At 44.5% G+C, this 61,351-nt stretch overlaps 2 protein-coding genes and 2 pseudogenes across 4 annotated transcripts in view; 1 reads left to right on the top strand and 3 right to left on the bottom strand.

Moving 5' to 3' along the window:
• The window catches only part of LOC110495730 (SLIT and NTRK-like protein 3), an 18,100-nt gene extending 1,533 nt beyond the window's left edge, over window positions 1-16,567 (bottom strand). The window contains exons 1-10 of the mRNA XM_036952141.2: window positions 16,237-16,567; window positions 9,094-9,378; window positions 8,649-8,900; window positions 8,320-8,435; window positions 7,452-8,086; window positions 6,899-7,089; window positions 5,917-6,020; window positions 5,623-5,842; window positions 5,267-5,393; window positions 1-1,820 (exon numbers count right to left, since the gene is read on the bottom strand). The exon at window positions 1-1,820 is cut by the window's left edge and continues 1,533 nt beyond it. Coding sequence (XP_036808036.2) covers window positions 730-1,820; window positions 5,267-5,393; window positions 5,623-5,842; window positions 5,917-6,020; window positions 6,899-7,089; window positions 7,452-8,086; window positions 8,320-8,435; window positions 8,649-8,900; window positions 9,094-9,318 — 2,961 coding nt within the window. The 5' untranslated portion in view covers window positions 9,319-9,378; window positions 16,237-16,567 and the 3' untranslated portion in view covers window positions 1-729. The remainder of the gene's footprint in view (window positions 1,821-5,266; window positions 5,394-5,622; window positions 5,843-5,916; window positions 6,021-6,898; window positions 7,090-7,451; window positions 8,087-8,319; window positions 8,436-8,648; window positions 8,901-9,093; window positions 9,379-16,236) is intronic.
• Window positions 16,568-29,277: 12,710 nt separating this feature from the next.
• LOC110497079 (nardilysin) lies at window positions 29,278-43,343 on the top strand. Of its 3 annotated transcripts, none has more exons than XM_036952140.2 (32): window positions 29,278-29,478; window positions 30,367-30,591; window positions 30,843-31,083; window positions 31,175-31,256; window positions 31,502-31,655; window positions 31,752-31,825; window positions 31,925-32,020; window positions 32,168-32,290; window positions 32,415-32,472; window positions 32,566-32,639; window positions 32,812-32,881; window positions 33,336-33,413; window positions 33,520-33,640; window positions 33,945-34,003; window positions 34,198-34,252; window positions 34,337-34,441; window positions 34,705-34,828; window positions 36,458-36,544; window positions 36,611-36,730; window positions 39,982-40,033; window positions 40,312-40,462; window positions 40,571-40,698; window positions 40,793-40,958; window positions 41,063-41,094; window positions 41,210-41,348; window positions 41,460-41,507; window positions 41,602-41,654; window positions 41,891-41,974; window positions 42,178-42,268; window positions 42,459-42,575; window positions 42,696-42,785; window positions 43,018-43,343. In XM_036952140.2, the coding sequence occupies exons 2-32, from the start codon at window positions 30,392-30,394 to the stop codon at window positions 43,246-43,248; spliced, it is 3,303 nt and encodes a 1,100-aa protein (XP_036808035.2). In that variant the 5' UTR covers window positions 29,278-29,478; window positions 30,367-30,391; the 3' UTR covers window positions 43,249-43,343. The 3 variants fall into 3 exon arrangements, with proteins under 3 accessions (XP_036808035.2, XP_090064099.1, XP_090064100.1); XM_090207973.1 differs by having other exon boundaries at window positions 29,368-29,478; window positions 30,887-31,083; XM_090207974.1 differs by lacking the exon at window positions 29,278-29,478 and having other exon boundaries at window positions 33,520-33,684.
• A 705-nt stretch (window positions 43,344-44,048) lies between these two features.
• On the bottom strand, window positions 44,049-59,360 carry LOC149975447 (uncharacterized; annotated as a pseudogene).
• A 94-nt stretch (window positions 59,361-59,454) lies between these two features.
• LOC149975446 (uncharacterized) lies at window positions 59,455-61,119 on the bottom strand (annotated as a pseudogene).
• Between the last annotated feature and the right edge of the window lie 232 nt (window positions 61,120-61,351).

The raw sequence follows: 61,351 nt of genomic DNA, 5'->3' as shown, positions 1-61,351 counted from the left end.
ACACCTCTTCCACATTCTTTTCATATGGAAAGTGCTACATGCTACATTAGACGACTGTCAGACTGGGACTCTGCGTTTACACCCCCTTCTCTTTAACACTTCATTCCTGACTCCTCCCTGTGTCTCAGTCTCTCTCTCGCTCTCACTGTGTTTCATGATGTTATTGGAGAGGTAGAGCAACTGAGTGTCTCATCAGCAGGTCTTTCGAGAGAAAACATGAACACACACACTATATTGTCTAACATGAACAAACACACGCCCAGTATATTGTCTAACATGAACACACACACACCCACCCACCACATTGTTTAACACACACACACACACACACACACACACACACACACACACACACACACACACACACACACACACACACACACACACACACACACACACACACACACACACACACACACACACACACACACACACACACACACACACACACACACCACATTGTCTTGCTTTGTGATGCTGGGAATAAAAAAAGCCTGATACTTAGTATTTAGTCATCAACGGTACAAAAAATAATTGCTAGTCTCGGCCACTGATCTAGGATCAGCTTATCCTCTCCAAAGCCTCATCTAAGAGTAACTTCATCCTAGTCCTAACAGCTCTCGCCACACACTGGTTTACCTCTGCATATCAACATGTTCAAGACATGACATATTACAGGAGTAATTTATTGTCAACGCCAGCGGTTCCATAGTAACATTAGAACATCTATTAGAACTGATAAGATCTGTCCAGGACTTCCATGTAATCCGGCTTGGTACTGAGTCTCATTCTCAACTCTCGCGGAAACTCTGAGTTCTGGCTCTGATTACTACTGCTTGGCCCCGTGTGCGCTGTCATTGTAGTAACTACGAGTGATTGGCTGGCTCTAGTTTCCTCTTTGGGTTCGGGGGGCTGAGGGGGTTGTGGAGGGTGGGGATAGCGGGGTGGTGGGGGACGTGTATACCTGTCCGGCAGGTCTCGGAACTCTGGGACGGCGGCGGACATTCCAGAGATCCCAAACAGGCAGTCAACCAATCCCACCTTGGGGGTGGGGCCCTGGCTGTCTATGACCGTTGGGCAGAGGGTCCCGTTTCCACGGAGATCTGAAAGAGGGGGTCCCACTGCCCCGGCAACGGTACTGATGGGGGGATGGGACACCTCCATGTTACACTCTCGCTCTCTCTCTGCCACAAAACGATAGTGTCCTTCGCTCTCTCTCTCCCCCGCCGAGGGGTATCTTCCCACGTTCCCTTTCTCTTTAGAAGCAGAGAGCTGCTTCTGTTGTTGCCATTGCTGCTTCACCACTGAACCATCCTCATTCTTATAGACTGGGCTACTGCACATGTGTGTTGAGGGACTGAGGTTAGGGTTAGGGCCAGGGACGACGGGGAGGATGCTATCGTAGACAAGGCTATGCTGCAAGGCAGACAGAGGAGGAGGAGGGGTCTTCGGTACCGGTAACCTGTGGTGCTGCTGCTCGGTGAATATCCCACATTCCATCTGGATCCCGGCCAGAGCCACCTCTCCCTGCCGCCGGAACGGCAGCTTGTGCCGCCTCCTCAGGGCATAGGCGATCAGCGCCGCTGCCGCAAAGAACGCCGACACGAACAGCACCAGCAGGCTGAGCACCAACACCGACAGAGGGATGGAAGCCTTGGTGATGGGACCCAGGGGGCCATGGCCTGGCACGGGGTAGCCCAGAGAGAAATCACCGTCTGGGGCTGTGGAGCTGTTCCACTCCCCCTGGTTCTCCACCGTGGCCTGGTGGGTGTCCAGGTCTGGACAGAGGAGGTCCAGGGAAAGAGAGCGAAGGTCTGTACCTACAACAGAGATACACAATGAAAAGAAAGGCACTTTCTTTAAGTCACTGAAGTACAACAAACCAAACAAATATAGGAACAACAGTGGAAGAGCCCCATGCATTCACCTACACTGCACACCTGTGTGGAGGAGTGTCAACTTCACACATCCATGCCAGACATCAACCACATTGAAGATACGCAAGGACCTCCCTTCACTGGCCAGAGAACACAAGAAGAGGGAGGCCACGTTCACAGCAAGTTCCCAGCAGGAGCCCTCCCACCTTTTGAATACTTATGTAAATGTGATATATATATATTTATGTATTTTAGAAAATAGAATATATGAAGGAAAATACATTTTAATTGATTAAAGGTTCATTTTGTGCCTTTGTGTAGCTGAAAAGGTCCCTGTCCCACTATTCAAACACCATTCAAGGGAAGTGGGACAGTACTATAAATCTGACATCATAAAATAACGGTTTATATGAGTAGTTATATTTTAAAACACCACCAATAACTATTCATTTTAACACCAAAAAGATAGATTGTTGATTAATAATTGACGCCACACTAACCCCAAAACAATTTTCGTTCACAAAACATTCAGCAACAACCCAAAAGCATTAGTTGTGATTGGGTTGCAAAATGACCATAGTACAGTACCCTCCAACACACATGTACCACTACACCTGATGTCCCACTAATGCAGACATCTCCCTAAGCCTGTTAAGAGATTTGACTTAGTCATACATTTTGTTTGAGACACTTATTTATATAATAATTATAGGAGCCACCTCCCATTTCTTATAGTCCCACACTAGGATTCTGTAGTCCCATGGCGTTTAATGTTTAATATAGCTAGAGGACTTGTAAACACTGTGGCCATTGAAAAAGCTGTTACATGATATCAAATCAAATCAAATTTGTCATGTGCCGAATACTGTGAAATGCTTACTGACAAGCCCTTAACCAACAATGGAGTTTAAGAAAGTAGTAATACATTTTTTTTTATAGTAACACAATAAAATAACGAGGCTATTTACAGGGGGTACAGAGTCAATGGGGGTGCAGGTTAGTCAAGGTAATTTGTACATGTAGGTAGGGGTAAAGTGACTATGCATAGATAATAAACAGTGAGTAGCAGCAGTGTAAAAAGAAGGGGGGGGGGGGTTAATGCAAATAGTCCGGGTGGCTATTTGATTAACTGTTCAGCAATCTTATGACTTGGGGGTAGAAGCTGTTATGGAGCCTTTTGGGCCTAGACTTGGCACTCTTTTACCACTTGCCATGCAGTAGCAGAGAGAACAGTCTATGACTTGGGTGACTGAAGTCCTTGACCATTTTTTGGGCCTTCCTATGACACCGCCTAGTATATAGGTCCTGGATGGCAGGAAGCTTGGCCCCAGTGGGCCGTACGCACTACCCTCTGTAGCGCTTTATGGTCAGATGACGAGCAGTTGCAATACCAGGCGGTGATGCAACCGGTAAGGATGCTCTCGATGGTGCAGATGTAGAATCTTTTGAGGATCTGGGGACCCATGCCAAATCTTTTCAGTCTCCTAAGGGGGAAAAGGCGTTGTCACACCCTCTTCAAGACTGCCTTATACAGCACATTGAGTGTGGTCTTAGGGTCAGCATTGGTTTGTGGCGGTAAGTAGATGGCTACGAAAAATATAGATGAAAACTCTCTTGGTAGATATTGTGGTCTACAGCTTATCATGAGGTACTCTACCTCAGGCGAGCAATACTTCGAGACTTCCGTAATATTAGACATTGCGCACCAGCTGTTTTTGACAAATAGACAAATAGACGTCTTACCAGACGTAGCTGTTCTGTCCTGCCGATGCGCAGAAAAACCAGCCAACTGTATCATTTCCGTGTCGTCGTTCAGCCACAACTCTGTGAGACATAAGATATTACAGTTTTTAATGTCCCGTTGGTAGGATAGTCTCGAACGGAGCTCATCCAGTTTATTCTCCAGTGATTGCACGTTGGCCAATAGAACGGATGGTAGAGGCGGGTTACCCACTCGCCGACGAATCACAAGGCACCCGGATCTGTGCCCTCTTTTCTTCATGCGAATGACGGGGATGTGGACCTGGTCCAGGAGCAAGAGTATATCCTTCGCGTCAGACTCATTAAAGAAGAAAATCTTTGTCCAGTTCGAGGTGAGTAATTGCTGTTCTGATATCCAGAAGCTCTTTTCGGTTATAAGAAATGGTAGCAGAAACATTATGTACAAAATAAGCGAACAATGCGAGGAAAAACCCCACAAAAAAGCACAATTGGTTAGGAGCCCAAAAAACGTCAGCCATCCCCTCCGGCACCATTACCATGATACAGCCTACAGTAGCAGCCGATGTGTAGTGTTCAATGGAGGCACAGATTCCATGAGACTTTTGAAAACATTCACCTTTTTAGCCACTTATCCTTCAGACAAGTGCACTATATATACAAAAGTATGTGGACAACTCTTCAAATGAGTGGATTTGGCTATTTCAGCCACATCCGTTGCTGACAGGTGTATAAAATCGAGCACACAGTCATGCACTCTCCTTACTGAAGAGCTCAGTGACTTTCAACGTGGCACCGTCATAGGATGCCACCTTTCCAACAAGTCAGCCCCGCTAGAGCTGCCCCGCTAGAGCTGCCCACGGTCAACTGTTGGTGCTGTGATTGTGAAGTGGAAACGTCTAGGAGCAACAACGGCTCAGCCGCGAAGTGGTAGGCCACACAAGCTCACAGAACGGGACCGCTCTCTATCCATATAGTCTTTTTTCCATTTAATCAAATACTATGGAAATACCCCACACCCTTTTCCCTTCCTTTCATGTAGCATTATGCCATTTATTATTCATTCATCCTTTACATTCAGCACATTATCCCGGTTATTTCCTAATAAATCTGTTGTTTATAAAGTATCTACTCTTCTCCATGAATGCCTTGCCTTGTCATTTAACAGTACTCAATTTCCTTCAGATAGAATCATGTGAGTTGTATTTATCCCGTGTTGCTAAATGATATATTCTTTCTGACTCAGAACAAACAAGTGGTGCCCGATTAATGAATTCACATAGACACTCCTTTACACCTGGGAAGTGTGGGAAGCGTCAAGGGGAGAGGAATGGTGAATGGTGTGGTAATGTTAACTGTGCTAGAAAAATAAATAACGATCTGCACACTCTATATATACAGTATATAAACTCCCAGTCATTTATTGGGTAAAACACCAATGTTTCGGCAGATGTTCGGTAGCCTTCAGATGTTGCTGTTTTACCCAATAAATGACTGGGAGTTTATATGTATATAGAGAGTGTGCCCCTCTCTTTATTTATTTTCGTAGCTTACAGTTTATTCGCCGTTAGTCAGCACCTCTACACAAAATAATGTTCTCTGGGTGTGTGCCAGCTCATGCTTTTTATTAGAATGTTAACTGTGCTGCCATGAGCCTTAGACCCCGGTACCTGTGGTCTCTTCTGGTGAGTGACAGACCACCTCCCCCACCACCACCATCGCACTCAGGCCCTCCAGCCAACGCTTCAGAGGGGCCGCATCACACCGGCACTCCCATGGGTTCTGCTGCAGGTCCACCTGGGAGGAGATGATGAGAAAATGTGGCTGATGCCATACAAAATGAGGAACATCTGGACTAGTCCAGTTAGATGCTCTAGAATCCCCTTCACAGACAGACTGACAGACACACCTGTGCCCATACACGTTACACACACACACCTATACCAATATACACCGCCCCACTACACACACCTTGTCTGCACACACACCTAACCCCCTACAAACACCCCTCCCTTCCTCCTCATACCTGCACCAGTCCAGTGAGGTGCTCTAACACCCCCTCTACAGGCAGGCTGAGGAAGTGGTTGTTGCGGAGGTTGAGGCGAGAGAGGGAGATGCCCTGGAACACTCCGATAGGAAGTGACCTCAGCAGGTTGGCGTTGAGGAAGAGCAGCTGGAGAGACGGCATGGGGCTGAATGCTCCCGCCTCCACCACACCGATCTCATTGTACTCAAAGTACAGATACCTACAAGGAGACATGATCATACAGGACCCAGGAATGTGTGTGTGAGTGAGTGTGTGTGTGACAGTCAGTCCTACCTGAGGTTAAGTAGACCCAGGAACATGTGTGGGCTAAGCCTCTGCAGGTTGTTGCCGTTCAGGTAGAGACTCCTCAGGGTCGGCAGGCTGGAGAACGCTCCCTCCTGGAGAACCAGACAGAGAGAAAGAGCGAGAGAGGGGAGAGAGACAGGGACAGAGAGAGACAGGGACAGAGAGAGACAGAGGAAGAGAGAGAGAGAGGGGAGAGAGACAGAGAAAGAGAGAGGCAGAAAAAGAGAGAGAGAAAGAGGGACAGAGAAAGAGAGCGACAGAAAGAGAGAAAGAGAGCGAGAGTGAAAGAGAAGGTAAATACAGGGACTTCATGTCCATTGTGCCACAGGTCCCCTCAATGTTATCCAGGTGTATGCTGAGATCCAGGTTATAGGCCTAATGTTTTGTTGTTTACTAATAATTAAATCATAGATATCAAACTTGGCCATCAGTGCTCCCCGTGTATGACGCCTCAGGCTAAAGACAATCTGAACCCTATGAGATCCTACGCCTAAACCTGAATAAAGGAGATCCTCTCTGGCCAACAACAACCTGAATAAAGGAGATCTCCTGGCTAATGACAACCTGAATAAAGGAGATCCTCTCTGGCTAACAACAACCTGAGTAAAGGAGATCCTCTCTGGCTAACAACAACCTGAATAAAGGAGATCCTCTCTGGCTAACAACAACCTGAATAAAGGAGATCCTCTCTGGCTAACAACAACCTGAGTAAAGGAGATCCTCTGGCTAACAACAACCTGAATAAAGGAGATCCTCTGGCTAACGACAACCTGAATAAAGGAGATCCTCTGGCTAACAACAACCTGAACAAAGGAGATCCTCTGGCTAACAACAACCTGAATAAAGGAGATCCTCTCTGGCTAACAACAACCTGAATAAAGAAGATCCTCTGGATAGTGACAACCTGAATAAAGGAGATCCTCTGGATAGTGACAACCTGAATAAAGGAGATCCCCTGGCTAATGACAACCTGAATAAAGGAGATCCTGTTGTTTCCCAGGTGAAGTAGATCCAGACTGGAAAAATTCCAGAAATCTGACTTATAGATCCGCTGGATGAGGTTGCCGCTGAGGTACAGCTTCCGTCCGTTGAGGGGGCGTGGCGTAAGCTGGGACACATTATGGAAGCCGCTCTCCTTACAGTTGACTGTCAACCCTAGGTCTGGAACAATATACTGAATCAACTTTATTTGTACAGCTTTTTTTCATACATTTCAGCCCAAAGCGTTTTGCATTGAGAACATATGCAAAGCTAGTCTCAGCAGTATGACATCATCAGACACAATGGGGCGACTTCCTGTTTACAGACAACAACATAATTCATATTTGTCACTGGTCCCTAGTGCAATGATTGTCCCTGTTAGTTTGTGTCCCTTGTGGCTTGCCCACATTGTGAAGAGTACAATAGTAGCAGTCTTGGCAAATTCAAATCTTGTTGTTGTTTATATCTGTTAGCAGGAAGTCACCCTGCTGTGTGTGATGATGTCACACTGCTGAGCCAAAGAAGTCCCATCCAAACTGTACCTGAGATGTGGAGGTTACAGGTGCACCCCAGAGGACATATGATGGGGATGGGGGGGCGAGTCTGGTACCCTGCGATGGGAGGGGGCTGGTTGGGGAGGAGGCTACGCTGGGTGGGGGGTGTCCTGGAGGGCCTGGGACGCTTAGTGGGCCGAGGGGACCTCTCTCTCCCCCTCTGCTCCACCGATGATGAAGAAGTCGACGAAGATGAGGTATGTGTGTTCTGATGGTGAACCATGGAGGACGGCTTGGTGGGTCTGGGCCTCCCAGGCTTGGGGTTCGCTTTTGGGTTAGAGGGCGGATGCTGAGGAGGCTGTACCCCTCCGTGCTTCTCCCTCTCTCCCTCTTTCTCCCCCTCTCCCTCCACCTCTCCGGCACACAGTTCTTTGCGTGGTATCTCCCTCAGGTCTTTCCCGTGCAGGTGGAAGGGGTATTCGCAGGTGATGTCCCCCACCACTGCGGTGTAGGGGATGTGTCCCAGCCAGGTCTGCAGCTGGACAGCCTCACAGCCACAGATCCAGGGGTTCTCCTCCAGCTGGAGCTCCATCAGGCTGCGGCCCACGTACTCCAGGGTCCCGGCGTAGGCCAGGCTCTTCAGACGGTTCCCCCGCAGGTCCAGGTGGGTCAGAGACACAGATCTGGGGGTGGAAGGGATCATTACGGCTGGGGTCAATTCCATTTCAATTCAGGAATTAAACTGAAATTTCGAATTGAAATGGAATTGGTGATCATGTTATTGAAGAATAAGGAACATGACTGATACATGTTATAGATGTGATTGAAAACAACTTTTTCAGACAGTTACCTTGGTCAGAGTGAGAAACAGACCCATGATGTGGACATAGTGCAGGGTTATTAAGCAGGTAGATACCTGAAGAGGTGAGGAGGCAGAGCAGGGATCAGGTTGTCGTTGAGGATGAGCACTCGTAATTTAAGCAGGTAGCGTAGCGCCCCACTGTCGATGCGTTTGATGACGTTGTAGTCGGCCTGTAGGTAGAGGGGATAGAGGGAAAGTCAAAGTGTTCAAATGTGACATTTTGACACAAACAGGAACTCATCAGGCTCAGGAGATCACACATAACTTATTGATTATCGTTGTCACAGTAAGTATGGATGAGGACTAATTCCAGGGATTATTGATGAGGATTGACCACAGTGTTTATTGATGTTTCTAATGGGTAGTAATCATGTCAGGCCTACCTGCAGGTACTCCAGTGCCTCCAGGCCAGAGAAGGTGTCGTTGCGGAACACCTCCAGCTTGTTCTCGTGGAGGTAGAGGCGTCTCAGTGTCCCTAGACCATGAAATGCCCCGGCACGGATGTCCTGCAGCGCGTTGTTGCCTAGGTTTATCGCCACGGCATTGCTATGGTGCAGGAAGCCGTTGCTATAGAGACGCCTCAAGGAGTTCCTCTGCAGGTTGAGCTTGAAGGGGCGGAGCCAGGACTGAGACACCTGATTGTTTGATTGATTGGTTGGTTGGTTGGTTGGTTGACTTTATTTAATCATATACAAATACATATATGCCAAAGCAGAAACAGTGCAGTAATGCAGTACAGTGCAGAACAGGGCTGTTTATTAATATACTACTGCAGTATGTATATTATAATATGAAGTACATTAGATTAAGGTAATGCAGTGCAGTCACCTGGCTGGCGTTAGTGAAGCCCCGCCCATCACAGTGCACGTGCAACACGCCCTCTTTGACCTCGCACGTGCACGGCTCGAAGCACGGTTCGTCCACCTCCTCCTCCGAGCTGTCCACCATAGGGGTGTGTGTGGAGGTGGGCGTCGGGGTGTGTGTGTGAGTGTGTGTCTGGGTCGGGGTCACACAACCCAGGACCACCACAGACAGCAGGGAGAGCCACAGCATCCTACCTCCTCTGCCTTCAGCCCAGCCCAGGGCAGCGGCACACACCCACCCCTCACTACACTGCATACAGAAACACACACATGGCTACTGTTAAATGGGATCCTATCAGACCCAGCCCAGGGCAGCGGCACACACCCACCCCTCACTACACTGCATACAGAAACACACACATGGCTACTGTTAACTGGGATCCTATCAGACCCAGCCCAGGGCAGCGGCACCCACCCACCCCTCACTACACTGCATACAGAAACACACACATGGCTACTGTTAACTGGGATCCTATCAGACCCAGCCCAGGGCAGCGGCACACACCCACCCCTCACTACACTGCATACAGAAACACACACATGGCTACTGTTAACTGGGATCCTATCAGACCCAGCCCAGGGCAGCGGCACACACCCACCCCTCACTACACTGCATACAGAAACACACACATGACTACTGTTAACTGGGATCCTATCAGACCCAGCAGAGTGATGCTTATGCATGTCCCTTTGTTTGTGAACTACTGGCACCGTCGCGTTAAGGCTAGTTGAGAACAAGTTCTCATTTGCAACTGCGACCTGGACAAGATAAAGCATAGCAGTGTGAACAGACAACAACACAGAGTTACACATGGAGTAAACAATTAACAAGTCAATAACACAGTAGAAAAAAGAGAGTCTATATACATTGTGTGCAAAAGGCATGAGGAGGTAGGCGAATAATTACAATTTTGCAGATTAACACTGGAGTGATAAATGATCAGATGGTCATGTACAGGTAGAGATATTGGTGTGCAAAAGAGCAGAAAAGTAAATAAATATAAACAGTAAGGGGATGAGGTAGGTAAAATTGGGTGGGCTATTTACCGATAGACTATGTACAGCTGCAGCGATCAGTTAGCTGCTCAGATAGCAGATGTTTGAAGTTGGTGAGGGAGATAAAAGTCTCCAACTTCAGCGATTTTTGCAATTCGTTCCAGTCACAGGCAGCAGAGAACTGGAACGAAAGGCGGCCAAATGAGGTGTTGGCTTTAGGGATGATCAGTGAGATACACCTGCTGGAGCGCGTGCTACGGGTGGGTGTTGCCATCGTGACCAGTGAACTGAGATACGGCGGAGCTTTACCTAGCATGGACTTGTAGATGACCTGGAGCCAGTGGGTCTGGCGACGAATATGTAGCGAGGGCCAGCCGACTAGAGCATACAGGTCGCAGTGGTGGGTGGTATAAGGTGCTTTAGTAACAAAACGGATGGCACTGTGATAAACTGCATCCAGTTTGCTGAGTAGCATATTGGAAGCTATTTTGTAGATGACATCGCCGAAGTCGAGGATCGGTAGGATAGTCAGTTTTACTAGGGTAAGTTTGGCGGCGTGAGTGAAGGAGGCTTTGTTGCGGAATAGAAAGCAGACTCTAGATTTGATATTAGATTGGAGATGTTTGATATGAGTCTGGAAGGAGAGTTTACAGTCTTGCCAGACACGTAGGTACTTATAGATGTCCACATATTCTAGGTCGGAACCATCCAGGGTGGTGATGCTAGTCGGGCGTGCGGGTGCAGGCAGCGAACGGTTGAAAAGCATGCATTTGGTTTTACTAGCGTTTAAGAGCAGTTGGAGGCCACGGAAGGAGTGTTGTATGGCATTGAAGCTCGTTTGGAGGTTAGATAGCACAGTGTCCAAGGACGGGCCGGAAGTATACAGAATGGTGTCGTCTGCGTAGAGGTGGATCAGGGAATCGCCCGCAGCAAGAGCAACATCATTGATATATACAGAGAAAAAAGTCGGCCCGAGAATTGAACCATGTGGCACCCCCATAGAGACTGCCAGAGGACCGGACAGCATGCCCTCCGATTTGACACACTGAACTCTGTCTGCAAAGTAGTTGGTGAACCAGGCAAGGCAGTCATTAGAAAAACCGAGGCTGCTGAGTCTGCCGATAAGAATATGGTGATTGACAGAGTCGAAAGCCTTGGCAAGGTCGATGAAGACGGCTGCACAGTACTGTCTTTTATCGATGGCGGTTATGATATCGTTTAGTACCTTGAGCGTGGGGTGAGGTGCACCCGTGACCGGCTCGGAAACCAGATTGCACAGCGGAGAAGGTACGGTGGGATTCGAGATGGTCAGTGACCTGTTTGTTGACTTGGCTTTCGAAGACCTTAGATAGGCAGGGCAGGATGGATATAGGTCTGTAACAGTTTGGGTCCAGGGTGTCTCCTCCTTTGAAGAGGGGGATGACTGCGGCAGCTTTCCAATCCTTGGGGATCTCAGACGATATGAAAGAGAGGTTGAACAGGCTGGTAATAGGGGTTGCGACAATGGCGGCGGATAGTTTCAGAAATAGAGGGTCCAGATTGTCAAGCCCAGCTGATTCGTACGGGTCCAGATTTTGCAGCTCTTTCAGAACATCTGCTATCTGATGTGACAGTGATGAGGGGTGGTCGTTTGACTGCGGATCCGTAGCGGATACAGGCAATGAGGCAGTGATCGCTGAGATCCTGGTTGAAGACAGCGGAGGTGTATTTGGAGGGCCAGTTGGTCAGGATGACGTCTATGAGGGTGCCCTTGTTTACAGATTTAGGGTTGTACCTGGTGGGTTCCTTGATGATTTGTGTGAGATTGAGGGCATCTAGCTTAGATTGTAGGACTGCCGGGGTGTTAAGCATATCCCAGTTTAGGTCAAAACATCATTTTATATAGTTTTATCAGCTATATGAGTTATAGTGCTATATTTAAGCACTAAGGTGCGAGGGGGTATGGTATATGGCCAATATAACATGCTAAGGGCTGTTCTTAGGCACAACGCAATGCAGAGTAAATATTATTATAAACTGGGTGGTTCGAGCCCTGAATGCTGTTTGGCTGACAGCTGTGGTATATCAGACCATATTCAAAAGGTATGACAAAACATTTATTTTTACTGCTCTAATTACGTTGGTAAACAGTTTATAATAGCAATAAGGCACCTCAGGGATTTGTGATATATGGCCAATATACCACGGCTAAAGGCTGTATCTAGGCACCCCGCGTTGCGTCATGCTTAAGAACAGCCCGTAGCTGGTATATTGGCCATATACCACACCTCCTCTGACCTTATTGCTTAATTATAATATAATGATAGTTTATAGTATATATATTTATATCGGAGTTATAGCACGGTTCAGGATACATAATGCTTCAGGTTCCATACCAGACAGTGACGTGGAAAACACCCATTACATTCATCAACAAGGAACTAACAACAGCAATCCAAGGCCATTATAATACATTAGGTTGATTACCATGATAATACAGCAGATAGCATGAGAGAGGATCTGAAGACCTCTTCGGGACATAAGAGGCTGCTTTAAAATCGTAATGACAGTCAGAGCGATGCTGACAATAAAATAATATGTTATAAACACAGGGCCGGATGGATGAGAGGAGAAGACTGCACTCGAAAACAAGAGATGCAATATGCTGTCTTTAACCTGGAAAATTACATCAGGAGAAGGAGAAATCAGGAGTCTCTCTTTGCCTGATTCATGTAACTTGGAGGCCACCATGCAGAAGGTAATGGGCTACTAATCAGAAAACAATAACAATCAGAAGCTACTAGCTAGTTCAATTGCTCCTGCATATAGACAGACACAGAGCCGGCTGGCTACTGGACGAGATTAGTTTAGAAGCAGCTAGCACACACTGAAGAAGGCCATGATAATGAAGGTAAAAAAAATGTTTTAAATAAAAGATAATGCAATGATAACAATAACAGTAATTACAACAACGATAATGCAACAACAAGGATAGTGTAATAAACGCGGGGATAATGTTACAACAAGGATAATGCACTAAATTGCAGTGGTAATGTAACAACAAGGACCATGTAACAAAAATGTTACGATAATGTAACAATACGGATAATGCAATAAAAGGTGATGATAAGGTCATGATTTGAATCAGTGGCTGGGAAAATACTGCAGTACGATAAACAGACAACCCGAGATGAGATGTCAGGGAGAGGTGATTTTGGAATGAGAGGAAGAGGACAAGGGGGGAGAAGAGGAGAAGGGGAGTGGAAAAGAAAGGGGGAGAGGATGATAGATATGAAAAGAAGAGTGGAGAGCAGGGAAGATAAGATGGGAGAAGGGGGAAGTGAAGGAAATAGAAGATTGGAGTGAGGGGGAAATGAGCAGAGGAAGAGAGGGAGCAGAAGAGAGAGAAAATAAGAGGAGAAAAGAAAAGAGAGGACTGAGGGTATTGTGAAAAGAGGAGAGGAGGAGCAGAATGTTGTGCTGAAGAAAGAGGATTGATTGCGTAACCATGAGTAACCGTGAGTCAGTCAGTCAAGGCTATATCGTGTCTCTCTTTCTCTCTCACTCTCTCTCACACACAGACACACACACACACAGACACACACAGGAGAGCTCCAAGTGAAACAGCTCAAATCTATTGATATTGATTGTATCAAAAGCCTTCCTTTTCCCTGCACACAGTGTTCCCTGGCTGGAGAGAAATAGAAGGAGAGAAAGAGAGAGAGAGTGTGTGTGTGTGTGTGTGAGAGAGAGAGAGGTTTGTAGATTCAGTGGATAAATACATGCAGGTTTGTATTGAGTGGATAAATACATGCAGGTTTGTATTCAGTAGATAAATACATGCAGGTTTGTATTCAGTAGATAAATACATGCAGGTTTGTATTCAGTAGATAAATACATGCAGGTTTGTATTCAGTAGATAAATACATGCAGGTTTGTATTCAGTAGATAAATACATGCAGGTTTGTAGATTCAGTGGATAAATACATGCAGGTTTGTATTCAGTAGATAAATACATGCAGGTTTGTATTCAGTGGATAAATACATGCAGGTTTGTATTCAGTAGATAAATACATGCAGGTTTGTATTCAGTGGATAAATACATGCAGGTTTGTATTCAGTAGATAAATACATGCAGGTTTGTATTCAGTAGATAAATACATGCAGGTTTGTATTCAGTAGATAAATACATGCAGGTTTGTATTCAGTAGATAAATACATGCAGGTTTGTATTCAGTAGATAAATACATGCAGGTTTGTATTCAGTAGATAAATACATGCAGGTTTGTAGATTCAGTGGATAAATACATGCAGGTTTGTAGATTCAGTGGATAAATACATGCAGGTTTGTATTCAGTAGATAAATACATGCAGGTTTGTATTCAGTAGATAAATACATGCAGGTTTGTATTCAGTAGATAAATACATGCAGGTTTGTATTCAGTAGATAAATACATGCAGGTTTGTAGATTCAGTGGATAAATACATGCACGTTTGTATTCAGTAGATAAATACATGCAGGTTTGTATTCAGTGGATAAATACATGCAGGTTTGTATTCAGTAGATAAATACATGCAGGTTTGTATTCAGTGGATAAATACATGCAGGTTTGTATTCAGTAGATAAATACATGCAGGTTTGTATTCAGTAGATAAATACATGCAGGTTTGTATTCAGTGGATAAATACATGCAGGTTTGTATTCAGTAGATAAATACATGCAGGTTTGTATTCAGTAGATAAATACATGCAGGTTTGTATTCAGTGGATAAATACATGCAGGTTTGTATTCAGTAGATAAATACATGCAGGTTTGTATTCAGTAGATAAATACATGCAGGTTTGTATTCAGTAGATAAATACATGCAGGTTTGTATTCAGTAGATAAATACATGCAGGTTTGTATTCAGTAGATAAATACATGCAGGTTTGTATTCAGTGGATAAATACATGCAGGTTTGTATTCAGTAGATAAATACATGCAGGTTTGTATTCAGTAGATAAATACATGCAGGTTTGTATTCAGTAGATAAATACATGCAGGTTTGTATTCAGTAGATAAATACATGCAGGTTTGTAGATTCAGTGGATAAATACATGCAGGTTTGTATTCAGTAGATAAATACATGCAGGTTTGTATTCAGTAGATAAATACATGCAGGTTTGTATTCAGTAGATAAATACATGCAGGTTTGTATTCAGTAGATAAATACATGCAGGTTTGTATTCAGTAGATAAATACATGCAGGTTTGTATTCAGTAGATAAATACATGCAGGTTTGTATTCAGTAGATAAATACATGCAGGTTTGTATTCAGTAGATAAATACATGCAGGTTTGTATTCAGTGGACTCTAGTATCCTTTTCACACTATAATTATGAGGTTAAACATATTGTGCTGGATCAATATTTCAATAGCCACTATTGAAGTATTTCAATTTGGTCCTCATTGGGTAATGACTGTCTGACCTACAAGACAACACTGTTTACTTCCTCTAGCCACTTGATTGGCTAATAACTCAGGCCCCTCTCTCTCCTGTCACCCTCTCTCATTTTTCATCTCTCTCTCTCACAGAAATCTATTCATCCATCCATCCACTCATCTATCCATTCATCTATGCATACAGAACAGGTGTGGTTAGACCTACTTTGATTTTCTATCGTGACTCTTCCTTCCTCCCTACCTTCCTCTCCCTGTTCTCCATCTCCTGCACCGTGGCGCAAACCAACCAGCAATGACCGCGGCAGCTGCTTACTACAACACATATTCATGTCACATAATCTAAGCGTCTACCTTTCCTCACGAACCCCCTGTCCAACCAGGGCCGATACAGAGCTTTCCCTGCCCGGCGCAACCCGGCCACTCTTCCCTAGAAACAAAACGTACCATCCAAAACCAAGACTATGGAAATAGCTTTATCCATACAATAATGTCAATTAGTAACATTACTGGGCACAATTGTAATTATAGAATTAGTGCGTGTCCAAATAGTCATTAATATAACCTATTAAGGCACTAAATCCTTGGCATTAACGCAAACCATTTATATTCGCCTTTGTCTGCCTCCCCCTTCCCCTCCCACTAGCGCTAAGAACCATACAGCGGCAGTGGGGAGACGGGGTCTTTACTCACTCAGGTCCCGCGAAGAAATCCACGAACAGCCGATGGGAGACTTTATGCGTTGGCTGTCGACATGTCTGTTTGCTTTTCAGCTGCACTCTTCCTTCCCTCTCTCCTTTCCTCTCCTGGAGCGGTTGAGGCGGATGGGGGGAGCAGAGGGAACGTGACAGGACTGCAATGTGGGTGAGCGAGAGAGAGAGAGAGAGAGAGAGAGAGAGAGAGAGAGAGAGAGAGAGAGAGAGAGAGAGAGAGAGAGAGGGGGAGCGCGCACCGCTTCAGAATGCAGGTCTGTTCCCCTCTCCAGCGCTCAACAGTGCTGCCCGCGGGAACTCAGCTGCGGCGCGGGACTGCCACCGAACACGCGCATGATGCTGCGCGGATTGGATGACTTGTCTCTCCATTTTTGATAACCGGGTAGCCTAATTAAAGTACAGAAAATGAAGTAGCCAAAAGGACAATAAAAGAAAGAAGGAATGAGTGGAGGGAAGTGGGAAACTGGGGAAGTATTCGAAGAAGAAGCTAGTTTGGATTTAGTGCCATGCTTCATTATATTTGACCGGGCGCGCTCATTTGGCGCTCTAATCAAGTCAGCTGATTTGCCATATCTGTTTGTTATTACACAGGCCTAAAGGAAACCAGAGTAGGTCTATAGGGCTATAGGGTAGGTTACTTCGCTCAGAAACAGTTTAGTACTAGAGCGGTGGATCCTGCATTCAATGTAAATGTAATCGATGTCCATTGGGCTATTTGTAAATAAGGGTTTAAACGTAAAAACGGGTAGGTCTGTAAAAGTGACCAAATATTCTTCGTTTTGAATTATTCCTCAATCGAGGGCTGTTGACGGATGACACCACGCAGATATTAGGTTACCTAACCTGTAGGCCTAGCGGGCTATCAACTGTATCTTCACATGCACCGATGTAAAGCACCCTACTCAGGCCTTCAGCTTTACCGACAATAATTAATCATCTCATTACTTTATTCATCTTTGCTCATGCCCTTAAGCACCAACAACGGATTTCTAGAGAACCGGTGTTTTAGTTACCATGGCGACCCGCGCCAGCCGGCATCCTTGCAGCATCCTTGCACACCTCGGTAGACTGACTTATCTTCTGCTCTTCTACTGTACTGTATACACATAATCTACTGTATAGACTGGTTGTACACACACACACACACACACACACACACACACACACACACTCACACTCACACACACACACACTGGTTAATAATAAAAAGTGGAATTGGGCTCGAACAATAATGTGCAGGAATACATGGAGAAAGACTGGCCATAATAGCCAACATAGATCAATGCTACCCCATCGTAGGCTAAGACCAGAGTGCGCTCTATTCCCGAACGATCCCCTGGAGGAGAGCCATCACCCTGCGTGGTAAAGGGGTTGCCATGAATTTGACAGTAACTTCAAAGCAGCTCATTGGCAAGTAAGTTACTGTATTTCATATTGCAGTACATCTACTGTAATCTAAATACAGAATCAAAGCAAGAACTGTGGAATGACACAGTACAATACCGTAGAATAGACTGTATTATACAGTAACAAAGTAAATGCCACTGTAATCGTAATGACTGAGTGAATGAATTACATTCATTGAGGGGAGATGGGGTTTCTAATTCACAGTATTTTATTGTAATTACATGTAATTGGTGCAAGCAGGTTACAGCATGTCAATGAATATATCTAGAGGCCTTATTAACAACGGCTTCCAAACTGGCAGCCACTAAAAGGCCAAACAGACCAACATGACATGGCAGAATGCTCAACCATTAATGTGTGCTGGCAATCCAATCTGTCCCCTATACATTTAAAACTGACAGGGCTCTACTACCGCATACCAATTAAATTGGCACAGCACTCCCACTAACAGGTGCAACAAACATAGCCTCTGACAAGGCACGCCTCAAAATATGTTATTGAGCCCAGAACTAAAATACCATGCACCCACTAGTGTTCCTCAAAAAATGTGCGCTCCAAAAATATGGAAATACAGCAAATCTTTCCCTGGCCACAACATTTTCCCACTATGAACCATAATTTTGAGTATGCTGCAGTAAAATGTTTCACAGAACTGTACTGTTGATAATGCCCAAAATTACCATATAAATTACCGTTTTATTTTACAGTGTGGGCCTAACAGCACATCACAACATGTACATGCAGGCCTGGCCTACATACCGTTACAACCATTTCCAGTTCAATTTCACGTTGATCTCAGCTTACATTAATGTGAATTACCTACGGGTAATGGAGTAGTACTGACCTCTATCTATCTCTCTCGCTCTCTTTCGCTCTCTCTCTCTATATATATCTATATATACGTCTCTCTCACTCTCTCACTATGTCTCTCTCTCTCAATCTCTCTCTCCTGACTGAGATAAAAAAAAGTGGAATCTTTTCTCGTAGATGTTTATCAGAGAGAGAGAGGAAGAGACTGAGGCACTTCCAGTAATGTCAATGTGTCTGTGTGTGTATTTGTTTGTGTGTGTGTGTGTGTGTTAGATGATGGTTATAGATTTCAGAGCTCTCAGGTGCATTAGTGTATGATAACAGTTTTCCCACAAAGCTATAATGCACAAACAATGGAAACACACACACGTACATTCACGCACACACACACGTGTACGCATACACATGGTATAGGATCAGATACAGTGCCTTCGGAAAGTATCCAGACCCCTTGACTTTTTCCACATTTTGTTACATTACAGCCTTTTCCTGAAATTGATTAAATACTTTTCCCCCTCATCAATCTACACACAATACCCCATAATAACAAAGAGAAAACAGGTATTTGGAAATATCTAATTTGCATAAGTTTTCAGACCCTTTTCCATTGATCATCCTTGAGGTGTTTCTACAACTTGATTGGAGTGCACCTTTGGCAAATTAAATTGATTGGGCGTGATTTGGAAAGACACACACCTGTCTATATAAGGCAAAAACCAAGCCATGAGGTTAAAATAATTATCTGTAGAGCTCCATTGTGTCGAGGCAAAGATCTGGGGAAGGGTACCAAAATATTTCTACACCATTGAAGGTCCCCAACAACACAGTGGCTTCCATTCTTAAATGGAAAAAGTTTGGAACCACCGAGACTCTTCCTAGAGCTGGCCACCTGGTCAAACTGAGAAATCGGTGGAGAAGGGCCTTGGTCAGGGAGGTGACCAAGAACCTGATGTTCACTCTGACAGAGTTCCTCTGTGGAGATGGAAGAACCTTCCAGGAGGACAACCATCTCTGCAGCACTCCACCAATCAGGCCTTTATGGTAGAGTGGCCAGACAGAAACCAATCCTCAGTAAAAGGCACATGACAGCCCATTTGGAGTTTGCCAAAAGGCACCTAAAGGAGGCTCAGACCATGAGAAACACGATTTTCTGGTCTGATGAAACCAAGATTGAACTCTTTGGCCTGAATGCCAAGCGTCACGTCTGGAGGAAACCTGGCACCATCCCTACGGTGAAGCAAAGGGTCTGAATACTATGTAAATGTTATCTTTCATATTTTTTTATACATTTGCAAAAATGTCACAACTGTTTTTTAATCAGCATTATTGGCTATTGTGTGTAGATTGACCAGGAAAACAAAGGGAACAAACTAAGGAACAGACAGATATAGAGGGGGCAATCAACAAAGTGAAGCAGTCCAGGTGAGTCCAATGAGTGCTGATGCACGTAATGATGGTGACAGGTGTGCGTAATGATGGGCAGCCTGGTGCCCTCAAGTGCCAGGGAGGGGAAGCGGGAGCAGGAGCAGGCATGACAACATTGTAATAACATTTTTGAATATTAAAATTAATTTTACAATGGATTTCACAATACGTTAAGTCTGTGCCCTCTGGCCACTACTCTATTACGTCACAGAGGGCACTCAACATGTACTGCAATGACACAAATGACTAAAATAAATTGTCATGGCTTTCCATCTACCATTTCATGGGTTGAGAGCTATCTATCCAATAGTACACAGAGGGGCTTCTTTAATGGAAGCTTCTCTAATGTAAAACATGTAAAGTGTGGTATTCCGCAAGGCAGCTGTCTTGCTCCTTTACTGTTTTCTATTTTTAGTAATGATCTACCACTGGCATTAAACAAAATCTGTGGGTCTATATACGCTGAGGATTCAACATTATATTGTCTGGAACCACAGCTAGTGAAATCACTGCAACCCTAAACAAAGAGTTAGACTATAATTTGTCATGGTCCAGGAATATTGATTCAATTGTTGTAAAGATGTTGAGAGGTATGTCTGTGATAAAGAGATGATCAGCATTTTTAACATCACAGTCAAACACAAGTTCTGCAGGCTCTCGTTTGATCTAATTTTGACTACTGCCCAGTGAGATGGTCAAATGCTGCAAAGAAGGACCTAGAAAAGCTGCAGCTGGCCCAGAACAGAGCAGCATGTCATACCCTTCAATGTACCCAAAGGTCAATGTGAACAATATCCATGTTGGTCTCTTTTGGCTCAAAGCTGAGAGATTTACTGCGTCAATTATTTTTTGTCATACAGGTCAACTGAACAGCAAACCTGATTTAAAAAAATAAATAAAGCAACTCCTCACAGCACAACACCACTCCCCATGTGACCTAATTTCTATGTGTATGTACTGACATGTATGTGTAACTGATAGACACACTCACAGACGCACGCTTTAGTTGTAGTTTTTAAAATATTTGTTTATAAATAAGTCTGTAATGTCTATGTTCATTTTTTTAATATATGTAAATTCTAAAGTATTTTTGTTTGTCATGTATTTTTTTTGTTATGTGTCAGACCCAAGGAAGACTAGCTGTCACCATTGGCGTCGCCTGTTGGGGATCCTAATAGAAATCATAAAGGGAGCCAACAGAGATGCTAATCAGATACCTCTGTCTATTCTCTGGGGGTAGTGCTTTGCATTGTGTGTGTGAGTGTACTTTATAGACTGTTGGAGGAGCCTCTAAAATAGGTAATCTATTTATACTTTGGTGTTAAGAGCTGTCCAGCGCTGAAATTGACTGCATTACTTCCATCTCTTCTCTCCCTCTTTCAAGTTATTTTCTCTGCAATGTTAAAACTGACAAATACCTCGTCTTTCTTTCTCTCTTTCCCTACTCTCCTCTTCTGTGGACTCTACCCAGCCAGAGACAAGACACTCTGCTCTGGCTTCTACTCACCTCTAGTCTCTTGCATTTGGTTCTGGAACACACACACACACACACACACACACACACACACACACACACACACACACCAGCTAATTAATTAAACCTCCTGCTTTAATTAGGGTTTTAATCAGTTGCCATGGGAACCTTGGCCCTTAAAATCTAAAGTCAGACTAAGTACATACACACACACACACACACACACACACACACACACACACACACACACACACACACACACACACACACACACACACACACACACACACACACACACACACAGAGAGTTTACAAATATAATATAAATAAATAGCATAGAATTACAGAGTAGACTGTATTTTTGTAAGTATTGTTGTAAGAGTCTAATTTGTGTCTCTGCAAACGGCCCAAAAGCAAGGTCATGTCTTAAGCAGTCGCATGTTACCGAGGTAAAGACAGTTTCAAGTTGGATATTCGATGGATATTCCCGCTTTCAAACCTCACTAGCTTTCAAACCACTTGAGCCACAGACTTCAAATAAGTGTCATGATGTTGGAAAAATTGCGCAGAACATTGCACAGTTCTTATTTTCACGATTTGGACATTAATTCGCTTTCCAAAGCTAATAAACAGGTGGAGATGAGAGCAGCATTTTATATTCCAAGTTGAATTAGTTGGGGAGCGTAAACAAAGTACAAACTTTTTTTCATTCAAATTTCAATAGCTCCTTGGTCATGTGACCTGGTGACTTCAAACAAGGTTCAGAATGTCCACTGACTGCCCTTCTATATTACACACCCTTTAGTTTGTCCATTTTCATCTCACACGATTTTACATGAATTTTTCAAAATGTAAAGTTTCAATAGCTCCTTGGTCGTGTGGCCTAGTGACTTTAAACAAGGTTCAGAATGTCCACTGACTATACTTTCATATCGCACACTCTGACGTCTGTCTACTTTCGACCTCATGCTATTAGACTTAAATCTGTAAGCTTTGCAGGCCTTCATTTTACATGCGTGTTAAAAAAAATGTTTAAGTCAACAAATGTTCTATCCTCGCAATAACTATCTTTCACATGGACACTGAAAAGATCCGCAAATGGCTGTATGTGGAATGGATCAAGGACAGGAGAGGTGTTCATACAGAGGTGCTTAAAGGAAGGCGCACAGGTAGGCCTCGTGAAAAACAGTGTTTCATATGCTCTGTTTAATCACAGTAATAGGCAGTGATTTGTCTGTCACAGTCAGCTTGATAACGTGAAGGAATCCTTTTCATAGCATCACTTTCATATACTGTACATTAAGACAAATCCTTCTACGTTGAGGATTAGAACACAGTTTACATAACCTGATGATGACTTGATATTTGAGTGCATTCACAAGCCACCTGCAGACAACTTACAAGATGCAATATTGCATTTGAAGGTTTGTGTTTTCTGATGAAAATAGTTATTTGATGCATGGCCTACTATTTCTAACTGGGAAAATAAATTCCTACATCTTTTGTGAGTAAAATCCTTTTTCCAAAATTGATTTAGGTACATTTTTGTGAAGAGGTATGAGGGTTGTGATTTGAATGATTTAATAGTAAAATCATTTAAAGGATCAATACATTTCTATATTGTTTCCCCAGTATCTGCATGAACCATCAGGCCAAGTGTTTTTGGTTGACCCTGCTGGACAGAAAGAGAAGGAGGAATCGGAACACGCTGCATTCAAATTCAGGTCTTAGTTATTCCATTGTACTGGATCTAATACATATTAGCATTTTACATACATTCATAAGTGTAATACTTTTTTATGACATACTGTGAAAAACTCTCTTGGCTGCTGGCTCTGTCACTTTCAGACAAGCGCAGAGCAGTCTTGAACCACAGGGGTTCTCTGTAAAGAGACAGTAATCCAAATGGCACAGACACACACCTTGACTTTCAATTGGCACCGTTGACCTGTATGTATTCTCTCCTGATTGGCTCTGTGGTGCACAGTCTGACAGTCTGATTAAAGTGCCAGAGGTATGAGGAGAGACATCCTCCTTTGTATTTATGGGAACAAATATTTCCTAACACTTTGGATCCTATTCTTGGACAGTTAGAAGACACAATGCATCAATGCAATTTTGTTTATTACTAATTACTGTCCATGAGTAACCTCAACCTTGTGGGTCTGTGGGTGTTTGGGCCAATAAAGTGCCAACTCAATTCTACCACTGACTAGTCTCTCATGCCCCTATGAACGGGGTCACAGGGCAATAGTTTTTCCATCTAAACCAGCCATTTTTTACTTGACACGTAATAGCAGTTTACCAGATAAGAAGTCAAGAAGATCAAAAAGTAGATTGTTGTAAGGGTGTATTATGTCCTGTGCTGGCCCCATTGTCATATCCATTCTGGATTCTGAGTGGTAAAATCATAGCCGAAAAATGCCTCTATGTAAGTGTATACATTTTCTGCCAAGACAGAACTGCCAAAGGGGGTGGAGATGCAATCTACTGCAGAGACAGCCTGCAGAGTTCTGTCATACTATCCAGGTCTGTGCCCAAACAGCTTCTACTTTTAAAAATCCACCTTTCCAGAAATAAGTCTCTCACTATTGCCGCTTGTTACATACCCCCCTCAGCCCCCAGCTGCGCCCTGGACACCATATGTGAATTAATTGCCCCCCATTTATCTTCAGAGTTTGTACTGTTAGGTGACCTAAACTGGGATATGCTTAATAATACCCCGGCCATTCTACAATCTAAACTAGATGCCCTCAATCTCACCCAAATTATCATGGAACCTACCAGGTACAACCCCAAATCCGTAAACTCGGGCACCCTCATAGATATCATCCTGACCAACCTGTCCTCTAAATACATCTCTGCTGTCTTCAACCAGGATCTCAGCGATCACTGCCTCACTGCCTATTGCCTGTGTCAGTAATGGGTCCGCAGTCAAACGACCACCCCTCATCAGGGTCAAACGCTCCCTAAAACACTTAGGCGAGCAGGCCTTTCTAATCGACCTGGCCTGGGTATCCTGGAAAGATATTGACCTCATTCCGTCAGTAGAGGATGCCTGGTTATTCTTTAAAAGTGCTTTCTTCACCATCTTAAATAAGCATGCCCCGTTCAAAAAATGTAGAACCAGGAACAGATATAGTCCTTGGTTCACTCCAGACCTGACTGCCCTTGACCAGAACAAAAACATCCTGTGGCGTACTGCATTAGCATCGGATTGCCCCCGTGATATGCAACTTTTCAGGAAAGTTAGGAACCAATATACACAGGCAGTTAGGAAAGCAAAGGCTAGATTTTTCAAACAGAAATGTACATCCTGTAGCACAAACTCCCAAAAGTTCTGGGACACTGTAAAGTCCATGGAGAGTAAGAGCACCTCCTCCCAGCTGCCCACTGCACTGAGGCTAGGAAACATTGTCCCCACCGATAAATCTACGATTATTGAGAATTTCAATAAGCCTTTTTCTACGGCTGGCCTTGCTTTACACCTGGCTACACCTACCCCGGTCAACAGCTCTGCACCCCCCACAGCAACTTGCCCAAGCCTCCCCATTTCTCCTTCACCCAAACACAGATAGCTGATGTTCTGAAAGAGCTGCAAAATCTTGACCCCTACAAATCGGCTAGACAATCTGGACCCTCTCTTTCTAAGATTATCTGCCGCAATTGTTGCAACCCCTATTACTAGCCTGTTCAACCTCTCTATTGTATCGTCTGAGATCCCCAGAGATTGGAAAGCTGCCGCGGTCATCCCCCTCTTCAAAGGGGGAGGCACTCAAGACCCAAACTGTTACAGACCTATATCTATCCTACCCTGCCTTTCTAAGGTCTTCGAAAGCTAAGTTAACAAACAGATCACCGACCATTTCGAATCCCACCGTACCTTCTCCGCTATGCAATCTGGTTTCCGAGCTGGTCATGGGTGCACCTCAGCCACGCTCAAGGTCCTAAACGATATCATAACCACCATTGACAAAAGACAATACTGTGCAGCCGTATCCATCGACCTTGCCAAGGCTTTCGACTCTGTCAATCACCACATTCTTATCGACAGACTCAACAGCCTTAGTTTCTCAAATGACTTCCTCGCTGGTTCACCAACTACTTCTCAGATAGAGTTCAGGGTGTCAAATGGGAGGGCCTGTTGTCCGGACCTCTGCCAGTCTTTATGGGGGTGCCACAGGGTTCAATTCTCGGGCCGACTCTTTTCTCTGTATACATCAATGATGTCGCTCTTGCGGCTGGTGATCCTCTGATCCACCTCTACGCAAACAACACCATTCTGTATACTTCTGGCCCTTCTTTGGACACTGTGTTAACTAACCTCCAGACAAGCTTCAATGTCAACTCCCCTTCCGTGGCCTCCAGCTGCTCTTAAATGTAAGTAAAAATAAATTTATGCTCTTCCACCGATCACTGCCCGCATCTGCCCACCCGCCTAGCATCACTACTCTGGACGGTTCTGACTTTGAATATGTGGACAACTACAAATACCTAGGTGTCTGGTTAGACTGTAAACTCTTCTTCCAGACTCATATTAAGCATGTCCAATCCAAAATGTAATCTAGAATCTGCTTCCTATTTCGTAACAAAGCATCCTTCACTCATGCTGCCAAACATACCCTCATAAAACTGACTATCCTATCGATCCTTGACTTTGGCGATGTCATTACAAAATAGCCTCCAACACTCTACTCAACAAATTGGAAGCAGTCTATCACAGTGCCATCCATTTCGTCACCAAAGCCCCATATACTACCCACCACTGCGACCTGTATGCTCTCGTTGGCTGGTCCTCGCGTCATATTTGTCGCCAAACCCACTGGCTCCAGGGCATCTATAAATCCTTGCTTGGTAAAGCCCCGCCTTGTCTCAGCTCAATGGTCACCATAGCAGCACCCACCCGTAGCACGCGCTCCAGAAGGTATATTTCACTGGTCACCCACAATGCCAATTCCTCCTTTGACCGCCTTTCCTTCCAGTTTTCTGCAGCCAATGACTGGAACAAATTGCAAAAATCACTGAAGCTGGAGACTCATATCTCCCTTCTCTAACTTTAAGCATCAGCTGTCAGAGCAGCTTACCGATCACTGTACCTGTACACACAGCCCATCTGTAAATAGCCCATCCAACTTCCTCATCCCCATATTGTTATTTATTTTATTTATATATTTGTTTTTTTGCTCCTTTGCACCACAGTATCTCTACTTGCACATTCATCTTCTGGACATCTCACTCCAGTGTTTATTTGCGAAATTGTAATTACTTCGCCACTACGGCCTATTTATTGCCTTACCTCCCTAATCTTACTTCATTTGCACACACTGTAAATAGACTTTTGTATTGTGTTATTGACTGTACGTTTGTTTATTCCATGTGTAACTCTGTGTTGTTGTTTGTGTCACACTGCTTTGCTTTATCATGGCCAGGTCGCAGTTGTAAATGAGAACTTGTTCTCAACTGGCCTACCTGGTTGAATAAAGGTGAAATAAAACAAATAAAAAATACTGTATGTGGGAATGTCTTATGTCCATCCTACATGTAGTGTTGGTACATGGAATATTCCTCAACTGCCTATATCATAAATTGCTATTGCAAATAGAAGTATTATGTTCAACAATTATTTTGACAAACACACTTTGGTGCTTACAATTCGTTCTCTATTGTCATAGATTTGCTTGGCACTGTCATCTGGGATCTTTGTGATATGACTGTCTTTAAGCACGCACTGATGAAACTGTCACTTAATATTTTTTTCCTAGAGGCTACAAACGCTCTACATTTATTCACTCTGTGATAGGGTTGGATCCTATATGCTACTTTTATTATTGTCCTGTAAATGGTTCAGTGCCTATAATTTAGGCTGTGTGTAGAATGTGGCATAAAGGAAATTACCTCTACTAATAAATTACTAGATTATAGTGATAAGGAAAACAGCATACAAGTTTGGCTTGTGTATTAATTTGCCTATAACTAATCATAAATCCATTATTTTTTCCTGCCATGGAAAAGACGACTGGGTGGACATAAAGTGTAAAGGAGGGGAAATAACTCCCACCATGCAGCAGGACACCTTCAGCTGTGGGGTCTTTGAAAATGCAGGTTTGATAGTTATATTTTCAATAATGAATGGCTAGCTGTTATGTGACAATTAGATCAAAAACTCAATTTAATTTTTTGGCGTAGATGGCCAAGGAAGTTGCACAGAACTTCCCCAACATCCCCTCCCAAATTGATATGGAACCTTCAAAAGCACGTGGAGCAACTGCAAAAAGAAATGGCTGAGGATATACTAAAAATGTTGGGTATGTAATGACATTTAATTCAAAGTAAATGTAAATTCTTTATGTTTATGTAGTTGTGTGGGACAGCCATATGTTCAGTACATGCCTATGATTTCAGAGTTCAACAAAGCCAACAACTGCTTCATGTGTGCCACTGATAAAGAACCTGGATGTGGCCCTAAGACTGACTGGGTTAGTAACTATATTTAACATGTTTATAGTCTTTTGACAACTGTGAAAATACAGTGAAAAGACAATTTATGATATAACACAATGGATGGCTAATTCGTCATACTGCAATGATATTTGATATTATTTATAACGTGTTACGCTTTGTTTTGTTTTAGATTGAATGTTTTGCATGCCAACGGTGGTTCCATGTGCTGTGCCTAGGAACGAAGACAAAAGAGTTCAACAGAGTAAAGAACACAAACTGGAAATGCGGTCTTTGTTGTTGAAAATGTATGCTATACCCCATCCACACTGAAGAGGCTCTGACATGTACATCAACCAGGGATAAAGAGAAAGTTAACACTGTGAAATGTTTCATACTTAATTGAAGTTAAGTGTCTGTTGACATGTTGGAAAAGATTAAAGGTCTACAATTTCTGTTTTTCAATATTACATTTTTATTCATTGATTTACTGGCCACCATTACTGTGGTTACATGTTCAGTATAGGTATTGACCAGCAAACCCACTGCAACTTACCTCACCAGCTCAGTGTGCAATATAGAAGGGTAGTCAGCGGACATTAGGTCACATGACCAAGGAGCTATTGAAATTTTACATTTAGAAAAATTCATGTAAAACGTGGGAGATGAAAATGGACAAACTAAAGGGTGTGCAATGTGTAGGTCCACTGAATGGACATTCTGAACCTTGTTTGAAGTCACCAGGTCACATGATCAAGGAGCTATTGAAATGTTACATTTTGAAAAATTCATGTAAAATCATGTGAGATGAAAATGGACAAACTAAAGGGTGTGTAATGTGTGTCTATGCCATCAGGTTAGCTACAACCAGTTTTTAGGATTAATGGTTAAAGAGCTATTGAAATTTAAAAAATGTCATTTGTCACTATGTTGACGGTTCCTAACTGCTGTTGGTGGACGTAAGGAAAACGACAGGCGAATATCCGTCGAATATCCAACCTGAAACCCTCTTTACCTCGGCTCGCACGTTGAACTGTAAAGCCTACAGACCATCAACAGACAAACTATATCAATATCTGCCTGTTGTCGCCTACCCTCTAGCGGCTTAACACTGCCACTGGAAGGTTTGGAATTTAGGAAGCAATTTAATAGAACGTATCAATTGTATTCTACTGTATCTGCATCACAATGTATAGTAAGTAGCCTATCTCAAGCCTATCTCAAGCGACTGTAACTACCTCGATGCAATGAATGAGTGCTGAAAAATCTAAACTCATTATGGACTGCTGTAATGCGGGACTGTGGTAAGTAAGTATAGGTCCTGCCAGACAACTTGTCGACACTGTCCATTTTGTTGTTGCTCCTAGTGATACAGTATTTGTTAGTTACAATGTAACAAACAGTCTCGTGTTGCTGCTACAATGTAACCACAATGTGAAGAGTAGAGAAGTTCCCACGTGTGGCGTATTTTTGCCCAATCACGATCGTTCAAAGTTCCCCTAATCACGCCCTCGGGTGTGTCTGCCTTGTTTCTGAGCAATCAAATGTTGCAATGTTGAAATGCTCTTCGTTTTCGACGAATCAAGCCGCCCATTATGGCAAAAATAATCATCCTACCATAATGCAGGGGGAACACTAGGTCCCATCCCTGTGATACCAGGAAGCAAGGTATGGAAACATCGCCGGGACCAACTCTAGTCGTTAGCTGTCAAACTTGAAAAAACACAAGTGTCATTTCTAGGACATAGAACCGATTTGAAGTATACGTTCCTGTAGTAGAAACGTTGGGTGGGGTTTGACATGTGTTGCGTTTTTGATGGACTGTTGTCGGTCGACCGTGGTGAAGTAGCCTGTAGCCTGCTATCTCTGTGTTACTGTATCTTTCATCTTATTGCCATGTTGTAACCGATGTCTCGCTTGCGACAGTTTGCTGCTAGCGATATAAGTTGGCACACTTGCTGTGCTGACTGAGCCTACATAAAGCCCGCAGAGAGGCGAGCCGGGGACCGTGCAGTGTAGGGCACTGGGGTTGTTTTTTTCAGCTGAATACGGGCGTTGGGTGAATAGATGTATTGTCGCCTCATCATCACTGTCATTGCATCTGTTGAATGTGTCTGGCATGTCCATCCTTTTTTGACAGCTGATCAAACTAACACATAGATGTTTGCGTCACAGAGACTTCCTTTCAATAACTGTCATTTATTGCACTTCTTGACAGTCATTAAAATACAATATTCTCTGGGTAGTCTAGCTTAAGCAATACTTTTAAATGAAATGAAGTCCAGCCCATCACCATTGCTGTCCTTAGAGTGACATGCTGTGTCACAGTGTTGGCCAGTAGAGCAGGGCCATTCAGTTCCAGGGCCCAAACCCCTGTGGTTGTCATCCTTCCCTGCTAATCAGGTGACTGACACCCAAGGTTAATGGACTCTGCCCGATCAGTGACATGAATGAACTTCCAAGTAGAGAAGAGTCCCTCCAGACCTGGAGTTGAATAACCTGTCTATTGGTTTCCCTGTGTCCTATTCACCGTGGCCCGCTGTTGTCGCCTCACAGCACCAAAGTGTCGTCGCTATTCAGAATGCCACAGACCAACAAGTCCAGAAGTATCTCGGCCAGTGGCTCTAGTACCGGACCGGACCGAGGGGAGGAAAGAGAAGAAGAAAGAGAGGAAGCTGAGCCAGGGCCAAAGGTCCAAGTCCAGGAAGCAGGGGATGGAGGAGGAGAGAACACTGGAGACCCAGAGATCATCAAGTCCCCTAGTGACCCCAAACAGTACAGGTAACATCAACGTTTACCTTACACACCAACGTTTGTGTGTGTATGTGTGTGTGGAGGGGGGACGGACGGACGGACTGTGTGAGAGAGAGAGAGAGACTGTGTTTGTCTTTCTTTCCATCCGTCTGTTGGTCTGTCTGCGAGTCTCTCGCACGCAGTAAAAAGTAAACAGCTGGAGGGCCAAATTGTGTGTGGTTGTGTCAGCATCTTAGGATAAGAGAATATTGTTTACCTCTGTCTAACCACTCCCAAAGGTACATCGAGCTGACCAATGGGCTTCGAGTTATGCTAATTTCAGATTTCACTGGTCCCGCCTCCTCTGGAGACGACGAATCAGAGGAGGAGGAGGAGGAACTGGGGGAGGAGGAAGAGGAGGAAGAAGACTCAGGAGAGGGAACAGAGGAAGAGTCTGAAGAAGATGAAGATGACAATGACAGTGACTTTGAGGATGACGAGGATGGAGGGAAGAGGAAGAAGGGACACTCAGAGAAACAGGTGAGAGGGTGACCTGAAGAGGAAATAACAGCACATTAGCAGCAATAGTAATAAGGGTATTGATGATTGTGTGTTTGTGTGTGTGTGTCAGTCTGCAGCAGCGCTGTGTGTGGGTATTGGCAGTTTCAGTGACCCTGATGACCTCCCAGGCCTTGCCCATTTCCTGGAACACAGTGAGTATGATGACCCTTGAACCTCAAGGATGAGATTGTTTGTTTTGTTGTGATAAATCTGATTCAGTGCTGTGTTTGTGACACAAGGGGATATAAAATAGACTTTCCTCTCTTCCCTCTCCCTCTCCTCCCTCTCTTCCCTCTCTCTCCTCCCTCTCCTCCTCTCTCCTCCCCTCCCTCTCCTCCCTCTCTCCTCCCCCTCTCCTCCCTCTCTTTTCTCTTCTCCTCCCTCTCTCCTCCTGTAGTGGTGTTCATGGGCAGTGAGAAGTACCCATCAGAGAATGGTTTCGATGCCTTCCTGAAGAAACATGGGGGCAGTGACAACGCCTCCACGGACTGTGAGAGAACCGTCTTCCAGTTTGACGTCCAGAGAAAGAAATTCAGAGAGGCTCTGGACAGGTCAGCAACACACCACCATTATAGTCTCTGTGCCTTGTCTCTTGATTCGGATTGGTCCATCTGACTCTGTACCTGTCTGTGATTGGCTCTCTCCAGATGGGCCCAGTTCTTCATCTGTCCTCTGATGATCCGAGACGCCATCGACAGGGAGGTGGAAGCTGTCGACTCTGGTGAGAGGCATTCTGGGAATAATTTTTAGTTTTTTGTCCTTATTCAGACCTTATGCACTGGTTTTGTAGTGACCTGCTCCCCCTTCTCTCTTTTATCAGAGTACCAACTGGCCAAGCCGTCTGACTCTCACAGGAAAGAGATGTTGTTTGGGAGTCTAGCGAAGCCAGGTCACCCCATGGGCAAGTTCTGCTGGGGTGAGGGCAGACACACACACACACACACACACATTAACTACTCTGTGTACTGTGTTGTCATGTGTAAACGAGACAGATGTTGTGTAATTGTGGTATGTGACTGAGCTGTTGTCATGGTTTCCACCGGTGGCTGTCATGGTTTCCCAGGTAACGCCCAGACTCTGAAGACAGAGCCCAGGAAAAAGAGGATCAATGTTTACAAGAGGCTCCGCTCCTTCTGGAAGAGATATTACTCTGCCCACTACATGACCCTGGCTGTGCAGTCTAAAGGTGACACACACACACACAACACAACACAACACAACACAACACAACACAGAGAGAGAGAGAGAGAGAGAGAGACCGGCTGCTCAGTCACACATGTAACTCTGTTGTCCTCCTCTGTTGTGTGTAGAGAAGCTGGACACTCTAGAGGAGTGGGTGAAGGAGATCTTCAGTGGAGTGCCCAACAAGTGAGTCTCAGCTGTAGATGAATCCCTCACCATTCATCCATTCATATTATAATATGGCCATTTAGCGAACACTTACTGAACCCTGTTCCTCAGTGCTCAGCCCAAGCCGGACTTCTCTGAACTGCTGGATCCCTTTGATACTCCAGCCTTCAACAAGCTGTACAGAGGTAGGAACACCTGCTCTATTGAGCTGACCTGCACAGCCTTCTCTCCTGATCTCCATTAGAGCCATACTGCTTCAGTTCAGCTCACTGAAAACAGGATTTTGAATGGGAATCAATTGTTGGTCCCCAAAAATATATGCTCACAAGTGTAGTAAGACATAGCTGTGTGTTTCAGTTGTTCCTGTGAGGAAGGTCCATGCTCTGACCATCACCTGGTCCCTGCCTCCTCAGGAGAAACACTACAGGTAAGAAACACAACTACAGATAAGACAGCTACTCCAGATAATACAGCTACTCCAGATAATACAGCTATTACAGATAATACAGCTACTACAGATAATACAGCTACCAAGGACAATACAGCTATTACAGATAATACAGCTACTACAGATAATACAGCTATTACAGGTAATACAGATAATATAATCTCTACAAATCTCTCTCTATCGCTACATATAATACAGCTATTACAGATAATACAGCTATTACAGATAATACAGCTACTACATATAATACAGCTATTACAGATAATACAGCTTTATAACAGAGGAACTACAGGAGAGATACTACAGTTGATGATGCACCTCTCTCTCTGCCTCACTGTTTCTGCCTCTCTCCATCCCCTCATCCTGTTCTCTCTCTACATTTCTCTCTCTCTCTCTCTCTCTCTCTCTCTCTCTCTCTCGCTCACTCTCTCAGGGTGAAGCCTCTCCACTACATCTCTTGGCTGATTGGTCACGAGGGCACAGGCAGCATCCTATCAATTCTCAGGAGGAAGTGAGTCAGAACTACAGGACTACATAACCCATAATGCACCGCTTTATGGCTATGTTTATGTGGTAACTGTGCTGAGGTGTGTGTGTGTGTGTGTGTGTGTGTGTAGGTGCTGGGCCATGGCTCTGTTTGGAGGGAACAGTGAAACAGGCTTTGACCAGAACTCTACCTACTCCATTTTCTCCATCTCCATCACACTCACTGACCAAGGATTCCAGAACTTCTACCAGGTTGGTACACAGTCACTGACCAAGGATTTCAGAACTTCTACCAGGTTACACACACACACACACACACACACACACACACACACACACACACACACATTCAAAATCCTATTTTCCCTAACCCTAATTATAAACCTAACCCCTAAGCCTAAAATTGTATTTTTACAAGTGAGGACTGGCAAAATGTCCTCACTTCTCTGAATTTTAGTTGGCTTACTATTCTAGTGAGCACTTTTTGTATTCACAAGTATAGTAAAATGTACATACACAGACTATTGGTACACACATTATCTGTGTTTCTCTTCAGGTGGCTCACCTGGTCTTCCAGTACCTCAAGATGATGCAGAGCCTGGGCCCCCAACAACGGTAGTGTCTCTGTGTGATTAGGGCTTCATTATAGGCATGTGAAATGCAGAATATGTGCTTTTATACAGTATATGTATATGTGCTTTTATACAGTATATGCAGTATACAGTATATGAGTATATATCTCTCTACCTCTCTCTATCTCTACCTCTCTCTATCTCTCACTCTCTCTCTTTCTCTCTCTATGTTTGTAGGATCTATGAGGAGATTCAAAAGATTGAAGCCAATGAGTTTCACTACCAGGAACAGGTAAATACTACTAACATTCTCCTCCTATCTACAAGTACAGGAATGAATGCACCCAACCAAACGATGCACCCCTGTGTGTTTCAGACGGACCCTATAGAGTATGTGGAGGATATCTGTGAGAACATGCAGCTGTTTCCTAAAGAACACTTCCTCACCGGAGACCAGCTCATGTTCCAGTATTCACCTGAGGTACGGACTGTGTGTGTGTGTGTGTTTAGGTGATTGTTGCGGCCCTTTCCTTGCTTACTAAGCTAATCTGGTGTGTGTGTGTGTGTGTGTGTGTGTGTGTGTGTATGGGTGTATGTGCTGTTTGGAGAAGGTGCTTTCTGTATCCTTACGTGCCCATGCACACAAAGACCTTTGAAATGTTTGAATGTTTCTTGAATGTAATGTGATTTGTTGATTCAAATAAAGTATATTGTGTGTGTGTGTGTGTGTGTGTGTGTGTGTAGGTGATCAGTGCGGCCCTGTCCTTGCTGACTCCAGACAGAGCCAACCTGTTGCTGCTCTCCCCAGACCACGAAGGCCACTGTCCCCTTAGGGAGAAATGGTTTGGGACACACTACAGCGTAGAGGGTGATACATACATACATACATACACACACACATACATACATACATGCCTACTACAGTGCCTTCAGAAAGTATTCACACCATTCACACCTATTCTACATTTTGTTGTGTTACAGCCTGAATTCAAAAAGTTTTTCTCTCACCCATCTACACACCATACCCCATAATGACAAACTGAAAACATGTTTTTAGAAATGCATTTACAGAAGTATTCACATCCCTGAGTCAATACATGTTAGAAGCACCTTTGGCAGTGATTATAGCTGTGAGTCTTTCTGGGTAAGTCACTAAGAGCTTTATACACCTGGATTGTACAATATTTGCACATGATTCTTTTTAAAATGTTTCAAGCTCTGTCAAGTTGGTTGTTAATCATTGCCAGACAGCCATTTTCACATCTTGCCATAGATTTTCAAGCCGATTTTAAGTCAAAGCTGTAACTAGGCCAATCAGGAACATTCAATATTGTCTTGGTAAACAACTCTAGTGTAGATACGTGTTTTAGGTTAATGTCCTGTTGAATGGTGAATTTGTCTCCCAGTGTCTGTTGGAAAGCAGACTGAACCAGGTTTTCCTCGAGGATATTGCCAGTGCTTTGCTCTATTCCATTTCTTTTTATCCTAGTCATGCCGTTGACAAGCATACCAATAACATGATGCAGCCACCACCATGCTTGAAAATATGAAGAGTGGTACTCAGTGATGTGTTGTGTTGGATTTGGCCCAAACATAACGCTTTCTATTCAGGACATAAAGTTTATTTCTTTGCCACATGTTTTGCAGTTTTACTGTAATGCCTTAATGGAAACAGGATGCATGTTTTGTGATATTTTTTATTCTGTACAGGCTAGTGTTGTGGAGCAACTACAATGTTGTTGATACATTCCCAGTTTTCTTCTATCACAGCCATTAAACTCTGTAACTGGTTTCCTTCCTCTCTGGCAACTGAGTTAGGAAGGACACTTGTCTTTGTGTTGACTGGGTGTGTTGATACACCATCCGACATGTAATTAATAACTTCACCATGCTCAAAGGGATATTCTGTGTCTGTTTATTTTTTTATTTTTTTTTACCCATCTTCCAATGGTGCCCTTCTTTGCGAAGCATTGGAAAACCTCCCTGGTCTTTGTGGTTGAATCTGTGCTTGAAATGTACTGCTCGACTGAGGGACCTTACAGACCATTGTATGTGTTGGGTACAAAGATGGTGTAGTCATTCAAACATCATGTTAAACACTATCATTCATCACAGACTGAGTCCATGCAATTTATTATGTGACACGTTAAGCAAATGTTTACTCCTGAACGTATTTAGGCTTTTAGGGGTCGAATACGTATTTACTCGAGACATTTAAGCTTTTCATTATTAATTCATTTGTAAAAGATGTTGAAAAACATAACTCCGTTTTGACATTATGGGGTATGGTGTGTAGACCCGTGACACAAAATCTCAATTGAATCCATGTTAAATTCAGGCTGTAACACAACAAAATGTGGAAAAGGTCAAGATGTAGGTATACTTTCTGAAGGCCCTGTATGTGTTTGCATTATTAGAGGACCAGATCATGTCAACATGGTCCCAGTATGTAGAGAAAGAGAGAGGGTATCCTGATCGTTGTCTCTTCTCTGTCCAGATATCCAGCAGGAGTGGAGAGAGCGCTGGAACGGAGACTTTGAGCACAACTCTGACCTGCACCTCCCTGTGGAGAACAAGTTCATCGGTTAGTGTGTGTGTGTCTGTGTATTTGTGTGTTGTGAACCTTCTTAATGTGTTCATATCCTTCCAGCGACTGATTTCAGCCTGAAGCTGTCTGACTGTCCTGATACTGAGCTGCCAGTCAGAGTAACTGCCAACGACCGAGGATGCCTCTGGTACAAGAAGGACAACAAGTTCAACATACCCAAAGGTGTGTGTGTGTGTGTGTGTGTGTGTGTTAGGACTGTGACGGTCAAGGAATTTTGGATGATGGTAATTGGCCATCCAAATCTCCGTAATAAACATTTGAATAGTAATAAAACTAAATTGAATGGGCGTCCCCATTCAAGTCAATGATGACATCATGGGTGGACTGGCAATCATTGCGAGTGTACCCACAGGAGCAAAGCAGGAAGTGTAACCATCAATATGTGCCGTGATTTATTAGTTCAACCAGAGAAGAAGAGGCAAAGCGAGAGGGTTTACTCCGCCCAAATTCTATCCACGAAAATAAGACCAAGAAGTGAGGAATTTTTTGTATGGAGGTCAATGAGAGAGTGTTGAATTTGGTCAACAACAAAAATATAATTGCTATATTGCTACGTGAGGCTTATTTGATCAAATATATGTTTCGTAATGGTTAGGTTGTTACGAATGCTCAGATATAAGTGGACGCACGTGGAATTTGGCCAGGTTGGAAAAAAACTACTTTATATCAGTTGTGCCTGTTGTTCACACACACGTATCTGCCCTCTCATTGGCTAGAATGGTCCCACCTGAATGCCTTTCAAATTTGAGGACATATATTTCCATTGTTAGAGCGGTCACTCCACTATCTTGTCAATATAGTTGAACATCTTTGATTCAACTCAACTGACGTTACAAAACATTTTCATTACAAGAGCCACATCAGTTAACATCATTTGAATGAACATTCTACATGACCATGGAAGCCGTTACATCCCGATACCATGCAGCCATCCCTAGTGTACCCATGAGTTTACCAGTCAAATTGCCAGGGTAAGACATTCCAAGCATATAGAGCCTATTAAAGGATTATTCTAATTGATAATTCTATGGTTCCAAGCCCGTTCTTTTCATGTGTGCTGCCGTTTCCTAGGCAACCGACGACTCGTTTGCTGCAACACCTTGCTTGTTTCCACTAGGAGCAACAACGTTTCGTCATGCTGTTTAGAGTACGTGTTACAGCAGAAACGGACTCCACCGCACAAATTCCAGGCCGTCCTCTTCGTACCCCAAAAACAAAAATGATGACGGTTATTTTATTTTCATAATGGTTTTCATCCGTACGGTAATTGTGCCAGCCCTAGTGTGTGTGTGTGTTTCAAAGTAACTACTTTATAACACAAAAACACACACGATCTGGCGTCAATGTCCACATGTTCTCTTAAAGGAAAACTCCACCCAAAAACTGTTGGTATTTGTTTCATTAGTCCATTGTTGACATAGTCCAAAAATCTCAGCACTTTATAACTTGCATCATACTGGCTTGAATTTCTATATTTTGAATGTTATTTATCTTGAAAACATGATTGCTGACATGCAAAACATTTTGGGACTATATCAACAAAGGACTAGTGAAACGAATACCAAAATATTGTTTTTGGGTGGAGTTTTTCCTTAATCTCTATCTGGTACAGCCAGTAGAAAACTGTTCACCCCTCTGAGCCTGGTTCCTCTCTAGGTTTCTTCATAGGTTCCTTCCTTCTAGGGAGTTTTTCCTGGCAACTGTTCTTCTGCTGATGTATAAAGGGCTTTATAAAATACATTTGATTGGTTGAGTTACTACAACAGTGAACAATTAAAATGGTCAATAACTTTACTTTAATTGATCTGTTGTTTCTACTCTCTCTCCGCTGATCTGTCGTTTCTATTCTCTCTCTGTTGATCTGACGTTTCCTCTCTCTCTGTTGATCTGTTGTTTCCTCTCTCTCTGTGGATCTGTTGTTTCCTCTCTCTCTGTTGATCTGACGTTTCCTCTCTCTCTGTTGATCTGTTGTTTCCTCTCTCTCTGTTGATCTGAGATTTCCTCTCTCTCTGTTGATCTGTTGTTTCCTCTCTCTCTGTTGATCTGTTGTTTCTACTCTCTCTCTGTTGATCTGTTGTTTCTACTCTCTCTGTTGATCTGAGATTTCCTCTCTCTCTGTTGATCTGTCGTTTCTACTCTCTGTTGATCTGAGATTTCCTCTCTCTCTGTTGATCTGTTGTTTCCTCTCTCTCTGTTGATCTGACGTTTTCTCTCTCTCTGTTGATCTGTTGTTTCTACTCTCTCTCTGTTGATCTGTTGTTTCTACTCTCTCTCTGTTGATCTGTTGTTTCTACTCTCTCTGTTGATCTGTTGTTTCTACTCTCTCTCTCTGTTGATCTGACGTTTCCTCTCTCTCTGTTGATCTGTTGTTTCCTCTCTCTCTGTTGATCTGAGATTTCCTCTCTCTCTGTTGATCTGAGATTTCCTCTCTCTCTGATCTGAGATTTCCTCTCTCTCTGTTGATCTGTTGTTTCTACTCTCTCTCTGTTGATCTGTTGTTTCTACTCTCTCTGTTGATCTGAGATTTCCTCTCTCTCTGTTGATCTGTCGTTTCTACTCTCTCTCCGCTGATCTGTCGTTTCTATTCTCTCTCTGTTGATCTGACGTTTCCTCTCTCTCTGTTGATCTGTTGTTTCTACTCTCTCTGTTGATCTGATATTTCCTCTCTCTCTGTTGATCTGTTGTTTCTACTCTCTCTCTCTGTTGATCTGTCGTTTTTACTCTCTCTCTGTTGATCTGTTGTTTCTACTCTCTCTCTGTTGATCTGTCGTTTCTACTCTCTCTGTTGATCTGAGATTTCCTCTCTCTCTGTTGATCTGTCGTTTCTACTCTCTCTCTCTGTTGATCTGTCGTTTCTACTCTCTCTGTTGATCTGAGATTTCCTCTCTCTCTGTTGATCTGTCGTTTCTACTCTCTCTCCGCTGATCTGTCGTTTCTATTCTCTCTCTGTTGATCTGACGTTTCCTCTCTCTCTGTTGATCTGTTGTTTCTACTCTCTCTGTTGATCTGATATTTCCTCTCTCTCTGTTGATCTGTTGTTTCTACTCTCTCTCTCTGTTGATCTGTCGTTTTTACTCTCTCTCTGTTGATCTGTTGTTTCTACTCTCTCTCTGTTGATCTGTCGTTTCTACTCTCTCTGTTGATCTGAGATTTCCTCTCTCTCTGTTGATCTGTCGTTTCTACTCTCTCTCTCTGTTGATCTGTCGTTTCTACTCTCTCTGTTGATCTGAGATTTCCTCTCTCTCTGTTGATCTGTCGTTTCTACTCTCTCTCTCTGTTGATCTGTCGTTTCTACTCTCTCTCCGTTGATCTGAGATTTCCTCTCTCCGTTGATCTGTCGTTTCTACTCTCTCTCCGTTGATCTGAGATTTCCTCTCTCCGTTGATCTGTCGTTTCTACTCTCTCTCCTTCAGCGTACATCCGCTTCCATCTCATCTCTCCGGTCATCCAGCAGTCAGCCAGGAAGTAAGTCCAGGGTTTAGTTAGCCATTAGCCAACAATTGTTTCACAGGTAGAGATTGTGCCAAAACTGCTAGCCCTTGAGAATGCAGCCATAGCTAGGAACTGTTTTACACTGTTTTTTAAAACCTGTTTCTCTCTTCCTATCTCCCTCTCTCCACTCTCTCTCATTCCCAACCCTCCTTTCCCCCTCTCTCTCTCACTCCCTCCCTTCTCTCCACCTGCCACTTCCTCTCTCTCTCTCGCTCTCACCCTGCCCCTCTGCTCTCTCTACCCCTCCCTAGCCTGGTGTTATTTGACCTGCTAGTGAACATACTGGGTCATAACCTAGCAGAGCCAGCCTACGAGGCTGACGTGGCCCAGCTGGACTACAAGCTGTCCGTAGGAGAACACGGACTGGTTATCAAGGTCAAGGGCTTCAACCACAAACTGCCTGTGAGTTAGACCCAGACGCACTGCACCGCGCCACACACCCCACACTCACACACGAGGATAATGATGATGATGATGATGATGATGATGATGGTGTTCCCTCCTCTGTAGCTCCTGTTCCATCTGATCCTGGACCATCTGGCTGATTTCTCTGCCTGTCAAGATGTCTTCAATATGTTCTCTGAGCAGCTCAAAAAGGCCTATTTCAACATCCTCATACGACCTGAGAAACTGGGCAAGTACGTCACGCGCGTGTGTGTGTGGGTCAGTTTGTTGGTGTGTGTCCCATCTCACCATTGTCTTCTCTCTCCCCCACCAAACACACACTCTCAGGGACGTGCGGTTGTTGGTCCTGGAGCATGGTCGCTGGTCCATGGTAGAGAAGTACCAGGCGCTGGCAGACGGTGGTCTGACTGTAGAACAACTGATGGAGTTCAGCAGAACCTTCAAGACCCAGCTCTATGCAGAGGGACTGGTGCAGGGGAACTTCACTAGCCAGGTGACTGGACCATGAAAACACACACACACATTACACACCCTTTCCACCAAACCCTCTTCTATGATTTCTGCCGTTTATTAAAGTGGGATCTGTTTTCTCTACAGGAGTCAATCCAATTCCTGCAGTACGTCACTGAGTAAGTTTACACACACACACACACACACACACACACACACACACACACACACACACACACACACACACATAACTATCTTTGCTGTCCTCTCTCGCTGTCCTCGTCTGTCTGTCAGTAAGCTGCAGTTCTCCAAGCTGCCAGCAGAGGTCCCAGTGTTGTTTAGAGTGGTGGAGCTGCCTCTGAAACAGCACGTCTGTAAGGTCAAAGCATTGAACAAGGGAGACGCCAACTCAGAGGTCACAGTCTACTACCAGGTACACACACACACTGGTACAATTCATCTCTTCATGACTGATTGATTCGCCTCTGACATTCATTCATTCACTCTCTTCTCTTCCTCTCCCCTTCTCCCCCTCTCTCTCCAGTCTGGTCTGAAAAACCTCAGAGAACACACACTGATGGAGCTGCTGGTGGTGAGTACACCAACAACCGTTCATCATTTCATCCCCTAACCCCTCATCCCTTCTTCCTCTGACCTCTGTGTTGTTGATATTGTTGTGGTTCCAGATGCACATGGAGGAGCCCTGCTTTGACTTCCTCAGGACAAAAGAGACTCTGGGGTCAGTGTCTGTGTTTCACATTTCTCTGTCTCTCTGGTGACTAAATAGACCATGGAACCTCTGGAAAGAGTAGGAGTGTTAACCCCAGTGTCCCAACCTTCCTGAGTGTCCCAACCTTCCTGAGTGTCCCAACCTTCCTGAGTGTCCCAGTATCTAAACCTTCTCCAGCTTCCAATTGGCTCAGTCAACTTAAAGCCCTCTCTCTCCATCTCTCTCCCTCCGTCTCTCTCCTCCAGGTATCATGTTTATCCAACCTGCAGAAACACATCTGGAGTCCTGGGCTTCTCTGTCACGGTGGAAACACAGGCCACCAAGTTCAAGTGAGATCCTCATACTGACTGTATGAACCAATGCCATTGTGCACTGCAGTGACTTTGATGTGGTCTTCCCGAGGCTAGCAGTACTATCTCTTATGACCTGTAATGCCCCTTATAGTAATGACAGTGGGCTCTCTCTCTCCATCTCTTCTCTTCTCTCTCACTCTCTCTCCATCTCTTCTCTTCTCTCTCCATCTTTCTTTCAGTACTGAGCTGGTAGAGTTGAAGATAGAGGAGTTTCTGTCTTCCTTTGGAGAGAAGTTGAGTGCTCTGACTGAGAGTGCCTTCAACACACAGGTGTGTGTTTCTGACTGACTATATATCTGAGTGTCCTGGAGTTTACTTGTTAAGCTGAAGGTGTGTGTGTGTGTGTGTGTGTGTGTGTGTGTGTGTGTGTGTGTGTGTGTGTGTGTGTGTGTGTGTGTGTGTGTGTGTGTGTGTGTGTGTGTGTGTGTGTGTGTGTGTGTGTGTGTGTGTGTGTGTACAGGTGACTGCGCTGGTCAAGCTAAAGGAGTGTGAGGACACACACCTGGGAGAGGAGGTGGACAGAAACTGGGCCGAGGTCGCTACACAGCAGTATGTCTTCAACAGGCTTCACAGAGAGGTGAGACACACACTGGACAATTTCAGTTTTTCTGTTTTTGTGGTGTGTGCAGAATTGTGTAGTTGCTGCAGACGTTTCATGTGCGACTACGTGTGCTTACGTGTTTGTGTGTGTGAGTAGATTGAGGCCCTGAAGCAGATGACGAGAGCAGAGCTGGTATCCTGGTATCTGGAGCACCGCGGACACAACTGCAGAAAACTCAGTGTACATGTAAGTGTGTGTGCATAGTTGAGCAGTGCAGAAAACTCAGTGTACATGTAAGTGTGTGTGCATAGTTGAGCAGTGCAGAAAACTCAGTGTACATGTAAGTGTGTGTGTATAGTTGAGCAGTGCAGAAAACTCAGTGTAAGTGTGTGTGCATAGGTGAGCAGTGTAATCAATCTTTAAGAGCTGTGTGTGTGCGTGTGTGTGTGTGCGCTCTAACATCAACCTCCCTCCCTAGGTGGTGGGTTTTGGGCCGGAGGAGGGCGACCCCCCAGGAGATGACAAGCAGAGTCGTCATGGCAACGGAGAGAGGGATGAGGAAGAGTGCGGCAGTTCGTCCTACGGAGAAGTGTCCAAACTGACCTTCCTCCCCGCCTCGCCCAAGATGGCTGCCACTACATCCATCATGGACATTCCTTCATTTACCCAGAGCCTTACCCTCTTCCCATACCACAAGATCATCCAATAGACTACCAATATCTATTTTCTCAATATTTCTTTCAAACTCTCTCTTCTTCATTGCCTGACCATAACATCATCTTATAAACTCAATGAGATACACTATCACTGTCTTTGGGGCTGACTCTCTATCACATATGTAACGGCCTACCGGGTGGCGCAGTGGTTAAGGGCGCTGTACTGCAGCGCCAGCTGTGCCATCAGAGACTCTGGGTTCGCGCCCAGGCTCTGTCGTAACCGGCCGCGACCGGGAGGTCCGTGGGGCAACGCACAATTGGCCTAGCGTCGTCCGGGTTAGGGAGGGCTTGGCCGGTAGGGTTGCCCTTGTCTCATCGCGCACCAGCGACTCCTGTGGCGGGCTGGACGCAGTGCGCGCTAACCAAGGTTGCCAGGTGCACGTGTAGCCTCCGACACATTGGTGCGGCTGGCTTCCAGTTTGCATGCGCGCTGTGTTAAGAAGCAGTGCGGCTTGGTTGGGTTGTGTATCGGAGGACGCATGACTTTCAACCTTCGTCTCTCCCGAGCCCGTATGGGAGTTGTAGCGATGAGACAAGTTAGTAGCTACTAAAAACAATTGAATACCACGAAATTGGGGAGAAAAAGGGGTAAAAAAATAAATAAAGAAAACTGCACCTCTATAAGGTACTATGCATGTTTATAAGGCAATATAACCCTTCACAACGCATTTAGTAGTTCTATAAATACAGTACACAGTTCCACTGGATTTTTATTCAGGCAAACAAACTATTTGCGGCATTTAGGGCTTTGGAATGCCACCGGTAAATCAGTTGGTGCTAGTGACTCATAGAGTCAGGTGTGAGTACGCTGGTGTTCCTTTAAGCTTCCTGACTCACTGAACCTCTTCCCACACTGAGAGCAGTGATATGGCATCTCTCCTGTGGGAATACACTGGTGTGTCTTTAAATGTCCTGACACACTGAACCTCTTCCCACACTGGGAACAGTGGTATGGCCTTTCTCCTGTGTGAGTACGTTGGTGCACCTTTAAGTCTCCTGATCGATGGAAACTCTTCCCACACTGAGAGCAGTGGTGAGGTCTTGGCTTCCCTGTGTCTCTGTGTTTCTGTGTCTCTGTGTTTCTGGGTGAGGAGTGTGATTGGGGTGTGATCTGGAGTTGTTGAACACCGCCGAGAGCCACTGGGTGTTGCTAGTGTCTCTGATCTAATCCCTCCACTCCTCAGCAGCCTGACGTACTCTTCCCTGTGGGATCTCTTTGTGTGCTTGTAGAGGTAGATCTGAGCCGTGAAGGAGAACGGACAACCAGAGCAGGAAAAGATCTAAGACTGGGACGACTCATTCACACCTGAAAGCAAAGGAGAGTGAGAGGGAGGGGAGGAGAGAAACGGAAGGGGTATTCAGAGAGGTCAAAGAGAATAGCAAGCTGGATATAGAACTGAAGTGATGTTCAGAGGTCAAAGAGAATAGCAAACTGGATATAGAACTGAAGTGATGTTCAGAGGTCAAAGAGAATAGCAAACTGGATATAGAACTGAAGTGATGTTCAGAGGTCAAAGAGAATAGCAAACTGGATATAGAACTGAAGTGATGTTCAGAGGTCAAAGAGGATAGCAAACTGGATATAGAACTGAAGTGATGTTCAGAGGTCAAAGAGAATAGCAAACTGGATATAGAACTGAAGTGATGTTCAGAGGTCAAAGAGAATAGCAAACTGGATATAGAACTGAAGTGATGTTCAGAGGTCAAAGAGAATAGCAAACTGGATATAGAACTGAAGTGATGTTCAGAGGTCAAAGAGAATAGCAAACTGGATATAGAACTGAAGTGATGTTCAGAGGTCAAAGAGGATAGCAAACTGGATATAGAACTGAAGTGATGTTCAGAGGTCAAAGAGGATAGCAAACTGGATATAGAACTGAAGTGATGTTCAGAGGTCAAAGAGGATAGCAAACTGGATATAGAACTGAAGTGATGTTCAGAGGTCAAAGAGAATAGCAAACTGGATATAGAACTGAAGTGATGTTCAGAGGTCAAAGAGAATAGCAAACTGGATATAGAACTGAAGTGATGTTCAGAGGTCAAAGAGAATAGCAAACTGGATATAGAACTGAAGTGATGTTCAGAGGTCAAAGAGAATAGCAAACTGGATATAGAACTGAAGTGATGTTCAGAGGTCAAAGAGAATAGCAAACTGGATATAGAACTGAAGTGATGTTCAGAGGTCAAAGAGAATAGCAAACTGGATATAGAACTGAAGTGATGTTCAGAGGTCAAAGAGAATAGCAAACTGGATATAGAACTGAAGTGATGTTCAGAGGTCAAAGAGAATAGCAAACTGGATATAGAACTGAAGTGATGTTCATAGGTCAAAGAGAATAGCAAACTGGATATAGAACTGAAGTGATGTTCAGAGGTCAAAGAGAATAGCAAACTGGATATAGAACTGAAGTGATGTTCAGAGGTCAAAGAGAATAGCAAACTGGATATAGAACTGAAGTGATGTTCAGAGGTCAAAGAGAATAGCAAACTGGATATAGAACTGAAGTGATGTTCAGAGGTCAAAGAGAATAGCAAACTGGATATAGAACTGAAGTGATGTTCAGAGGTCAAAGAGAATAGCAAACTGGATATAGAACTGAAGTGATGTTCAGAGGTCAAAGAGAATAGCAAACTGGATATAGAACTGAAGTGATGTTCAGAGGTCAAAGAGGATAGCAAACTGGATATAGAACTGAAGTGATGTTCAGAGGTCAAAGAGGATAGCAAACTGGATATAGAACTGAAGTGATGTTCAGAGGTCAAAGAGAATAGAAAACTGGATATAGAACTGAAGTGATGTTCAGAGGTCAAAGAGAATAGCAAACTGGATATAGAACTGAAGTGATGTTCAGAGGTCAAAGAGAATAGCAAACTGGATATAGAACTGAAGTGATGTTCAGAGGTCAAAGAGGATAGCAAACTGGATATAGAACTGAAGTGATGTTCAGAGGTCAAAGAGAATAGCAAACTGGATATAGAACTGAAGTGATGTTCAGAGGTCAAAGAGAATAGCAAACTGGATATAGAACTGAAGTGATGTTCAGAGGTCAAAGAGAATAGCAAACTGGATATAGAACTGAAGTGATGTTCAGAGGTCAAAGAGAATAGCAAACTGGATATAGAACTGAAGTGATGTTCAGAGGTCAAAGAGAATAGCAAACTGGATATAGAACTGAAGTGATGTTCAGAGGTCAAAGAGAATAGCAAACTGGATATAGAACTGAAGTGATGTTCAGAGGTCAAAGAGAATAGCAAACTGGATATAGAACTGAAGTGATGTTCAGAGGTCAAAGAGAATAGCAAACTGGATATAGAACTGAAGTGATGTTCAGAGGTCAAAGAGAATAGCAAACTGGATATAGAACTGAAGTGATGTTCAGAGGTCAAAGAGGATAGCAAACTGGATATAGAACTGAAGTGATGTTCAGAGGTCAAAGAGAATAGCAAACTGGATATAGAACTGAAGTGATGTTCAGAGGTCAAAGAGAATAGCAAACTGGATATAGAACTGAAGTGATGTTCAGAGGTCAAAGAGAATAGCAAACTGGATATAGAACTGAAGTGATGTTCAGAGGTCAAAGAGAATAGCAAACTGGATATAGAACTGAAGTGATGTTCAGAGGTCAAAGAGAATAGCAAACTGGATATAGAACTGAAGTGATGTTCAGAGGTCAAAGAGAATAGCAAACTGGATATAGAACTGAAGTGATGTTCAGAGGTCAAAGAGAATAGCAAACTGGATATAGAACTGAAGTGATGTTCAGAGGTCAAAGAGAATAGCAAACTGGATATAGAACTGAAGTGATGTTCAGAGGTCAAAGAGAATAGCAAACTGGATATAGAACTGAAGTGATGTTCAGAGGTCAAAGAGAATAGCAAACTGGATATAGAACTGAAGTGATGTTCAGAGGTCAAAGAGAATAGCAAACTGGATATAGAACTGAAGTGATGTTCAGAGGTCAAAGAGAATAGCAAACTGGATATAGAACTGAAGTGATGTTCAGAGGTCAAAGAGAATAGCAAACTGGATATAGAACTGAAGTGATGTTCAGAGGTCAAAGAGAATAGCAAACTGGATATTGAACTGAAGCAAATACTGAAAGAAAAAGAAAGACTAATGACATCATTATATTCCACTTCACTTAAATAGAGAGATGGAAAGAGATGGGGAATTGAACAGGTAGTTCTAGAGCAGTGGTAGTCACTAATATTTCTGGGGGAGACACATTTGTGAAACACACTCACTGGGTGAGCTACCATAACCTACCCAAATCGATTCATATTCATGCCATTTGAAATACTATTAACAAGGACCATGAAGCTATTTTATTTACAATGTTTGGACACTTGGGGGAATTATCATTATCTCAATAATAGCACAAAATATCAAATCAGATAATGCCAAATTTCAGTCTGAAGGAAGCAGTGGTGGAAAGTACTTAGGTAAAAATACTTTAAAGTACTACTTAAGTAGTTTGTTGGGGTATCTGTACTTTACTTTACTACTTATATTGTTGACTACTTTTACTTGACTACATTCCTAAAGAAAATAATGTACTTTTTACTTACATTTTCCCTGACACCCAAAAGTACTAAACTCAGCAAAAAAAAAGAAACGTCCTCTCACTGTCAACTGTGTTTATGTTCAGCAAACGTAACATGTGTAAATATTTATATGAACATAACAAGATTCAACACCTGAGACATAAACGGAACAAGTTCCACAGACATGTGACTAACAGAAATTGAATAATGTGTCCCTGAACATAGGGGGTCAAAATCTAAAGTAACAGTCAGTATCTGGTGTGGCCACCAGCTGCATTAAGTACTGCAGTGCATCTCCTCCTCATGGACTACACCAGATTTGCCCGTTCTTGCTGTGAGATGTTACCCCACTCTTCCACCAAGGCACCTGCAAGTTCCCAGACATTTCTGGGGGGAATGGCCCTAGCCCTCACCCTACGATCCAACAGGTCCCAGACCTGCTCAATGGGATTGAGATCCGGGCTCTTCGCTGGCAATGGCAGAACTCTGACATTCCTGTCTTGCAGGAAATCATGCACAGAATGAGCAGTATGGCTGGTGGCATTGTCATGCTGGAGGGTCATGTCAGGATGAGCCTGCAGGAAGTGTACCACATGAGGGAGGAGGATGTCTTCCCTGTAACGCATAGCATTGAGATTGCCTGCAATGACAACAAGCTCCGTCTGATGATGCTGTGACACACCGCCCCAGACCATGACAGACCCTCCACCTCCAAATCGATCCCGCTCCAGAGTACAGGGCTCGGTGTAACGCTCATTCCTTTGACAATAAACGCGAATCTGACCATCCCCCCTTTTGAGACAAAACCGTGACTCATCAGTGAAGAGCACATTTTGCCAGTCCTGTCTGGTCCAGCGACGGTGGGTTTGTGCCCATAGGCAATGTTGTTGCCGGTGATGTCTGGTGAGGACCTGCCTTACAACAGGCCTACAAGCCCTCAGTCCAGCCTCTCTCAGCCTATTGCAGACAGTCTGAGCATTGAGAGGGGGATTGTGCGTTCCTGGTGTAACTCGGACAGTTGTTGTTGCCATCCTGTACCTGTCCTATAGGTGTGATGTTCGGATGTACCGATCCTGTGCAGGTGTTGTTACACGTGGTCTGCCACTGCGAGGACGATCAGCTGTCCGTCCTGTCTCCCTGTAGCGCTGTCTTAGGCGTCTCACAGTACGGACATTGCAATTTATTGCCCTGGCCACATCTGCAGTCCTCATGCCTCCTTGCAGCATGCCTAAGGCACGTTCACGCAGATGAGCAGGGACCCTGGGCATCTGTCTTTTTTCATTTTTCCAGAGTCAGTAGAAAGGCCTCTTTAGTGTCCTAAGTTTTCATAACTGTGACCTTAATTGCCTACTGTCTGTAAGCTGTTAGTGTCTTAACGACCGTTCCACAGATGCATGTTCATTAATTGTTTATGGTTCCTTGAACAAGCATGGGAAACAGTGTGAAAACCCTTTAACAATGTAGAAAGATTGAAATTTTGCCAATTATCTTTGAAAGACAGGGTCATGAATAAGGGACATTTCTTTTTTTGCTGAGTTTAGTTACATTTTGAATGCTTAGCAGGACACGAAAATGGACTAATTCGCACACTTATCAAGAGAACATCCCTGGTCATCCCGAATGCCTCCAATTTGGCAGACTCACTAAACACAAATGCTTAGTTTAAATGATGTCTGTGTGTTGAAGTGTGCTCTTGGCTATCCGTAAATTAAAAAAACAAGAAAATCATGCCGTCTGGTTAGCTTAATATAAGGAATTTTAAATTATTAATACTTGACCTTTTACTTTTGATACTTAAGTATATTTTAGCGATTACATTTAAATCAAATCAAATCAAATCAAATTTTATTTGTCACATACACATGGTTAGCAGATGTTAATGCGAGTGTAGCGAAATGCTTGTGCTTCTAGTTCCGACAATGCAGTAATAACCAACAAGTAATCTAACTAACAATTCCAAAACTACTGTCTTGTACACAGTGTAAGGGGATAAAGAATATGTACATAAGGATATATGAATGAGTGATGGTACAGAGCAGCATAGGCAAGATACAGTAGATTGTATCGAGTACAGTATATACATATGAGATGAGTATGTAAACAAAGTGGCATAGTTAAAGTGGCTAGTGATACATGTATTACATAAGGATACAGTCGATGATATAGAGTACAGTATATACGTATGCCTATGAGATGAATAATGTAGGGTAAGTAACATTATATAAGGTAGCATTGTTTAAAGTGGCTAGTGATATATTTACATCATTTCCCATCAATTCCCATTATTAAAGTGGCTGGAGTTGAGTCAGTGTCAGTGTGTTGGCAGCAGCCACTCAATGTTAGTGGTGGCTGTTTAACAGTCTGATGGCCTTGAGATAGAAGCTGTTTTTCAGTCTCTCGGTCCCAGCTTTGATGCACCTGTACTGACCTCGCCTTCTGGATGATAGCGGGGTGAACAGGCAGTGGCTCGGGTGGTTGATGTCCTTGATGATCTTTATGGCCTTCCTGTGACATCGGGTGGTGTAGGTGTCCTGGAGGGCAGGTAGTTTGCCCCCGGTGATGCGTTGTGCAGACCTCACCACCCTCTGGAGAGCCTTACGGTTGAGGGCGGAGCAGTTGCCGTACCAGGCGGTGATACAGCCCGCCAGGATGCTCTCGATTGTGCATCTGTAGAAGTTTGTGAGTGCTTTTGGTGACAAGCCAAATTTCTTCAGCCTCCTGAGGTTGAAGAGGCGCTGCTGCGCCTTCTTCACAATGCTGTCTGTGTGAGTGGACCAATTCAGTTTGTCTGTGATGTGTATGCCGAGGAACTTAAAACTTGCTACCCTCTCCACTACTGTTCCATCGATGTGGATAGGGGGGTGTTCCCTCTGCTGTTTCCTGAAGTCCACAATCATCTCCTTAGTTTTGTTGACGTTGAGTGTGAGGTTATTTTCCTGACACCACACTCCGAGGGCCCTCACCTCCTCCTTGTAGGCCGTCTCGTCGTTGTTGGTAATCAAGCCTACCACTGTTGTGTCGTCCGCAAACTTGATGATTGAGTTGGAGGCGTGCGTGGCCACGCAGTCGTGGGTGAACAGGGAGTACAGGAGAGGGCTCAGAACGCACCCTTGTGGGGCCCCAGTGTTGAGGATCAGCGGGGAGGAGATGTTGTTGCCTACCCTCACCACCTGGGGGCGGCCCGTCAGGAAGTCCAGTACCCAGTTGCACAGGGCGGGGTCGAGACCCAGGGTCTCGAGCTTGATGACGAGCTTGGAGGGTACTATGGTGTTGAATGCCGAGCTGTAGTCAATGAACAGCATTCTCACATAGGTATTCCTCTTGTCCAGATGGGTTAGGGCGGTGTGCAGTGTGGTTGAGATTGCATCGTCTGTGGACCTATTTGGGCGGTAAGCAAATTGGAGTGGGTCTAGGGTGTCAGGTAGGGTGGAGGTGATATGGTCCTTGACTAGTCTCTCAAAGCACTTCATGATGACGGAAGTGAGTGCTACGGGCCGGTAGTCGTTTAGCTCAGTTACCTTAGCTTTCTTGGGAACAGGAACAATGGTGGCCCTCTTGAAGCATGTGGGAACAGCAGACTGGTATAGGGATTGATTGAATATGTCCGTAAACACACCGGCCAGCTGGTCTGCGCATGCTCTGAGGGCGCGGCTGGGGATGCCGTCTGGGCCTGCAGCCCTGCGAGGGTTAACACGTTTAAATGTCTTACTCACCTCGGCTGCAGTGAAGGAGAGACCGCATGTTTTCGTTGCAGGCCGTGTCAGTGGCACTGTATTGTCCTCAAAGAGGGCAAAAAAGTTATTTAGTCTGCCTGGGAGCAGGACATCCTGGTCCGTGACTGGGCTGGATTTCTTCCTGTACTCCGTGATTGACTGTAGACCCTGCCACATGCCTCTTGTGTCTGAGCCGTTGAATTGAGATTCTACTTTGTCTCTGTACTGACGCTTAGCTTGTTTGATAGCCTTGCGGAGGGAATAGCTGCACTGTTTGTATTCGGTCATGTTACCAGACACCTTGCCCTGATTAAAAGCAGTGGTTCGCGCTTTCAGTTTCACGCGAATGCTGCCATCAATCCACGGTTTCTGGTTAGGGAATGTTTTAATCGTTGCTATGGGAACGACATCTTCAACGCACGTTCTAATGAACTCACACACCGAATCAGCGTATTCGTCAATGTTGTTGTCTGACGCAATACGAAACATGTCCCAGTCCACGTGGTGGAAGCAGTCTTGGAGTGTGGAGTCAGCTTGGTCGGACCAGCGTTGGACAGACCTCAGCGTGGGAGCCTCTTGTTTTAGTTTCTGTCTGTAGGCAGGGATCAACAAAATGGAGTCGTGGTCAGCTTTTCCGAAAGGGGGGCGGGGCAGGGCCTTATATGCGTCGCGGAAGTTAGAGTAACAATGATCCAAGGTCTTTCCACCCCTGGTTGCGCAATCGATATGCTGATAAAATTTAGGGAGTCTTGTTTTCAGATTAGCCTTGTTAAAATCCCCAGCTACAATGAATGCAGCCTCAGGATATGTGGTTACCAGTTTGCAAAGAGTTAAATAAAGTTCGTTCAGAGCCATCGATGTGTCTGCTTGGGGGGGGATATATACGGCTGTGATTATAATCGAAGAGAATTCTCTTGGTAGATAATGCGGTCTACATTTGATTGTGAGGAATTCTAAATCAGGTGAACAGAAGGATTTGAGTTCCTGTATGTTTCTTTCATCACACCATGTCGCGTTAGTCATAAGGCATACGCCCCCGCCCCTCTTCTTACCAGAAAGATGTTTGTTTCTGTCTGCGCGATGTTAATACTTTAAGTACATTTTAAACCAAATACTTTTAGACTTTTACTCAAGTAGTATTTTACTAGGTGACTTTCACTTTCACTTGAGCCATTTCCAACTAAGGTATCTTTACTTTTACTCAAGTATGACAATTGGGTACTTTTTCCACAGCTGGAAGGAAGTATGTTTTGGGGTGATTGAAATGCATCAAAGGTATTGGAAAGTTCAGGAAAACATTAGGGTTGATCATTAAGCAATCTGTGTGTATGGTCTACCGTGGAGAACCCATTTATTTCCACTAGTCATTCTGTGCAGATACATTCACATCACTCCGCCTTCTAACAAGGCCTGCACAGCCTGTGTGCCATAGATGGAAACAGACGGACTGTATGAAGGAGAACTCACAGACAAGGTGCTGGCCATGGAGAGTGGCTACTCCTGGGTGGTGAGAGGAGTGGGTGTGTCTGTCTGACTGACTTATCTGTCTGATTAAAGCGCAACATCAAGTTCTGATTGGCTGAGTGAAATAACTGCTGAGATGCAATTGTTCCTCAGATCTACAAAAGCAAGCAGAGTGACGAGTACATTGATGCCAAGAGAGACACTCACTCCAACTGGATGTGTGTCTTTTCTCCAGCCGTCTATCCCTCTCTCTATCTATCTCTCCTCCATCCCTCTGTCTCTCCATCCATCCCTCTCACCATATCTCTCTCTCCATCCATCCCTTTCTCCATATCTCCATCCATCCCTCTCTCCATATCTCTATCTCTCCATTCATCCCTCTCTCTCTCCATCTATCCCTCTCTCTCTCCATCTATCTCTCTCTCTATCTCTCCATCCATCCCTCTCTATCTCTCTATCCATCCCTCTCTCCATATCTCTATCTCTCCATCTATCCCTCTCTATCTCTCCATCTATCCCTCTCTCAATCTCTCCATCTATCCCTCTCGCTATCTCTCCATCATCCCTCTATCTCTCCATCTATCCTTCTCTCTCTCCATCCATCCCTCTCTCCATCTCTCCATCCATCCCTCTCTATCTCTCTAACCATCCCTCTGTCCATATCTCTATCTCTCCATCTATCCCACTCTCTATCTCTCCATTTATCCCTCTCTCTATCTCTCCACTGTGCTAACTAACCTCCAGGCAAGCTTCAATGCCATACAACACTCCTTCCGTGGCCTCCAACTGCTCTTAAACGCTAGTAAAACCAAATGCATGCTTTTCAACCGTTCACTGCCCGCACCCGCCCACCCGACTAGCATCACCACCCTGGACGGTTCCGACCTAGAATATGTGGACAACTATAAATACCTAGGTGTCTGGCTAGACTGTAAACTCTCCTTCCAGACTCATATTAAACATCTCCAATCCAAAATCAAATCTAGAATCGGCTTTCTATTTCACAAAGCCTCCTTCACTCACGCCGCCAAACTTACCCTTGTAAAGCTGACTATCCTATCGATCCTCGACTTCGGCGATGTCATCTACAAAATAGCTTCCAACACTCTACTCAGCAAACTGGATGCAGTCTATCACAGTGCCATCCGTTTTGTTACCAAATAACCTTATACCACCCACCACTGCAACCTGTATGCTCTAGTCGGCTGGCCCTCGCTACATATTCGTCGCCAGACCCACTGGCTCCAGGTCATCTTTTTTTTTTTTTTTTTTTTCACCTTTATTTAACCAGGTAGGCTAGTTGAGAACAAGTTCTCATTTGCAACTGTGACCTGGCCAAGATAAAGCATAGCAGTGTGAACAGACAACACAGAGTTACACATGGAGTAAACAATTAACAAGTCAATAACACAGTAGAAAAAAAGGAGAGTCTATATACATTGTGTGCAAAAGGCATGAGGAGGTAGGCGAATAATTACAATTTTGCAGATTAACACTGGAGTGATAAATGATCAGATAGTCATGTACAGGTAGAGATATTGGTGTGCAAAAGAGCAGAAAAGTAAATAAATAAAAACAGTATGGGGATGAGGTAGGTAAAAATGGGTGGGCTATTTACCGATAGACTATGTACAGCTGCAGCGATCGGTTAGCTGCTCAGATAGCAGATGTTTGAAGTTGGTGAGGGAGATAAAAGTCTCTAACTTCAGCGATTTTTGCAATTCGTTCCAGTCACAGGCAGCAGAGAACTGGAATGAAAGGCGGCCAAATGAGGTGTTGGCTTTAGGGATGATCAGTGAGACACCTGCTGGAGCGCGTGTTACGGGTGGGTGTTGCCATCGTGACCAGTGAACTGAGATAAGGCGGAGCTTTACCTAGCATGGACTTGTAGATGACCTGGAGCCAGTGGGTCTGGCGACGAATATGTAGCGAGGGCCAGCTGACTAGAGCATACAGGTCGCAGTGGTGGGTGGTATAAGGTGCTTTAGTGACAAAACGGATGGCACTGTGATAAACTGCATCCAGTTTGCTGAGTAGAGTGTTGGAAGCTATTTTGTAGATGACATCACCGAAGTCGAGGATCGGTAGGATAGTCAGTTTTACTAGGGTAAGTTTGGCGGCGTGAGTGAAGGAGGCTTTGTTGCGGAATAGAAAGCAGACTCTAGATTTGATTTTCGATTGGAGATGTTTGATATGAGTCTGGAAGGAGAGTTTACAGTCTAGCCAGACACCTAGGTACTGATAGATGTCCACATATTCAAGGTCGGAACCATCCAGGGTGGTGATGCTAGTCAGGCGTGCGGGTGCAGGCAGCGAACGGTTGAAAAGCATGCATTTGGTTTTACTAGCGTTTAAGAGCAGTTGGAGGCCACGGAAGGAGTGTTGTATGGCATTGAAGCTCGTTTGGAGGTTAGATAGCACAGTGTCCAAGGACGGGCCGGAAGTATATAGAATGGTGTCATCTGTGTAGAGGTGGATCAGGGAATCGCCCGCAGCAAGAGCAACATCATTGATATATACAGAGAAAAGAGTCGGCCCGAGAATTGAACCTTGTGGCACCCCCATGGAGACTGCCAGAGGACCGGACAGCATGCCCTCCGATTTGACACACTGAACTCTGTCTGCAAAGTAGTTGGTGAACCAGGCAAGGCAGTCATCAGAAAAACCGAGGCTACTGAGTCTGCCGATAAGAATATGGTGATTGACAGAGTCGAAAGCCTTGGCAAGGTCGATGAAGACGGCTGCACAGTACTGTCTTTTATCGATGGCGGTTATGATATCGTTTAGTACCTTGAGCGTGGCTGAGGTGCACCCGTGACCGGCTCGGAAACCAGATTGCACAGCGGAGAAGGTACGGTGGGATTCGAGATGGTCAGTGACCTGTTTGTTGACTTGGCTTTCGAAGACCTTAGATAGGCAGGGCAGGATGGATATAGGTCTGTAAACAGTTTGGGTCCAGGGTGTCTCCCCCTTTGAAGAGGGGGATGACTGCGGCAGCTTTCCAATCCTTGGGGATCTCAGACGATATGAAAGAGAGGTTGAACAGGCTGGTAATAGGGGTTGCGACAATGGCGGCGGATAGTTTCAGAAATAGAGGGTCCAGATTGTCAAGCCCAGCTGATTCGTACGGGTCCAGGTTTTGCAGCTCTTTCAGAACATCTGCTATCTGGATTTGGGTAAAGGAGAACCTGGAGAGGCTTGGGCGAGTAGCTGCGGGGGGGGCGGAGCTGTTGGCCGAGGTTGGAGTAGCCAGGCGGAAGGCATGGCCAGCCGTTGAAAAATGCTTGTTGAAGTTTTCGATAATCATGGATTTATCGGTGGTGACCGTGTTACCTAGCCTCAGTGCAGTGGGCAGCTGGGAGGAGGTGCTCTTGTTCTCCATGGACTTCACAGTGTCCCAGAACTTTTTGGAGTTGGAGCTACAGGATGCAAATTTCTGCCTGATTAAGCTGGCCTTTGCTTTCCTGACTGACTGCGTGTATTGGTTCCTGACTTCCCTGAACAGTTGCATATCGCGGGGACTATTCGATGCTATTGCATGTCCGCCACAGGATGTTTTTGTGCTGGTCGAGGGCAGTCAGGTCTGGAGTGAACCAAGGGCTATATCTGTTCTTAGTTCTGCATTTTTTGAACGGAGCATGCTTAACTAAAATGGTGAGGAAGTTACTTTTAAAGAATGACCAGGCATCCTCAACTGACGGGATGAGGTCAATATCCTTCCAGGATACACGGGCCAGGTTCGATTAGAAAGGCCTGCTCACAGAAGTGTTTTAGGGAGCGTTTGACAGTGATGAGGGGTGGTCGTTTGACTGCGGATCCGTAGCGGATACAGGCAATGAGGCAGTGATCGCTGAGATCCTGGTTGAAGACAGCGGAGGTGTATTTGGAGGGCCAGTTGGTCAGGATGACGTCTATGAGGGTGCCCTTGTTTACAGATTTAGGGTTGTACCTGGTGGGTTCCTTGATGATTTGTGTGAGATTGAGGGCATCTAGCTTAGATTGTAGGACTGCCGGGATGTTAAGCATATCCCAGTTTAGGTCACCTAACAGAACAAACTCTGAAGCTAGATGGGGGGCGATCAATTCACAAATGGTGTCCAGGGCACAGCTGGGAGCTGAGGGGGGTCGGTAGCAGGTGGCAACAGTGAGAGACTTATTTCTGGAGAGAGTCATTTTTAAAATTAGTAGTTCGAACTACTAGTCTATGCTAGGTAAAGCTCCGCCTTATCTCAGTTCACTGGTCACAATAACAACACCCACCCACCCGTAGCACACGTTCCAGCAGGTATATCTGATCATCCCCAAAGCCAACACCTCATTTGGCCACCTTTCCTTCCAGTTCTCTGCTGCCAGTGACTTGGAACGAATTGCAAAAATCGCTGAAGTTGGAGACTTTTATTTCCCTCACCAACTTTAAACATCAACTATCTGAGCAGCTAACTGATCACTGCAGCTGTACATAGTCCATCTGTAAATAGCCCACCCAATCTACCTACCTCATCCCCATACTGTTTATATTTTATTTACTATTCTGCTCTTTTGCACACCAGTATCTCTACTTGCACATCATCATCTGCTCATCTATCACTCCAGTGTTAATCTGCTAAATTGTAATTACTTTGCTACTATGGCCTATTTATTGCCTACCTCCTCACGCCATTTACACACACTGTATATAGACTTTCTTTTTTTCTATTGTGTCATTGACTTGTTATTGTGTTATTGGCTTGTTTATTGTTTACTCCATGTGTAACTCTGTGTTGTTGTCTGTGTCACACTGCTTTGCTTTATCTTGGCCAGGTCGCAGTTGCAAATTAGAACTTGTTCTCAACTAGCCTACCTGGTTAAATAAAGGTGAAATAAAATAAATAAAATAAATATGGGTCCTGAGATCCTCAAAAGGTTCTACAGCTGCAACATAGAGAGCATCCTGACTGGTTGCATCACTGCCTGGTACAGCAATTGCTCAGCCTCTGACCGCAAGGCACTACAGAGGGTAGTGAGTACGGCCCAGTTCATCACTGGGGCTAAGCTGCCTGCCATCCAGGACCTCTACACCAGGCGGTGTCAGAGGGAGGCCCTAAAAATTGTCAAAGACCCCAGCCACCCCAGTCATAGACTGTTCTCTCTACTACAGCATGGCAAGCGGTACCAGAGTGCTAAGTGTAAGGCAAAAAGGCTTCTCAACAGTTTTTACCCCCAAGCCATAAGACTCCTGAACAGGTAACAGGTAAATGGCTACCCAGACTATTTTCATTGTGCCCCCCCCAACCCCTCTTTTCCGCTGCTGCTACTCTCTGTTTATCATATATGCATAGTCACTTGAACTATACATTCATGTACATACTACCTCAATTGGGCCGACCAACCAGTGCTCCCGCACATTGGCTAACCAGGCTATCTGCATTGTGTCCTGCCACCCACCACCTGCCAACCCCTTTTTAACGCTACTGCTACTCTCTGTTCATCATATATGCATAGTCACTTTAACCATATCTACATGTACACACTACCTCAATCAGCCTGACTAACCAGTGTCTGTGTGTCAAATCAAATCAAATTTTATTTGTCACATACACATGGTTAGCAGATGTTAATGCGAGTGTAGCGAAATGCTTGTGCTTCTAGTTCCGACAATGCAGTAATAACCAACGAGTAATCTAACTAACAATTCCAAAACTACTACCTTATACACACAAGTGTAAAGGGATAAAGAATATGTACATAAAGATATATGAATGAGTGATGGTACAGAGCGGCATAGGCAAGATGCAGTAGATGGTATCTAGTACAGTATATACAAATGAGATGAGTATGTAAACAAAGTGGCATAGTTTAAAGTGGCTAGTGATACATGTATTACATAAAGATGCAGTAGATGATATAGAGTACAGTATATACGTATACATATGAGATAAATAATGTAGGGTATGTAAACATTATATTAAGTAGCACTGTTTAAAGTGGCTAGTGATATATTTTACCACTGTTGTGTCGTCGCTACTTTTATAGCCTCGCTACTGTATATAGCCTGTCTTTTTACTGATGTTTTATTTCTTTACTTACCTATTGTTCACCTAATAAGCATTTCACTAAGCATTTCACTGTAAGGTCTACCTGTTGTATTCAGCGCACGTGACAAATAAACTTTAATTTGATATGCTAGCCAGCAGATAAAACAAGACATTAGGGACAATTGAACCAAATATCACAAAATTACTGTATCTATAAAGACCTTAAAAACAGGTTCATGAAGGTACACTGTTTTTAGATGGAGACTCACAGAAGTAATCTTCGTCTCTCAGCTCCTCTTCCTCAGTAGAGCTGACTCTGGCTCTGCTGCGAAGGTTCACACCTCGAGTGAATCTCTTCACCTCTGACATCTGCTGTCTTCATCTGCTCTGACACACACACTTGGTCCTATAACGACGAGGAGAGGAAATCGTTACACAGAGTAGCAACAGTAGAGATGTTATTACTCAGAGACATGTATTACTACTGATTACTAAATACTTGCGAGGATATCTTCATGGAATTAGTCAACATTAATAAAATATCCTCTCTCCTTCGCTCTCTCCCTCCTCACTCACCCTGTGAGAGCTGCTGGATGTGCTCTATCCTTCACTCCCGCTCTCCACCTCTCCCCCAATGCCCCCCCCATCTCTCCTTTGTTCTCGTCCTCTACTCCACTCTTCCACTCTGATTCCATCTCTCCTTCGCTCTCTCTCTCCTTTTCTCCATCTCTCTCTTTGTTCATCGGCTCCTGTTTCTCCTCTTCTCCCTCTCTTTCCTTCTCTTTCTTTGTCTTCCGCTCAGTCTCGTTCCTACTCTCTCTCTCCTCTCCTTCTCTCTCTCCAGTCAGCTCATCCAAGTGAGGTTGTCTTGAAGGTTCTCTTCCCGTTTTGTGACTGTCCCAGTCAGTCAACATCCAGGTGAAAATACATGTCACCACTGGTCCTCTGCTCAGCTGTGGTCTGGCTGTGGTCGAGGGGTCAGACCTTGTGGTTTTCTGTGTAGCAGTGGGCGTGGTTGAGTCTGTGGTCACTTCTGAGCTAGTCGAGGTTTTAGGTGTGGCTGTGGTGTCAGAACGTTTGGGGATGAGGTTAAGGTCTGTGTCTCAGTAGGAGTTAAGGTCTCTGTGTTGAGGGTTTTGGTTGAGGCTGAGATAGCAGGTGAGATATAGGACTCTGTAGTCACTGATGTTTGAGTTGTTCTGGACTGAGGGGGTTTAGAAGTGGTTTCTGTTGAAGGTGTTCTGGACTGAGGGGGTTTAGAAGTTGAGGCTGTAGAAGGTGTTCTGGACTGAGGGGGTTTAGAAGTGGAGGCTGTAGAAGGTGTTCTGGACTGAGGGAGTTTAGAAGTGGAGGCTGTAAAATGTGTTCTGGACTGGGGGGGGGGTTAGATGTGGAGGCTGTAGAAGGTGTTCTGGACTGAGGGGGTTTAGATGTGGAGGCTGTAGAAGGTGTTCTGGACTGAGGGGGTTTAGATGTGGAGGCTTTAGAAGGTGTTCTGGACTGAGGGGGTTTAGATGTGGAGGCTGTAGAAGGTGTTCTGGACTGAGGGGGGTTAGATGTGGAGGCTGTAGAAGGTGTTCTGGACTGAGGGGGTTTAGATGTGGAGGCTGTAGAAGGTGTTCTGGACTGAGGGAGTTTAGAAGTTGTTCTGGAATTCTTCTCCCTTCTCCTTTGAGTTTTACCCTGGTGTTGTCTCCAGGTGAGGGGTCCATTCTTCCTCTTCCTCTTCCTCCACTGTGTCACTAGGTCCTTGTGGGGGCGATCTGGGCTCTCTCTCCCTCCCCTCCCGGCCACGCCCCATAAACACAGGGACCAGCAGCTGCAGACCTGGGGTGTATTCAGAGAGGTAGCACAATCCGAACTTTCCACATAGAAATATAACGAATAGAGAGGTCACAATTCCCTGATCAACCTGACAGACAATTATATCTGTTCTACATAACACATTTCTATCTGAGGCTAATGTCCTGAAACAGGCCCCTGAGGAACAACAGAGAGCATTAGCCTTCATCACAATAGTAGCCTTCATCACAATAGTCATGGCCTCATAGAGATATATAGTACCTATAACCAGCATGGCCAAGTGGTTCCTCTTCATGTTTTCTCCCATTCGGCCAAACTGGTCCATTTGCTCTGGAAAAATACACCTTCATCTCCTCACAGTCATCCTAAGAGTTAGCAAAAGACAGGTGTGCACACAGACACAAAGAGCATCGGCCTAATTAACTTAATAAGCACCAAGACATTTGAGCACCAAGACATCTGAAAACAAATTGACGTTGGTGCTACATGTTAAAGTTAGGCCTACTGTTGTCCACGTCATCGCTAGAACTCACCTCTCCACTGGTGTAGCACGTGTT

Source organism: Oncorhynchus mykiss, chromosome 18 (assembly GCF_057628025.1).
Source record: "Oncorhynchus mykiss isolate SJ-2025 chromosome 18, ASM5762802v1, whole genome shotgun sequence".
NCBI classification, from domain to species: domain Eukaryota; kingdom Metazoa; phylum Chordata; class Actinopteri; order Salmoniformes; family Salmonidae; genus Oncorhynchus; species Oncorhynchus mykiss.
Note: the sequence above shows the minus strand (reverse complement) of the source record. Positions and strands in the feature narration are given on the sequence as shown.

Coding starts and splice junctions, on each gene's coding strand:
- LOC110497079 (XM_036952140.2), top strand. CDS start 30,392: ATGCCACAGACCAACAAGTCCAGAAGTATCTCGGCCAGTGGCTCTAGT. Junction 34,253..34,336: donor AGTTTCACTACCAGGAACAG/GTAAATACTACT, acceptor TGTGTGTTTCAG/ACGGACCCTATAGAGTATGT. Junction 41,655..41,890: donor AGGACAAAAGAGACTCTGGG/GTCAGTGTCTGT, acceptor TCTCTCCTCCAG/GTATCATGTTTATCCAACCT.